The sequence below is a fragment of the Quercus robur genome, chromosome 8 (assembly GCF_932294415.1).
Source record: "Quercus robur chromosome 8, dhQueRobu3.1, whole genome shotgun sequence".
Lineage (NCBI taxonomy): Eukaryota > Viridiplantae > Streptophyta > Magnoliopsida > Fagales > Fagaceae > Quercus > Quercus robur.
The window spans coordinates 13,979,577-14,051,665 of record NC_065541.1 but is presented as its reverse complement, the minus strand read 5'-3'; the positions used below and the strand labels follow the sequence as shown (position 1 = coordinate 14,051,665).

Sequence of the window (72,089 nt, the reverse complement as noted above, 5' to 3'; positions counted from 1 at the left end):
TGATTAAAAACTAGATCAATTGCAGAAATATCACCAACAAGAGACCTTAGCCTCACCTGTCAATACTTAGACATCTTTAAATTCATGGCACATGCACTTATAATATCAATACTATATATATATATATATATATTTGTGAGTGTCGGTTAATTAATTTACCCAAACACACATTATTAGTATTTATACTAAAGACTTGAGTACATAATTATCAATCTACCCTTAACATGTAAATACTACTCATGACACCCCCCCCCCCCCCCCTCAAGCTAGATTATACATATCATATAATCCAAACTTGTTACATAATAAATCCAATCTAGTTTTACATAAGGGTTTAGTAAACATATCCGCAATTTTTGAGATCCTATGGTATCAAAGCATTGTGAGCATTAGTATTGGTATTCTGGCCACCTTCCAATTTCACCACTGGGAACTCCCTGTCACCAGAGACTACACAACTAAAACTCTCTGTCACTTTTTCATTTTTCTTTTTTTGATAAGTAATAAGTTTTATTGATATCAAAAAGGAACACCCTAGTACACAGGGAGTGTACAAGGGGTCAAGAAATCAAATACAAAAATTCAAGAGTCTAGGAAATCAATAAAAGAAGGGAATGATTGTTTTTGCAAAGCAAACAACCAATCCATTAAAGTTCTAAAAAAGAATAGCATGAGATCCGGAATAGATCTCTCAATATCTTCAAAACATCTACTATTTCTCTCCCTCCAAAGACACCATATTAAGCAATGAGGAACGATGGACCAAATATAACCATTTCGATGACGACTAAAGCTGCCTTGCCAACACCCTAACAGCCCCAAAACAGTGTGCAGCTGCTGCAGCATAACCCAAGTTACTCCAAATAGACCCAAAACCATAGACCATAGATCCATAGCAATAGGACAATGAAGGAATAGATGGACAACCAATTCACCATTTCTCTTGCACATGTAGCACCAATCCAAAATCTACAACTTCCTTTTTCGTAAATTATCAATCGTCAAGCATTTCCCTAAGACAACAATCCAAACAAAAAAAGCTACTCTAGAGGGAATCTTCTGCTTCCAAATACTTTTCCAAGGAAAACCATAGATAGTGTTGCCAACTAAAATTCTATAATAATCACTAACCATTAATCCCTTATCTTTGCTAGGTATCCAACACATTTTATCCTCACCAAGCCCCCTTATAGGAGAACCATATATGGTTTCCACGAAGTCTAACATAGCCTCTAGTTCCTGAGCATGCACACCCCTAAAGAATCTCACATCACATAGCCTCTACTCAAACTCTCTGTCACTGACAACCACAAAAACAATTGCAGGTTGAATCAACAGCATCAGTGACAGATCTTGCCTTTGTCAACCTACCAAATAAAGCCACCCAACCTAGATACTATATTGGGTTGAGTTGACTAAGCATTGTGAGCATTAGTTTTAATTCAGTTTTGGATTTTTTTTTTTTTAAATATAAATAAATGCGCTTTGAGCTTTTTGAAAAAGCGCAAACAAGTGCGCTTCTTTGAATGCGCCTCGCTTTAGAGAGAAAAAACATTGGAGCCTTGGGGGCTTTGCGCTTAAGCGCACTTTTACCAACACTGAGTTAAGACCATGGTAGTAAAAGGCGAGATGGGTACTCTCCTAGGTGCCTGGGCGAGGTGAGGTGCCTCTAAGGCGCTAGAACAAGGCGCCATTAATGAGGCACATGCCTTTAGAGCCTGGTATTCAAGGTACTAATGTCTTTATTTTTTCTCTCTCCTCTTGAGTAGCTCTATTTCATCCCCCCCCCCCCCTCTTCCTTTCTCTATTTCACTTTCACCTCTTTATTTCCTCATCAGTTTTTTTTTTTTTTTTCAATCAAATAGTCTTTTAGGCTTTAGCTTTGATAGTTCTCTTTTTTTTTTTTCTTTTTATGTAGAAGCTTGCTACAAAACCTATTATGAAATTAATTAATTTACAGAAGCTTGTTGTAAAACTTGTTAGAATTATTAATAGACTATTTGATTATTAATATAAATAGACCGTGTTAAATTAATTTACAGTAGCTCATTTTTTTAAATTCTTTTTTCCTTTAAAAAAAAGAATTATTAATAGAGCCTAAACTGTGTTAAGCCTATTTTGAAATCAATTAATGGACCTAAAGTTTTATGCAACACATATTATAATATTTCAATACATTAGATACATATGATTTAAACTCTATATGTATAATAGCTATATTTAGCATGTGGCACCTCACTTCAGTCAGGGTTAGTGCCTTTTTGCCGCCTCATGCCTTGGGCTATACAAGGCCTTGGCACCTTAAGGTCACCTTTCACCTTTCACCTTTCACTACTTTGGTTAAGACACATGCGTGTACATATACATACATACATAGGAATACACATATTTATGTATAATTATCTTCTAGCGATCAACAGATAACTCAATGTTCACATCCAAGTAAAAAATGCATTCTTTTCAGCAGGAAAAAAAAAAAAAAAACAAAAAAACAAAAAAAACAAGAGGTAAAAAAATGCCTTCTTTTGTCTTGAAAAACTTGCTCGCATGAATCCTATAATGTCATCAACAACAATCCAACAAATCAAGGAGTAAACTAATTCACACTGTTAGCACTAGCCAATTAATCCTGAGTCCCAACCATAGGATTAAACTACACACTCATGCAAAACGACGTGTCATATTTCAGCAATAGACTCAGGAAAAAAAAGAAAATTATAATGCCAACAGCAGAATTACAGTGTATGTGTTTGTAAAATATACATGCATATATCTATAATCTCAAAGATGACTTGAAACAATTTCACAACCAACTAATGCCACAAAACTCTACCTGCCAACTAAAAAACATTAACTAGTGCCATAGACTCTACCTGATATTAAAATCAATGCGTAAGAAGTCCCCATCAGAACTCCTGTCAACAATAACAGTTGTAGATGTGCTGAAAGTCAAATAGTTATTCAATTCCTGTAAAATGAACATTGTGATTTGCATCAAGAAACAAAAGTTATTACTAAAAGCAAAAAAAAAAAAAATGGCAAATATAGGTGTACTACCGTCTAGGAAGTTAATGAATCCCAAGAATGTATAGAAGTGGTAAAAATTAAAATTAAAATCTTTAGAAAAAAATGAGGATGAGAAAAAATTTTGAAAATCTCTCCATTTATTAAGACCAATAGCTTGATACATCCAAATAAAATAGGATAAATTATCACCCTTAAAATGCAAAGGATACTAAATTATCTCCATATCAAGCTTTGAATAACCAGCTAAGAAGGTAAAAAGGTACCTACCATTCCAAATAAAAACATCATGGCCAGCGCTGCTACTATGGATAATCCTGCACCTGATAATGATGCCTCTGTCAAATCTCTTGGGATTTTCCTGCAGACGAAAAAGAATAAGTGGCATAATACATCCATAAATATACCATTATCATTCACACAGGAAATATCATATACCAAACATTTTCTTTACTGCAATTTATCAAACAGAAGAAAAAGGAGAAGGAAAAAAGAGCCAGGAGTTGCGCTCATCTTCTCATTTCATTTGATAAATAGAAAGTAGGGGATAGTTTTTTTCCAATGGTCTCATTCTTCATCTTTTCATCTAGATCTATTTTCTGATACCAATAGGAAAACTTTAAAGAGAAATGTTTTAATTAATCTCCATCTCTATTCTATATTTGTTACATTTGTATAAATTTATTTGCTTAGTTCGCTAAGATGATGTACTCCTTCCCTATTCACCCTATTCAGTACCCATACAAAATTATAAATTGATAGGTAAGTATGGGCGATTTAACTACCAAACTCTGGACTTCACTGACTTCCTGCCCCCCAAAGAAAAAAAAGGAAAAGATCTTCACTGCCCGTACAAAATTATAAAATTGATCTGTAACAATGGGAAATATACTTCCAAATTCTAGAATTTACTGACTTCCTAGACCCTGTATATTTCTCATGCTGTTATGATAATACTTCCTATCTCGTTTACTCCAAAACAAAAATGCTACAACCCGGTGAGAATGATTTATAATCATCCCTTGTATGATTCTTCTTTGAGTGAAATCTATTACTTACAAAGGAGGAAGGAAAAAAAAAAAAAAAAAAAAAAAAACTACAGCCCCACTCTTTATATGAACTTTTTATCACAGACCCATCTTCTTATTTCCTCTCCACATCACCATTTTTTTCATATAACCACCAAAATGTACATACTTCTCCAATACAGTACCACTTCTTCTTCTTCTTCTTATAATGCATTATTAGGTTCTATCTTTTGGGGGGTTGTTAAATTAAGAGGTCGGGCTCAGTGTGATGGATTGGCGACCGTGTGTTGCAGGTTCGAATCTGGGAAACAGTCTCTCCAAAAAAATAAAAATAAAATTGGGGTAAAGGCTCCCTACGAATTGCCTCACCCAAACCCCGCAGAAATGAGAGCTTTGTGACTCTTTTTTTTAATGTTAAGTTACATAGTCTTGAACACAAGACTACCCTCAACCTTGATCTCACTAGAGGATGATCTAGATACCAATTTTGAGCTAAATCTCACTGAGTTAAATGTGTATTCAAATTTTCCCACTTCAAATTCTTCTTCACAAAACTCCAGCAATCAATTTGATTTAAATTCCATAACCTATCTATAGAATCACACATTCAAGCTCATTCACAAAAACCAAAACCGAATAAATCTCAATCTACAAAACTGAATTCAAATTAATCCAAAAGAGGAACCCAAAAAAAAAAAAAAAAATTAACCGGTTTCATATCCGATCCAACTCGCAACAAAGATACGTATGCGGATACGTATAAATCTACAAAGAGAGAGAGAGAGAGATGGAAATGGAAACGGAGAGAAATGTGGGAAGAGAGAGTGAGAGATCTGACAGACCTGTAAAAATCGACGGATTTGATCTTGCTGCTGGAAAACATGGTTGCGAATTTCGGATTTTTTTTTTTTTTTTTTCCAGAGTCAGAGAGAGATATGAAGAACGAATCCAAAGATATGCTATGGATAGATCTATCTATTGGGATTGGGGTTTGGGCCTTTGGTGGAGCTAATGAGCTTCGTTTGCTTTTGCAATTTGTTTTTGTTTTTGTTTTTCTTGTCTATATTAAGTTCCGCGCTCTGACTTTTTTTTTTTTTTTTTTTTTTTCCGGATTTGTTCCCTTTTATATATAAAAAAACAAAACAAACAAAAAAAGGTTTAGAGACCCAAGGAATGTGTGAAGTGTGTGTTGCCCTTTATAAAAAAGATGCAAAAAAAATGATGATTTGTATTAGCAAGTGTGTAGTTGTGGGCCAGTGCAGCTTCTTTGTGATTTTGAAGGACACAATCTCACTCTCCGTTGCCTCTCACCATTTTATTTTTAATTATAAGTAGGCATGCAAAAGGATCATAAATAATAAATTCATTAAGTACTTAGAGGCGGCAATATTTGAAGCGACCCAAAAAATAAAATATAAACATGATACGAAAATAACAGCTTAAGGTGGAGAGCTTTTATAATTCAAGTATTCAATTAGTTGGTAATTTCTAATGTTAGCAATTTAACTTAATGTCACTTTTATTAATTTTCCTTTCTAAATATATTTTTATAATTATATTATAATTGTCGGTGGCTTTGTTTGGAATCTAGTTGTATTCCTATGCTAGATATACATTTTATAATATATAAAAATTGCTATCAAGTCATTTGTAAAATAAATGTGTTAACCTAACTACGTGACTGTATTTATCAAATGGGTCATGTCAACCTTAACATGGCTTGTATTTTCGCATCGGATAAACACAACAGGTATTATTAAATAGGTTATGCGAGTCATGTTGTGTCAACATATTCAATAAATAGATCGTATTAGGGTCAAAGGATCCCAACACAATTAATAAACGTGAGTGTTTGTGTTGACTTATATAGTCAAATATTTATAAGTTGACAAGACACACAAACACTAATTCCAATCTAAATAGTAGGGGTGTGCATGGGTCGGGTTGGGTCGGATTGAGGGGATTTTTTGACCCAACCCACCATGGTGGGTCAAAAAAAACCCAACCCAACCCAACCCATTACATAAGTCCAACCCAACCCACATGGGTCGGGTTGGGTCGGGTTGAACCCATGGGTTTGAAATTTTTTTTTATTATTATTAAATTGAGTAGAAAAAAAAATATTAAAATATTAAAAAAACCTAAAGATTAGTATCAATGTAACTCCTTAAAGGCAAACAACATTAATGACTAAACAACAATAGTAATTTATTAGGATTTGTGTGAACTAATAGGCTTTTATATAGGATCAGAAGAACTGGCTATTTAAAAATTTTTATTAATTATATAATATATTTTATATATATATATATATATATATTAAATTAGTATTAGTAGGAAAAACTAAGGAAATGCTGCTCTACAACTGTTTTTTTTTAATTATTAAATATATAATATATATTTAAATATATATATATATATATATAAGTGTCCTACAATTGATTTAAAAAAAAATTATTAAATATAAAAATATATTTTAAATATATATTAAATATGGGTGGGTCGGGTTGGGTTTGGTGGGTTTGTAATTTTATGACCCAAACCCAACCCAATCCACCATAAAAAATTTTTTTGTAACCCAACCCAACCCACCAAGCCTTAAAAACCGACCCAACCCGGCGGGTCGGGTTGGGTTGGGTCGGGTTTGGCAGGTCGGTGGGTTTTCTGCACACCCCTACTAAATAGGCCCTTAGATTCATATATGGTGGCTTTAATCTCCACTTGTGGGGTTTGGATAATGTATACTACTTTTTAATTAAAAATTATGCATAAAATATGAGTCTATATAGATTATATAGTAAATAACATTTGTTTAATATAAAATTTAGTACGCTTATTAAGAACGAAAATAAAATATAATGCTTATAATATAATGGTAAAATTCACAAAATATCAATCTAATAAAAACTTCATAAAATGACATATGGCGAAGATTTACATCATGCTTATAGATTAATTAAACTAGCCTCATCACACGCGCTTCACGCGTACGACGGGATTTTTTTTGGGTTTAGTGGTCTTATTTTATAACCAAAAAAAAAGCTTGTGTCTTTATTTTTTATATATAATTTTTATTTTGAAAATCTAATTATAAGTGGATAAATCAATTTAAAAATCAACAAGAGAGTAACGCTATTTTTTAGGCAATGTTTTAGTGAGAAATAAAGTTATATTTTTACCGGATTGTCTTCTAGTTCGTCTTTTCTTTTCTTTTTTTAGAATAGTTTGTCTCTAATTAAAAATAGAGGTGTAGGGACATTTTTGAACAAAAAAAATAAGAATCCCAAATAGAGAAAACCTCTTAAAAAGTAGTATAGATGACAGACATTTTGAGTTATGTATATATTTAAATCCTTAAAACATTTCAACTTAAATTGCACCTTTCGTTTTTTGTGGGTGTGATTTATAGTGCATTTTTTGTGAGTATGTGGTGGTCTCGTGTGCTGGCGAAAGTGATGGTAGTCATGGTACTTTTCCGTGATGGCATCATCCGGAAGCAGTAAAATCGGTTGACATGGTGTCCACTATCAAGGTGTGCAAGTTTTTAACATAGGTCATCAAATAGGCTCACATCATTTCACTCATATGACTTTGTTGACTCTTTTTGCCACATTAGTAGGACAATTGTTATCAAAACATTTTCATCGTGTAAATAAAGAGTAAAAGACTCATTGAATTTTTAGTTTCAACTTATTTGAATGCAAGTTTCAACTTATTTGAATTTTTAGTTTTTTTTTTTTTTTACTATTATTCATAAGTCCCATTGTACTATTCAATTAATTTTTAACTTTTTTTTCTACAGTATTTTGTTATGGTACATTTTTTTATACCTATTTTTACTTAAATCTCACCCATTTATTTTCAAACTTAACCAACAAATTATTGGGCTTCTCTAAATATTTTTGCCTATTATCATGCTAGCCCACAACTATTTTTCCTTCCGCTACAAAATTGGGTTACAAATATAAAACGTTATAAGACCCAATAATTTTGTAAAGCCTATAATTTAGACTTATCCCCATATTATTTTATTGAGCGAGTTAAAATCTCATTCTTTTTAAAGCCCAAAAAATACTTATGCTTGGCAGTATTTGAAAAGTCCATAATCCAAGTCCATGACAAAACAATTTTATTGATGTAATTCAAATCCATAATCAAAGCCCATGGTTCAATTTCATGACAAATTATTTATTAAAAAACCCAGTTCTCGCTAGCAACATCAAAAATCTCAATTCTCGTTGGCAGTATTAAAAGTCTAGTTCTCGCTTGCAATATCAAAAAGTCTAATTCACATTGCCAACATTAAAACAATTCTCATTGGCAACAAGTCTGTGACAAAACGATTTTATAGATATAATTCAAATCCATAATCAAAGCTCATGGTTCAATTTCATAGCAAATTATTTATCAAAAAGCCTAGTTCTTACTGGCAACATCAAAAAACTCAATTCTTATTGGCAACATTAAAAGTCCAGTTCTCACTAGCAATATCAAAAAACTCAATTCTCATTGACAACATTAAAAACCCAGTTCTCGCTAGCAACATCAAAAAACTCAATTCTCATTTGCAATATCAAAAAGCTCAATTCTCATTGGCAACATTAAGAGCCCAATTCCCACTAACAACATCAAAAAGCTCAATTCTTATTGGCAGCATTAAAAGCCTAGTTCTCGCTGGCAATATCAAAAAGTTCAATTCTCATTGGTAACACTAAAAGCCTAGTTCCCACTAGTAACATCAAAATGCTCAATTTTCATTGGCAACATTAAAAGCCCAATTCTCACTGGCAATATCAAAAACCCAACTCATATTAGTACTATTTAGTGAAAAATCCAATATTTTTAATACTTGGGAAATACCATGTGATTGAATTACCTATGCCCACAACCACAATTGTTTTGAAAAAGTTTGAATGCTCATTTGTTTCCAAATTCATAGGAAATTATGATTATTATATGGTCATTATTCATAATTCTATGATAACTATTCATCCTGCAAGCTCACCATTTAAATTATGACATGATTATTTGGGAACCATAAACATTACTTATGATATGGAATTCATCATTTCAAAAATAATAAATATTATTTACAAAGCATTTTGAAATAATTAAGCTTATGCTATTATTTTGAATATTACAAATCATTGTCTAAAGATCCATTACAAGTATCTGTCAAAACCCAAACTATATTTAATATCCACTAACAATAAAAGTCCATGAGGGATGAAAACTCATGGCAGTGTGTGTCATTAATGTCCATTTTGTAGGTCCAAATGTGTGATAAAAGGAGAACAAGCCCAAGTGAAAAAAGGGCATAAGCACGGCCCAACCAAAGGGTCCGTGAACAAGTCCAATCCAAAAATTCCAGCAAAGGCAGAGGATTGAACTAGACAACCAACTTCCTTCTTGTTCATCCTTGACCAAAATCCAACTAGAGATCTCCACAAGAGAACCAAATCTCTAAGAATGAACTAAAGGCTGTCCCATCAACTTTCTGTCACTCTCCACCCGATGTGAATAGTGCCTAAAGGTTGTACTAGCAGCTAAAGTCTAATGGGTAATGAGATTTCATCATCTTCTTCAAAGCTCTATCTCTAGCAGAAGGAAGCCATAACCAAGTTACTCAAATCTCAACAAATCGATTCTATAAATGCCAAAAATGTTCAAGAATTAGTTCATGTGTCAAGCCCATGAATCCTAAAAGGGAAATTTTGGAAAAATGTGGTTTGGAGAGCATAAAGGGATCTCCAACAGAACCCTCTGAAGTAGGTCCAAAATTTGACACCTAGTTTAGGGTGCTGAATCTTACTTCCGAGGGTCCAATTCTTAGTTGCAGTACCAAAATTCTTCCTTAATACCTACCTTAATCCTATTGGCTGAACACAACCTTAGAAATCTCAGTATTTAATGCAAGATTACCCAAATATTCACCCATGTGTCATATTGCCCAAAGAAGTAAGGTAGGCCATCAGACATTTATAGCCAAATCCTAGGATGAACCGTTTACCATTCTGCCTCCTGACCAGCCCTATGTTTTTGGATTCTTGCTAATCACCCCCCCTAGGCTCCACTGTAAAAGGGTAATCACATTAGGCCCAAAACACACACACCAAAACCCTTTGAAAATTCTGTTATTCTTGTTACTTTGCCATATTTTAGCTTGTAGTTCAGCTTTCCCCAGCTCATAAATCATCCCTCTCAACCCACACTCATTTAGCCTCAAACATTCATTTTCCCTTTTCTACATATCCTAAGTTCATAAATGCTTCCTAATCAACCATAAACAACCCTCTTCTCCATTAAAGACTTAGTTTTAGCATTATTTCCACCATCCTATTATAAGTTTACACACTCACTCACTCAAAAACAGTCTTTACTACCTCACTTATACCCCATATATATATTCCACAAGAATCTTGGTTTAATAGCTACTGCACTGAGCTGGAATTTCTCTCTCTCTCTTCACACCATGCCAAATAACCCCTTTCTTCTCACCATGGAGCCATTGATCTTTACTTTTTGTTTTTCTATTGAAGGATATAATGTATTTGTAACAATGAAATTTCCCCCTCGTATTGATGTAGTAGTAGCAGAAAGTACCATAGATCCTTTTGACCAAGACACAAAAGGACTGCCTAAAGTGAACACCTTCTTAAATTTGTTCAATAATTGACTGTTGGACTCTAAGTTTAATTTTACCCTATTGCTGGAGAATTTTATTTTCTTGCATTGCTATAATAGGACCACTACTCTATTAGTTAACCATTATGAAGTGTTTTATTGGGCCTTAATGTTGTTCTTACTAAGGTGCAGTCTTTATTTCTTGCTTAGATAGGCTTATCATTACACCAAAAGCTATTAGGTATCATCTTAGAGCCCAACGTTAAGTTTTGGCTTGGCCTCCTCATATTTCATTCGAGGATATCAATTTCCCCCTTAACATACTTTCAGCAAAAAAATTTCAATTTCAGCTAAATAAGTTGTTCCTAAGCAAACCCTAAAATAAAATATCTGAAATTATAAGGACAATTTTGACACAAGTGCCAAAGTTGAATTTTGTATATTGAAGTTTGGCAATTCATCCCAAACTCGTTTAAAAACTACCCAATTTATCTAGCCACGATTCCATTCTAATTGGGATAGATCGGCCTAATTATTTGTCTAAAAGTATTACAAACCCCTCATTAGTTGTAAACTTGTGATATTCTAATATCTTAATAATTCTTGTAATTCTATCCTTTCAATTAGTTGGTAAAAAGTGATAGGATTGGAAAAAAAAGTTAGTTAGAACTACCGGCACTTGTAATACTATATTCAAATGCGTTAATAAGTTTTATAAATTGTTGCATGTAACCATCTTTTGGATATCTGAAGAATAAATCAATTCCTTACTTACTACATTTCCTCTCTCTTAATATTTCTCTATGGATTATTTCTCTATGAATGATGATTAATACCTAGAATTAAGTAAATTCTCATACATTCACCTACAATTTTCATCTATCCCCATTAAAAACCATCAAGTTCCTTACTTTAATCTTAAAATTCAACAAAGAAAGTACTTTTATCCTAAATTTTTTTCCAAAATATAAAATTTGATAACTATGATAGTTAATAGACATTTATTATGATTTGATTTATATATGAAAATATCTAGTCCACCATTTGAAGAAAATATGATGTGGTAAGTTTAATGGAGGGTTTAAATATAAAATTAAATTTAAACTCAATTTTAAAAAGTATATTGGGTTTGTATATGTAACCATATATTATACCATTTAAAGAATATATGATTTGGCAAAAAGTTTTAATGGAGGATTTAGATGTATAATAGACTTTAAACTCAATTAAAAAATATATTGGGTTTGCATATTGAACTATATATTAGTTTTATTTAAAAAAAAAATGATATGGTAAGATTTTAGTATAAAGTATAAAGTTTAAATATAAAATATACTCTAAAATTAATTAAAAAGTATAAATCAGTATAATGACATGTAAAATTGGGAGGTTTCCAAAGTTTATATGGTACAATATGAAGAGGTAAATCAAAAGTCAAAAAAAAAAAAAAAAAAAGTTTTGACTTATGACATCCGCTCTTAATATAGCTCTTTATCATCAGAACAAGACACCAACCGATTTTTGGTTATACGAAGATTGAACTTCAGATCTCTTATTTAATCATCAAAAACTTTATCAGTTGAGATAACTAAAACCCACCAAAAGTCAAATATTTTTTGTTCTATATATACTAACAGATAATTCACATGATGCACAGCAGCACAGGTACATTATAAGTTCATATGAAAATATCTCGTAAAATTTATCTTTAGAGTCCATGTATAATACTTATTAGTAGCTAGGCATTATTATATTAAAGAATTAGTTTTTTTATGGAAAAAGAATTAGTTATATTAAATGTCATTAAAAAGGGAGAAAATGTGAATTATTTAATTTAGTGATTATAATACAATTTATTATCTACTGGCCTCTAAACACGTGCTCACACGCGTACTCAGAGGCTCTTCTATTTTTTGGATAAGGATTAATTTAGAGCATTTATTATAATTTGGGATTACTACATTTTCCAATCACAAAAAAAAAAAAACCTAGGGGTGTGATGAAAAATTATTTCACCTCACATAATACTTATCACACCCCTAGGTTTTTTTTTGTGATTAAAAAATGTAGTAATCTCAAATTATAATAAATGCTCTAAATTAACCCTTACCCAAAAAATAGAAGAGTCTCTAAGCACGTGCTAACATTTTTTATGGAGTAGTAAGTTAATAAGATTTTTATTAAAGGATATGCTCCTGAAAAGATCCTAAAATTTAGTAACTACACATCCTTTTTTTTTTTCTTTTTTTTTTTCCTTTTTGGTGTTGTTGATGTTGTTCTTTTTTTCAAATTTTATGTATGGCAATTATCATTTTTTGACTAATTCTAAAATGTAGTTTTTTAATAAATTTAGCAATTTACTACACATCCATAACATAAGTAAATAAAAGCTTAAATTTAAAATTTTATGGCACGTGATACACGTTATTTTTGGTGTTGTTGTTCTTTTTATAAAAAAATTAATAACATTTATCAATTTTTATTTAATCCAAAAATTTAGTTTTTTAGTCCTAAAAGTTAGCCATTTACTATACATTCATAACAAAAGTTAAAAAGAGTTTAAATTTCAAATATATCAACAACCTTTAAAACTGAGAAAAATGTACTTAAAATTTTTTTAAGTCATACATTTTATCCAAAAAAGGTACCCCTATTTTGAGAGAAAAAAAAACATAAAATTATCTCACGTTCGCTCCAAAAAAAATCAAACCCGGCCACCTTTTTTTTTTTTCAAATTCAAAGTTTTAAAATACATTATCCTTATCCCACGGTAACGTACATCAATAATCTATATATCTATATAATAATAATAATAATAATAATAATAATAATAAGTAAAATTGAGAGAAACTCAAATTAGAATTCCAAATTAGAATTTCAATTTTACACCATGTATCCTAAATTATTATTCTTAAAGAGTTTTATTTCTTAATTTTAGAATTAAATATGGGACCACATCATAAATATTCATCCAAGTAAGTTATTAAGTACAAAAACCAAAGAGTTTAGAATAAATGAATTGTAAAAAAAAAAATGTGCTTCACAATAATAATAATAATAAAACATAGAAAATTTACATTTTCTACCTAATAATATCCTTACAAAATTTTTTAAAGAGTTAACAAAATATAAAAATGACTATCAATAGTATTTAAATTATATATATAGGAATTATATTATGTATTTTATTGTATATTTTTAAGTGTATCCATGTATATGTATGAGATTACAAACTAGTTCTATTTTAATGAAGATGTTCAATGTTCAAATCAATCTTTCCAATTATCGTTAACATTGTAATACATATGAGTATTATAAAATAAGTAATAACAAACATGCATGTTATCAAAAATGTAATTACAAAACAGGCCCCTCGTGGAGAACATCCTCTATTAAAATTATTTGTAAGAGGGAGGAAAAAAAAAAAACCTAATGCCAGCGTACACTTGAAAAAGTAACTCCACTAACTAAGCCTTCAACCAATTAAAATATAACACTTGTATAAATATGCATCAGAAAAACCATTTGTGGAATCAATAACGGAAATGATGCTTGACATGGACATGTCGCAGTGTCGCGTGTAAAACCTCTAAAGATCATAACGGTGTATCATGCCGGAGAGGATATAGCTAATTAGCTAACTATGAAATCTCCATATTATGTAATGTTATATTTACAATATTTTTACAACAAATCACAAGTGATTAGTTGTTATTAGTTCAAATTTGAAACTAACACTAAAATTACTTTTTTGCCCTAACAATAATGTTAGGTTCTAAAGTTTAGGATTTTATGTATTTAGAACTCTAATGTATATTGTTGGCAAACCATGATCAAAACAATGTGTTTAGAAGTATTTAAGTCTAGCTCAAAGTTGTGATTTTATGTAAAGTTGGAATCGAGTTAAAGCAGGAAGCACTGTGCCTTTCGGCCTAGTTCGATTGATCGAAAGACAGGCTCGATCGATCGAAGCTCGGGTAGAATGCTTTTTTGCAGATTCGACTAACTCAGTCCTAGTTATTTTAAAACGTTTTTAGGGTTTCTTATTTGTCCTAAGTATAAGAGGCAAACCCTAGCCACGTTTTAGTGTTGCTCATAATTGCGATTTGTGTAAATCTCTTGTGAGATTTAGAGGAGTTTTCCTTTACACAAACTTAGGATTTTCAAGGAAAAGATTTATCTACGCCTTGATGATCAATTCAGTTACTGCCATTGAATCTTAAAGATAACATAAGCGGGTGTGCTTGTATCTGGTGGTGAATCCAAGAAAGAAGGAGTCCGTGGATTCGGAACTTGCACGTGGTCGTGTCAATAAGTTTTACTAGTTGGTAGCAATAAAAAGTCGAGCGTGGAGGCTTGTAAGTCTTATTGTATGAATTTCGATTCTTTCAAGATAGTGGGTTCAAGTTTACCTTGAGGATAGTTATGTCAAATCCTCCACAGGTTTTTACTGGTTTGATTTCTTGGGTGATCATATCTTGTGTCATTTATTTTCCGCTGTTTTGCATGATTTGATCTTTTATATTGTGATAACCTAGACTTGTTTAATTGGACTAAGTAACAACTTTGCTAATTACCTAGATTTAATCAATTGTTTAAGGGGTCTAAAAATTGACAAGTGGTATCAGAGCAGGTTGCTCTTTTGTTTTAGATCTTTTGATCTAAGAGCTGATCCTTGACCCCTGTTATCATGGATAATTTGAAGTGTCTTTCTGATCATGTTTCTGCTCATGCTTCTGTTGATTTTATTGATGCCTGTGAAACTCTTCGTAAGGAATTATTGAAATCTATGAAAATTGCTAAGAAATTAAAGGAAGAGTTAAAATTGGCTAATCTTGAAAAAGAGGAATTGATTGTTAGATTAGATGAATCTAATAAAAAGAATAAATTTTTGAGAAATCAAATTTCCTCTCAAGATGAGAAGATGAAAAGCTTGGAACAAAAGTTAGTTGAATCTAAAGCTAAAATTGAAAATTTGACTTGTACCAAGTCTGCTGTTGATAACAGAAGTGTTTCTGTTTCTCTTAAGCCTAAAACTGAAAAAGTTTATATCCCTCCTTTTAAGAGGAATAATAAAGAAAAGGCTTATTTTGCTAGGTTAGACAAAGGTAAAAGTTTTGATGTAGATGCTGAAATTTCTAAACCTAAGTCTAAACCTACTGTTAGAGAGCATAATAAATCTGTTTTTGTGCCTACTTGTCACCGTTGTGGTGTTGTTGGTCATATTAGACCAAATTGTTCTTTGTTGAGGCAAGAACCAAAGCCTGTGACCGGAAACCCCACTAGGAATACTGATGTTCCTAAATTTGTTCCTGTCTGCCATTTTTGTGGTGTCCGTGGTCACATTCGTCCTAATTGTCATAAATTGAAATTTAAGCATTCTGTGTTTCAGTCTAGGATTTGTGATGATATTTCTCCTTCCATAAGTCCATATAAATTGTTTCATATTCTTTTGAAAAATTTGAGCTTGTTGGCTTGTGAAAGGAATTTGCAGGATTTCAGTCTCTCTCAGAAGATTGGTGTAATTCCTCAAATACATTCTGCTTCTCATGGATTTTCACATACAAAGCCGAAGACTCGTGCTATATGGGTGAGAAAAAATTCTCTAAGGTGAGTGTTGCTGACTTGTCCTTGATTTAATTCTTTCAATTGTTTATGGACATGTCTTGTTTTTTGTTTTTGGTTGTTTTGTTTCTTTTAGAATGTTTTTTATTTAATAAAAAAAATTTCCAAAAACATTGAAAATTTTTCAAAAAGACAAAAATATTTTATTTTGTGTCTTGTTTTATTTTTCTTGAGGATTACATGAATTATGATATCTCTCTTGATTTAGAACATGCTTGACATTGTGGAGAAACTTGAATAGTATGTGTTATAAGTGCTAAGCTTTTTCTAATTTTGTGTGAGTATGTACTAGTTTGTACATGTACTCAAGGGTTAGTTAAGAAATTGATATTTCTTATTTGTGTACCCTCTATAGCTTAGTTAAGCACTGTCATGCATTGCATTATTCTTTTAGCATAATGTGTGCTTTTAGTTTTTGGTTATAAATTTTTTTTACCAAAAAGTTTTTTGTGTTTTGTATTTCATATCTTGGATTTATAATCAAGGATTAGCCATATTATCTTTACATAACAAGTTTATGTACCTTGTTTAGCTTAGATGAGCTTCTTTTATTACACTTTACTAGTTTGAGCTTTGTAGTGCATGTTGTGTGGAAGATGTTTATAGTTTTTGATCACTTTGTCTTGATCTTGAAGTCACATGTCTTTGACTGTCGAACTTGAACTTTTTGAGAAAGACATAAATAACCATCTCACCACTGTTTACTAGCCAATCATGAACACCTTAGTGCATATCGTAAGATTTTGTGTTCGAGAAAGTGTAGCACATGCACAAAAAGAACATAAGGTGTAGCCTCGATTTAAATGTTAAAATTGGTATGTACATTATTGAACTTAATGTTAAATCATACAAATAAAATTGGTGTGTACAATATGAGGCAAATCAAGAAACTTACATGATTGCAAACTTGTTTTCTAGGAGATGTGAGAGTTATATGATGTAACTCTTTAGGTGATAGTCTCTTTCAAATTCTATGTGATGAATTTTGTAGACTTTGTGATTAATTTCTATTTATATATCACCTCACATGTATCTCAAACTTTTGCTAGTTGCACACACTACGCAAGTTATTCTTTGCTAAACTTGGTACATTATATTGTGTGTGATCTTGTTGTGGTCATCCAAGATTACATGTTCCTGGATTTTAATACAAAATGTGTTTAAAGTTTGAAATTTGAGAACAAATTGATTGAAAATCTTGTTTTTTGAAGATCTAAGTTGAATTCAAGTGTTTTTTGAAAAACTTTTAATCTTATACTCATGCAACTGTTTATGGGTCACATAGTGCCATGTTTGCATTTATTGAAAGAGAGAATATTTTTTCTTCATGTGTATCCTCAACTTAATTTTTTTTTAAATTTGGTTTGTGTCTTTTTATTTATCCCCAACCCCTTTATTTTTCCCCAAAATTGTTTTTCCCAAAACTTGTTTTGTTTTTCCTATTTTTATAGGGGGAGAATTTTTTTTAACCTTTGTGGTTCTTAGGGGAAGTTGTTGCTCTTCGTTGCTCTTCATAGGGGGAGTTGTCTCTATCTTCTCTTACTTTGTTGCGTATATTTTCTGTCTATCTTCTGATTAGGTAGTCTTTGTCAATACGTGACAAAGAGGGGGAGACATAGATGACCTGTTTATTCTGTTTAGAGGGAGTTAACATTGTTTTTGATGTATCTAACTTAGGGGGAGAGTTAGATTGCATATTTGTTGATTTATTGTTTTTGTTTTTCTGTCACACATGCGGTTATGCATTTTGTTTAGTGTTTCAGGAAATATACAGGTTGATTCAATTAAGCTGCTGTCTACAATTGCAACTGATGGATAGTAATTAGAATTGAATTTGTTTTAGTGGCATTTAATCCGTACAGATTTCTAAGAAGATCTGCAAATGAGGTAGCGTCTGTTCAACTCCCCAATGTCATCTATAAACGCCAGGTTTGATCGGCCTCGTAGTGTAAATCTATTAAAGATGCGCTTCGTACACTGAAACGGCAGGAGCGCCCAGTTTGAAAATCTAGACGAATGTCTCGTAACCCAACACATTTACCAAATAGATGAAGGGACACCAACACTAATGAAGGTTAGAGCTGAACGGACTGTAATAAAGGCTAGGCATCGCCAAAACCCTCCTCTCTGACTAAAAGGTCGGACAACATGATTTTGAGGGGCTATTGTGGGGCCCAAGAATTTGTGGTCCTGGCCCATTTTTACATTGGGGCCCAGGGCCCGAGCTGAGGAGGGGTATAGCCGAGGACGTGTAATAAAAGTCCAAGTAGTCTTGAGACATAGCCGAGGATAATTCTGTCATCGACATATCCGACAAAAAATCTAAAATATCTATGTCAATAGAGAAGGGGACACTGGATAGTATAATGACCAAGGACAAAGGGAAAGCTGCCATTACTGCCATTGAATACTCTGCACCTGACAGAGCAATACTTTTCAGTTTTTACAACCACCCCCAACCACTTTGGGTATGGGCTGATGGGACAAGTATTAGTCCTGGAAAGTCGATCCTACACGTGGACGTAGGATAAGGGATACAGACTAATATAAAAGGAGAAACAAGCAATCCGGAGAAAAGGCTGGGAAAAAAGGTCAAGAACCAGAGCCTCCCAGTCCACCTCCAGGAGAAAGACTCCTCGAGCGAACACGATTTGATTCTATATGAACACCACGACAAATCACCATCTAGTGACTGAGGCCTAGCCTTTCAAACCCACGCTCTACAAATAATATTGTTTGGGCCTTTATTACGTGTGAACCCAACATTATTATGGGTCGTTACAAATTGTGGCTTTACAAATCCCTTAAAGAAAAAACCCAAAATAAATCAAACTTAAATATATTTTAACTATTAGTGGAGTAGATTGGACTGAATATTTGAATTGAACATTATAATGTGAACTTGAACCTAACTCAACCCAAGGTTTTTTTTCCCCAACCTAACCTATCAACCCATGAAAAACCGATCAAAGGTGTGTTGGGACTTGGGTTGGATTGAATTGGGTCCAACTCATTGCTTTGATGGGTCGAGTGCACACTGCTACGCACACAAGTATGAATTGAAACGCAGTGTCTTCATCAAATCATTAAAACTCCAAAAACAGTATACTACGTCGTATGGATTTTACTCATTAAACAAATCGAACTCTGTGTCCAACTCCAATCAATCACTCTCTTCCCTTATTTATCTGTCTGTCTCTCGTACAGAGCAGAGAGAAGCTAAGATACGTAATGGCAACTCGCGCGATCCACAGAGCTTTCGCGAAACGCACCGTTCCGTTCCTCACTTCCCAATCTCTCTTCCTTTCCTCCATTTCTCGTTCCGTAAGCTCTCTCTCTCTCTCACCTCATCCATGCATCTATGCAATTGAAAATTCATATATGAGTGATATCTGAACTGCTTTTGTAGAATCTAAGCTTAGATATGTATGCATATCTGGAACTATGTTATGGGTTTAGCTCGATTTACATGATGCAAATTTCAATCAAATTAAAATCTTTTTAAGACTTTTAGAATTTAGAATATACCAATATGTTATTAGCCCATGTGGGGTTCTTTTATTTTGCAGGATGAACTCTAGAAAGGTCCACTATGGATTGAGATTCTTAAATAGTTTCATGGGTAATTGTACCATAGAGTTCTTACAATCCTTACTAATGGTCCCAATACCATTCATGGTTAAACTTGTGGTTTTGATTTTGTTACTTTATCAATAATTTGAATAGAAGCCGAAATAATGTTAGTCGATTTTTGTTTAAAATACTGACCAATTGGAAATATCTGAACCAATAGTTTAAGGATTCTATGATGGAGTTATCCTAAGAACTGTTGAGAATCTTAGTCCGGGTCATTTCTAAGTGTTGGATTTATGTATTTATTTATTTAAATGTAGTAAATGTATTATTTTCGTGTTGGAGAAAAGTAACATGGCTTTACACTTTTGCTTTGCTTTAAAATCAAGAGAGCCAAAATGCAAAAATGTTGCTTGTCGTGCTTTTGATAAGTGATCCCAAAAGCTGCTGCAATTATAAGATATTGCTAAATTCATTGTGGGGATGTAGCAATGGAGGGAGATTAGGGGAAAGTGGCCAGAATGTACTATCAAAGTACGATATTGTATGAGTTTCCTTAATGGGTCACTCAAGGTTTACAATTTTTACTTCTGCGGCTTTGATTTTGTTATTATTGTTGTCTTTTTCTATATAGGTTAGCACATTGGTTCTTGCTGAACATGAAGGTGGTTCTATAAAGGCACCATCTGTGAGTGCGGTAGCAGCTGCAAGTTCTTTAAGCAAGGACAATTCCATTTCTGTGCTATTGGCTGGGTCGGGTCCTTCCCTTCAAGAAGCTGCTGCACATGCTGCCTCATGCCATCCTTCTGTTTCTCAGGTTACTCCTTTAATCATTTGTTAGTCATTAGAAAATGCACTTGTGCTTGTTCATGTAGTTGGATATAAATTTTAAGGTGCTATTGGAAAATTTATTGAAATTGGGTTAGCATGTTCTTTAAGATGAAGCCAGAATAAGGTTTAATGAACATCATGTTCAATGTCTTCTATCTTCTTTAAGAGCCAATTAAGTCCAAATATCTAGTTTAGCAGCCCAAAGAATTGCCATATTTTTCAAGAGTTACATGTTGTGACTGGCAAGGGATTCTGTTACCTTAGAGTATATATCTTTATAACACAGTTCAAGGACATAAAATCATGTGATTCTGAAAGATGGCAGATGCTATTTCTTACACAGGTGCTGGTAGCTGATTCAGATAAATTTTCACATCCTTTAGCGGAACCTTGGGCTAAACTAGTCCATTTGGTTCAGCAGAAGGGTGGATACTCGCATATAATTGCACCTTCAGGTTCATTTGGAAAAAACATTCTACCACGTGCCGCTGCCCTTTTAGATGTTTCTCCGATTACCGATATTATTGAAATTTCCGAATCTAATCTCTTTGTGAGGTAAATTCTGTCGTTTGGCCCCTTGGGATATGTTGATTCCTTCTCATATGTTATCTGTTGATTAATAGTTAAGTTAATGGTGCTTTTCCTTTTGTAGTTAAGTGCTTCACATATATAATTTACATAGCACAATGAAACCTCTATCAAGTATCAGGCACTTCAAGCATCTTAATTGATGCATATCTATCGATTTTGTGTCATTGGTTGTTTGAATGTTGACAAGTTACTCCATCAGGTCTTGAGTGAGCTCTTTACTAGAAAACTATGTAGAAGTGAATAAGGGCAGACTGCCATTCTTTTGCCTTCCTTGGACCTTGAATTCTTGTATGGCTGGCAAGATGCTATAGCATTTTCAAGAAACAATGCAACCTATGTGCGTTTCGATGCTACGGCTATCTTGCATATAGTTATATGTGGATCTCATAGTTGACAGTTATCCAGTATAAAAGTATTACATGTTTGAATATTCTATGCCTCTGTCACCAAGGAACGAGCCATGACCCACTAAACTTTGGTTGTTTTAATATCAATGGTTCTTGTATCCGTTCTTCACTCTATGTTTTTCTCTGTATGTCTGTGAGGGAGGGACAAAAACAGGCATTACATGAGTTGTTACTGCTTTTGTTCTATAATGGTCCTAAAATCTGTTTTTCTATGGGTTTGATGGTGCCAAGTAGAATGTATTTCCACCTAGATTGGTAAATAACTATTTAGGATTATTGGCTGCTCTTGTGGTGAGAAGTTAACAATTTTGTGCTGCACACACACAGACTCACCTATAAAACAGGGTGAAAGATGTAATTATAGCTTGCTAATGGTCATTGGATAAAAGGCATCTCCTCACAACATAAACTGGAGGGTGAAGTCCCAGGTTCAAACCTGTATGGATGCATGAGTTACATTTACCCATAAAAAAGACAAAATAATGCAATTGTAACATGAATAATTGTTGGATCAGCTCAAGCCAAATTGAATGAGTTAAAAAATAAAAAATGCTGAAAAAAAAAAGTTTTCTAACACAAGGGAAATTATCATCTCATAGAAAGCATGATCCCTAAATCTACCTCGTGAATAATCAAACAGAAAAGGTCTTACACACAATCTTTCATTTTCCATGACATTTACCAAAAAATTCAAAATATGGTGCATAGCTTGCAAAAAGAAGAATCATTAAAATGCTAGGAAGTCAGTCAATCAACATCAATGGAATTGTTTGCACACATCACATGCCATCAGTAAAGAAAAGGATGAGTGATTTTTAGGAATCTACTTTGCCCATAGAACCTCAGCTATGTGGCTTTGATGTGTTATACACTGTATTATTTAACAAAAAACTTTGTTAGGCTCTATTTTATTGGCTGTTTTACAAACTCCTAAGCATCATGAAAATTTACAATAATAAAGAAGTGTTATATTTGGAACTCTCACTGAGGCATTGCAATTACATAAACTGAAAGCAAACAAAAACTGAAATACACCTCAATTGTGGTGTCTTGTTGGGGTCCTGCAAAGGTGGTAGACTGAAGCATTTGTGCTGCTTCTTTGGTATTATCCAAATTCATTTAACTGAAATTAAGATCTTAGTTTCATTTGGCAGGCCAATATATGCTGGAAATGCACTTTGTACAGTTAGATATGCTGGTGCCAACCCATGTATGTTGACCATTAGATCCACATCTTTTCCAGTTCCCCCGATCTCAGCTGATTCAAAATCTGAGGCATCAATATCTCAGGTTGATCTCTCAACCTTTGGTGAAGGTCTGTTTGTCTTTTTCTAATGCATTGGCATTTTGGTTGTTGGCTACTCTCTGCCTTGAACATATAAAATGAAGAGAATATGTCTTGTGTGATTCTCAATAATTAAAATGCTAGAGTTAATGATATCTTGTGCGATTCTCAATGAATAGAGTTATCTGGTAACTACAAACTGCATGTCTTGACATAGAATTTTGTACTTAATTACAGATGCTGTGGGTAAATCAAGATATGTAAAGCTCACTTCTCAGGAAACAGAACGCCCAGATCTTGGGAATGCACATGTTGTTGTCACTGGGGGGCGTGCATTGAAAAGTGCTGAGAACTTCAAAATGATAGAGAAGCTTGCAGAGAAACTTGGTGCAGCTGGTAACTTTTATGTGTAAAAGAATTTCAGTTTATGCATCTTAAACCTATAGGCAAATACCATTGTTGCCAATATGACCGTCTCTTTGTTTCACAACTTAGTGTAATTTGGGGATTTTTTCTTCTTTTTTTCTTAGTTGGTGCTACCCGTGCTGCTGTTGATGCGGGATTTGTTCCTAATGACCTCCAGGTAACACCCATAATATCTACAATGTTGTACATATAATATCATCAGAGAATTCATTCATTTTATTATAGTTCCCTGTCCATAATATTTATTTCTGCATTTGCCATTAGCAACAAGAAGAGAAGAAGTGCTTCAGCTGTTCATTCTGAATTTGGAATCCCCCCTAAAAAAAGGGAAAAAGATTAAAAAAAAAAAAAAAATCATTCTAGAAAATATGATTTTGACCATGTGGTTAAGTCAAAGCAATTACATGACAGTAGATGTTCCCTTTCTGAGTTCTTTCATTTAAAAGACTTCTAGAATTATGTTCAGCTTTTGGTATTTATTGGTGATATATTTACCTGATGCTTGAAAATAGAAGTTGGAATGAGAATTTATCTATTTGCTTTCTTTTGGGGTTTTGAAATGCCTCCAATAGATTTTGATGGTTCACTTCTATTACAAGTGTTATAATTAGACTTCATGATATTGTTGGGTCTGATGTATGTTTTCATCCCCTGGTCTTAGTTATGACTGGTTTTTGTGTCAGGTTGGCCAAACTGGAAAGATTGTCGCCCCAGAACTATATATGGCTTTTGGTGTTTCAGGAGCCATTCAGCACTTGGCAGGTATGAGAGACTCCAAGGTCATTGTTGCTGTGAACAAAGATGCAGATGCTCCCATATTTCAGGTGATGGCTTAACCTTTTTATGCTTTCTTTTCTTCTCAATTGTCAAGGTTATTTTAGCATGTTGGTTACTGTGGCCATTCAGATCTTAAGGTCTATGATGTGATTCATGTTGTCTCTCCCTATATCGTGAGGCAAAACTTAGAAAGTAAGTGATACCTAATAAAAAAAAATAATTTTTCCCCTCCCCTTAAAATTTTGGGGTGGGGGGTGTTGGGGGGAAGGACCACGTTTTCAAGCCAAGAGCCAACTTAAATTGAAATGGATTAGTCAAATTTGTGCATCTTAACTATAAGTTACTTTTCATTTTTTTACATTTTATGAAATAATGCACTTCATGCTGGCAAATGGTAACGAAGTGTTCAAATGAACTTGGCAATTCCATATCTTATGGTAAATAATATACTATGCCTCAGTTTCCTATTATGTTTCATGGTCATCAAGTCCTAATTACATTTGAGGCGTTAGATCTTCTCACTTCTCTAAAACAGTTAAGCTTATAAATTGAAATTCATAGATTCCACATGAGCAAAATTCTCAAGTAAACTGCTCATGGAAGAGACTTATATTTTGAAAAATATTCACATTTTTTTATACTACCTTTCTGCTTTGACAGCTAAAAACCTAAGCAACTTTAGCTTGTAAAGCTAGTTCATTCTATCACTTCTAAAATGCAATAGAATGATGCAGTAGCCTATGGCTCAATGGTATTACTCTCTGTTAACACATGCTTTGCTTGCATTTTGATTTTTCCCCTTCTAATGATATATTTGAAATTTTGAATCGCAGGTTGCTGATTATGGACTCGTAGGTGATCTTTTTGAAGTGATACCAGAATTGCTAGAAAAGATGCCGGAGAAAAAATAAACCTCTAACCCGTGCAATTTTTCAGGCTCCACAATGCTGAAAGATTGCTCAATGTCTTGCTTACAAAAGCATTGTATGAACGATAATAATTATTAATTGAAGTGGAATTTCAATGTACCAGCTTATGATTCTTTTTGAAGATATCTCATAGTATATCCAACGGTCTACCTTTTTCGGTCAAAAAAAAAAAAAAAAAAGAACTTCAAATTCTTAAAACTGAGCAATTATTCACAAATAAGAAAACAGCACTGTATTGAAAATAAATAAAAGAATAAAAAAGTGGGTGACGCTTCTCAAATATCAGAGTCAGGTTAAGATCTTGGCAGCTGGGGGATTATGGTCCGACCACATTTCCATGTTCGTCGCTACTTCATTTTTCATTTTTTTAATAAATAAAATAAAATGAGATTAGTAATGACAACCCTGAAGAACTACAACCTCTATCAGGGAAATGAAATATAAAGAAAGAGCAAGAATAAAATCAAGAATGGTGCTTGGAATACTCCAAAACTCAGAAATCTTGTGTCTGCTTAGAAGAAGAGGAATTTGCAACAACCTAATAGTTTGCTATATGTACTCAAAAAATATATATATATATATATTAGTTTGCATATATGATGATGAGAGTGCAGTAAAGCCCAAAACTACAAGAACCCATAATAAAGCCCATTCAAAACTACAATGAACATAGGAAAAAAAAAAGGTAGTCACAAGATGGAGATGCGGGGGATCGAACCCCGTGCCTCTCGCATGCAAAGCGAGCGCTCTACCATTTGAGCTACATCCCCATTGACGAGTTATTTCTGTTTTATAATCTTCAAATTAGCATGTAATTTCAGCCCTTCTAGCTGCCTTTCAGAAACATGCATATTTGTGAGATCATCTTTATTTTAATTTTTTTAATTTTTTAATAGCTGCTTTTATCTGCAGAAAGTTCTATCCCATATGAAAAAAAACCCTTAGGAATAGTGTGTAAACGAAAAGTCACAAATTAACTTTAGCTCTTCAGATTATCACAAAATGAATGTAGATTATTATACCAAAGCTAATCTTATTGCCATTTTGGATGGAGAAAGTGGAGAAATTATATGATCCTCATGGTGGACCATGTCACTTGTCCACCATTCCATTAAAAGATTCCCACTTATTTAAAATTGCTGAGTCAATAATTAGTTTCTGTTTAAAAAAAATTTATAACTCAATAATTTTGAATAGGTGAAAGTCTTTTAGTGGAATGGTGGATCACGTCACCTGTCTATCATGAGTACCTTATAATTTCTCGAGAAAGTGAGAGAGGGTAAAGAGTAGAGTTAAAACTAAAGATAGTCGTCAATTATTTTCTTAAGCATGTATTTATCTTACATATACTTTTGTAGTTAATTGGCATTTATGATTGATTATAAGGGGTCTAGCTTGCCTCTCGTTTAAAACTCTCCATTTTTTTATTTTTTATTTTTTTTTATTTTAAAAGTAGATAAATTTTACTACATGTTTATAAACTGATGTGGTAATGAATGTAAATCATGTGATTGGTGGACTTAAACAACCTAAAAAATGAATGTTTGAATACTTTTTAATTTTTTTTTTTTGGAGAAAATGTTTGAATAATTTTCTATGAGCGGTCACATGTTAGTTTAATATGTATGCCCCATCTAATAAAATTTACAGTGATGTTAGGATACTACACACTACATAGAGCTCACAAGCTAATGTATCACCAATCACAAAAAATACATTTCAAAATTCATTTATTAGGTTTTTAAAAATCTACCAGTCATATTCATTTCCATGTTTAGTTTGTAAACTTCATGCAATAATTTTAATCCTAAAACTTATAACTAACAACACTCTATATTGGAAAATGCTAAAGGCATTACAAATTTTACTACATGATGCGGTAATATGTGTGATTGGTGGGTTTTGATCACCTAATAAATAAATGTTTAAATTGTTTTTTGGTGATCAGTAACATATTTATTGATTTGTAAGTTCTATGTCAATAAAATTTGTAGAATCCTTGATGCTAGGGATGCAACGATTTTTACTACATATACTTTACAAATTAATGTATCACCAATCACAAAAAACTAAATTGATATTCATTTATTATATTATTAAAATCTATCAATCACATTCATTGTTACATTAGTTTGTAAACTTTATTGAGTAAAATTTGTAGGGATAAAATTTTGAGACAATACTTTAGGTGCAGTATATTAGATTTTCAATTAAATTCTAACATATATGCATTAACCAATAAAACACAAATAATAGTCATTTTCGAGTACAATTTAATTCAATACAATTTTTTTTTTTTTTTAAATTAGGGAATATAAATTACTACATCTCAGATACTTTACACTAAATTTTAGTGTATACAAAAAAAAAATTGCTTAAGCATTTCCATACTATATTTATCTTGAAAAAACAGAAAAGAAAAGCCACTATTGAATGGAGATCAGTAGCGGTAGACAAATAGAAACTTAGACAGAACGACCGAAATGCGCATCTGGTGTAGTGGTATCATAGTACCCTCCCACGGTACTGACCGGGGTTCGATTCCCCGGATGCGCATTTGTTTTTTGTTTTTTGTTTTTTTTAAATTTCAAATATTTCATCTCTCTTCAAATTTCATGCATTTAAAATCCACGAAATTCAGGCTTATATAACCTCTTCCAAAGAGTCTAGTGAAGAATGTGTTTAACATGATGTGAGGGACAACATCAAGGACTTTGACTTTTGAGTGATTTTAGTTAAATTGTTTTAATTCTCTCATTATCTCTTTTGTACCATTTTCATGCGTTCAAAATACACGACATTCAGGCTTAATTTAACCTCTTCCAAAAGTTTAAACCTTGAATGGTCTATTGAAGAATGTGTTTGACGTGTTGAGAGGGACGATATATATCTTACGTCATGAGGAGTCAAGGAATCTTAAAATGATTTTAATTGGATTGCTTTGTGTTGGTGGCCACCAGAGGTTGGCACAAAAGTTCAAATGGGGCCAGGAAAATATATACGTTCTATATCAATCAACAATCAACAATCATATGGATTCAGGAATTTTGTTTAGGGAGTCATTAAATAATTTAAATAAAAAAGAACTTGAATATATCAAATTATCGACAAAATAAAATTAATACATGAAGTTTTATAATTTTCTTCTACAAGTTTTTAAATTTCAAATTGTTATATGATAGTTTGTTATGAATATCTATGCCAAATGTGGGTAGCTATGACTATGAGGCTATGACTATTTTATTTTGTTAAGTTTATCTAACATTTTAATTTTTATGTAGTTGTTATTATCTATTTGTTATTGTTTTTATAAAATATTTTAAACTAAATGACTAAACTAAACTCATTAGCTTTGTATTAATTATTGAGGCACACAACCACACTCATTCATATATAAACTTATACACTTTGTGTCTACTTAACCAGCCAAATGCTTGGATAATCACTAATTTTATAATTTTTTTCTTAAATTTTACTAACTTTATAAAAAAAGTTATTATAACATGATAACAATACACACACATGTAACAAATCATCTCTATTTCCTAATTATTAAATTATATAAATTTATATTATATTTATATTGTACACACAAATGTCCACAGACATCATAATTCACACAAATAGCATTATAACAAAAAGTAATATACACTATCAATGTTAGACACACTCACACACATTATATAAATTTATAAAAAAGAGTGATACTTACAATTCACAAGCACAAACTCTTTACTCTTAGAGTTAGAAACACTTGTAATAAGGGTGTGCAAAATTTAAGTCAGGGTGTGCAAAAATATTTTTAAAAATAAATTAAAGTATTAAACTAATTTTTTTTTTTATATATATAATTTTTTTTTTTTGGAAGTCAGGGGGTTCATTTGAACCCCCTGAATATAGAATAGCGCCGCCCCTGTCAATCAAAGTGTATCCAGATTGCTATGTGTCGACTACCATGTCTTAATTTGTGCGTAAGCGACAATTTACCATGTGCAGACTGTCCCATTGAAGCATACAAATTGTCTCTAAAAGCTGTTGATGTGGGGGAGCATTGCCGACTATTTGTAACATGTAGGGACTTGGGATTGAAAATGTGAGCTAGCTAGCTGCGTGAATGTTCTTGGCAAAAAACCTAGCACATTGGTTTACAAAACTATCATTCGTGAAAATTACACGCTTGAGTCCAACATATTGTGACATTGATGGCTATATATTCAAACATGGCATTTTGATTCTTGATTCTTGAATACATATATACACACACACACACACAAATGGGCAAATCGAATTGGAACTTCAACCGAGTAAAGTAATGTTTCAATCGTCAAATCAAAGCTAGCATTAGTAGTATTGAAATTTTCATCACAGTTGGTAGAACCTCTTTACTTAGCATGCAGTTAGAGCTTGACTTTATGAGATCATGATGATTGTGTTAGTGCAATATTTCATTAATTAAGGAATCCCAGTTAAGTAAAGTAAGCGATAAGCTTTAACTTCCTAAATTTTGAAGTTAATTAGGTGCTACAGTACATTTTAGATATGGTCATTGTAGCGTGTCACTGAATTAATGAAGGTTTGAGATGCTTAATTTTCTTTGTGAATTAAGTAAAATACCTTTCCTCTTTTAGAAAACTTTCAAATGCAATCTTGTCAAACCTGGCTATATATATCCAACTCCGGTCATGAGGTTTCATGACTATCAAATATCAACCCACACATTTAATTCTATATATGCACAGAAGTCTCCTCAAGTTGAATATAGACTGACCAAATTGTATTTCAAGTCCTCAAACCAAATTCTCAAATTCACCAGTTAATCAAGGCTATCAAGCATGAAAATGATGAGCTTGACTTAATTTAAAAGATGATGATAGTTTGGTAGCGTGACAAAGCCCTTCCCTCGAAATTTCAATGTTAGGTAATAACATCATTAATGCATATGCATGTGGGTTTAGCCATGAATTTCATTTGCTTAATCATGAAGCGAGGATAGTTCTCTATATAGAATGAATTTTCTAATGGCTACGTACCCTACCCAAGTATGAAGTATCCCTCCTAATTATTATTTATTTTTTTTGAAATTTTATTAATACCAACCTGTACCTTAACATTTGAATATGCTTTACTAACGAAAAATAAAGCATATGCTCAAAATTATCCCCAATTTTCATATAGACTTAAATAAAAAGTTGCTGTTCTGGCTCCTAAAAATGACATATGACCTTCCCTATATGCCGTCTTTCCCAGTTGGATTAATGGAAGAATCCTCAAAAAAAAGAAAAAAAAGAGCTGAAGCATGGAAAGTGTTATGCAAATTAGCCAAAGGATTCTAATAAAAAACAGAAATACACACACACCCACCCAAGAAACACACAGCATATAAAAATATATTTGCTTTACATGCTTGCATCCATAAAGGAGAGGAAGATGAACTCTACCAAACTCATTAAGGATTACTAACGCTCAAAAGTTCTGTAAGTTCATTAAGGATTACGAAACTCATCAAGTGCTCTATGTTGTTACATATTTTTAGGGTTTTACACAGGAGAAATATACATTGCGGTTGGGGCTTCTAAACATTAGTGATGTAAATTAAAGTGGAAGCATGATAGGGCTAGCTATCATTCTAGCTAAATACAAACCTTTAAATTCATAAGGTTTTCCTTGAATCTACAAAGACAGGGATGGACCTACACTAGGGCAGAGGGGGGCCATTGCCCCCCACCCCCCGTCCCCCAGTTAAAAAAAAAATAATAATATAAAAAAATTAAGATTTGCCCTTAAAAAAAGAAAAAAAAAAAATATATATATATATATATATATTTGTCTCTCCTCCTCTAAAATATGTAGATATTGACCTACAAGAAAATAAATAAATAAATAAAATTCATGCCCCTTTAACTACAAAAACAAAATAAAAAAATAAATATGGACTAAATAAAAATTGCTCACAAAATAAGAAACACTTATTTTGTATGTTATACTTGGTTGATGTGTTTTATAACATGAAATGTTTAAGAAATACTTATTTTGTATGTAGTATTTTGTTGAATATAAAATAGATGTTAGTTTTTATTTTCATAATTTTTTTTTAGTTTTAAGTTTTGACCCCCCTAGGTATGAATCCTGGTTCCGTCCTTGTATAAAGAAGAACTCTAGAATCCACAAAATAATTGAAAATAATTTGATTGAAATTTTATTATCATAATAGACTTCTTATTTTCATTTTATAGATTGAATGCCCATTTTTTAGGTTCTAGAATATTTTTTTCCAAATAAAAATGTTTCTAAACATATTCTACTTTATAGAGTATTGTGGGGACTATGGCCTAAAGTAATGAGTTGGGCCTTGGGCCCGTCCGAGGATGCAGCTTGTCTGAGGAGGCAACGTGGCTTAAGCGATCCACGTTAAGCCTTATCACGGGAAACAAAGAAAAAAGGTCCGAGGAGGAATTCTTCCTCGGACACTGAAAATCCGAAGCAGAGGTACGTCCAAGCCACTAAAGCACATCCCCTAAATACATGAAAATGAAGGAAACACAAAATATCTAAACAAAAGCTGCCACCACCACATTAAATATACTACAGCTACTTTCCTAGCCACATTAATGTGGAGAAGACCCTTGAACAGTGTTACCTTGACTACCACAACTCACAAAGGACTGAAAGAGGTGTCTGATGTGATAGATACTCAAGTGGAGGCTTGGATGATCAACAAGTGTAAAACCTAGATGATAAAGAAGGGCCTATATAATGTATAGAAGCCCCTATAAGAAGGGGACGGAAAAAAGAAGGTAGAGTACTGTAGCATGCAAAGGAACCTTAATGTACTAGTCTATATACATCAATTAAGTTTTTAGTCTCCTCAAACCGTGAGATCTTTCAACGCAATGGCTTTTGTTCTTGTTCATGTGTTCCTTTATCTCATGCAAGCCTCTGTTTAACTTATCTAAACTTAGTTCTTTAACCCCTACTCTATAGAATTCATTATGTTGGGCTTTTTTGGACCAAGACTTCACAAGATAGGGGTTTGGGCTCCAAACTATGTCCCCACAAGTATCATAATAGGACTCTAATTTTGATTAAACAACTTAATTTTGACTAAACAATGTTAAAAGCACAATAAATCAATTTAATAAAATCCTAAATCCTATAACTATGAAAATAACATTGAATTAACAAATTAACAAGTGATAAACATTAACTCTATGTTTTGTCTTACATCAAACTCTTCCACTTAAATAAAACTTGACCCCGAGTTTTCGTTTGGAAATTGAAATCTCCTGTTCAAAATAAAAAGATACTTCAAATACTTGACAATCTTCACAGCTTGTTTGGAACTATTTTTCCCAATTTGAATAATCTAAAATTTCTTCTTTTCACTTTTTGGTTGATTTGCACAATTAACCCCATTAAGTATTCAAGACAAAATTGCAATTTTTTACTCTCAGAAAATCAATGAACCTTTATGTGATGTCAATAGAATATTCCCAAGACTTGAGGATTATAAGTTCACGCTAATATTTAACTTTAACAAAATCTTCCACAAAATTTCTAACAATTTCCAGCTTATTCTCCTCAATCAACTATATTTTTCTCTTTAGCCTCTTCAATGGCTTCTTGCAATATATTACTGTGTGAGCGTTTGGATTCAGCGGAATGCTGAATCCCGCGTCTCACGTTTTCCTTTTTTTTTTTTTTTTTTTGCTTTCACACGTTTAAGGGAGCAAAATTTACTATTCATGAGACAAATTTTATTGTTCACACACTGTTCCATCACTGTTCATCATTGTAGTAGCACTCTTCATACATTAAAAAATATTAAAAATGGGTCCCACGGCACTATTCACACATTTAAAAATTATTTTGCTACAGTATTTTCAGTTTTCAGTTTTCAATTTTCAGTTTCAGTAACAATAAGTTCAATCCAAACGAACGACTATTTTGGTCTTTAATCATGACTTGTACTTGTGACGGGATTTTATCATATTCAACATTTTTGATACTTTCTTCAAAAATTGGTTTGGCATTATAAAAGCATGTCATTTCATAATTAAACGTGTCGATTGATAGGCCAGCCATGAGCACAATCTCTAGATTATTATCCCCACCTTTTTCACGAGCATGTTTGGCATTCAAATCCAAATTGATGATATGTATGTTGTGAATTTTAATTTGTGGAATCCACGATTCAATATCTCACTCTTACTTGAATTGCCATCCTAAGGGCTTGCACCCCATGATTGTTGTCATAAGGTGGCTATCTGTCATTGTCTTTCACCATATCAGAACTCTAGCAAGCTATAATAATAATAGATGGGGAATGGAAACACAGTAAGAATGCTAGCAAGCTATAATAATAATAGATGGGGGAATAGGAACACAGTAAGGTTAGATGTTGTTCACGGAAACTCTAAAATTCATAAGGGGTTTTTTAAATTCACAAGAAAGAAATTTGGAATTCACTGGGAGATAGAACTTGAATTGATTATTAGTAATAGAATTTTTATTTTGTTTTATATATTGAACACATATTTATAATTTTAAAAATGCTCAAGAATCCTTATTTTTCAAGTAAAAATATTTCTAAACTGGATCTAATATTTGGAACAGCACAATGGGATTCTAATTTGACTAATAAAGTATTTAAAACATTTTTTTTTTTTTTTTAATTTGAGATAGAAATTTTACTTTAGTATAATTTAAGTGTATTTTTTTTATAAAGTTCATGTGTGTAAAGTTCTCTTCTAGAGACTTGAATCCTGACCTTTGCCTATCCCACTTCACAATAATTTATATTTATAGAGTGATTATTATGCCGAGAGTACATGATTGTAGCATTTGAAACATTTAAAACCAAGCAAATAAAACTCTGAATTCTAAATTAGGAAAACAGATTATATATATTAACAAATTAACTCCATATAAAATCCTACATCAATTAGTACAGATGCCAAACCCTAACTCCTGGCACAAGCAAGTGCATATATGCCTAACACATGCACTTATATAACTCTCGTGCGTGTTGCACAATGGTTCTAGAATGGCTTCAGCAGTCAGCACAGTTCAGCTGACAGCTGTGCTATGTTTGAAAAACAGGATTAATGTAATCATCAAAATTTAGGGCAGTCAGAATTGAGCTTCTTTATGCACTTCATGTAGTCTCTTTTCTACACTGCGGTTTGACTGACTAGGATATATTTGAGGCATGCATGGGTACTGGACCCTCTACACGTAAGACCTGTTCCTCATTCAAGATTTGTATACCAATTTGCAAATAAGTGACAAAACGAAACTTTCAAAAGTCCTTGGGGTGGAACATTAATGACTCACAAAAGATACTTTAGCCTTATTTCTTTTATTTATCCAATTTCAGGTGAAGAAAAGTGCCTAGGATCGATCAAAGTCCCCTAGAAGCTTAGTCAGAGCACTCACAATGGCTTAAACAAAGCACCATTTAAAGTCTATATGGTCAATAGACCCAAATAATGACTACTCACACTGGATAAGCAAACCATTAATTAAAAAAATAAAATTTGAGCTACAGTGATTATCCAAAAATAGTAACGTACGTTGTAGCTTAGACATCTCTCTCTCTCACACACAATGACACACATAACCTCTGCTCAACCTAAAGGTCTCTCATCGCCCACATCCAATGCGATTGTGTTGTGACCACCTTCAATCGATCAAGCCAAAACCATGGAACTCAGCTGTTGCCGTTTAAATCCTCCATAAACCTATCCATTGTGAATTCCACCGCAAACCACATGCCGTTTCAAAACGGTAAATTTTGTTGAAGCTATGTTTGCTTGGTGATGTACTTATATATTATATTAACCCTTCAATTGGAAATTCTCAGTGTTAACTTCTCAACAAGTGGCATAAGAGTCTATCATAGTTTTTGGTAAGGTGTTTAAGCTCTCTTTCATAGTTGGAGAGAGACAAGACAGACCCATAAAGCTCACACAAATTGATCTTTGAAGAAAGGTCTAACAAAGGAGCATTACTCATAGTGCTAGATCAAAAAGAACAGTGTAGCATGAGATTCCCACAAACATGGAAGTGCGGTTGGTTCCCATAGATGAATGTGTGGGGTTGACATATAGTTTTTGTGAATAACGTACAAAAGACTCATAAATGACATATTGGTGAAGGAAAAAACCCATAGGCATCAGAGAGCTAATAGGATTTGGTAGTCATGGCTCGTAGATATGTCTCTAAGCTCACAAAGATACAACTACTCATACGTGATATAAAGATTGTTGGGTATATACGTGTGAGTCAAATTTCACATTAATTAATAATAATAAAAGTTAAGCGATTTCCCTATATATTATATTGACTGCTCAATTGAAATCTTTCCAGTACTTGATGAGAAAATTTTGGAAAATATAAAAGGAACTTGCAATTTTTTTTTGAGTTCTCGATTTTATTGAAAGAAATTTACAGCTACATTAACTAAAATGAAGTAACATGAGATTTTGTTTAATTGCAAAGAAAATTTGAGGGAAATTTTTTTTTGTACGTACATTTGCAAATTTTATTGTTTTGTGAAGAGTGGTGAGGGGAGAGGGTTTTGGTGAAGGTTTGGAAGTGTGGCTGGGGAAGGAGAGAGAAACTGATAAATGTAAGGGAAGAGAGAGGGAAAGTACTGAAAGAAAATTTTAAAATATTCAAGAAATATATTTTAATAAAATAGAGAGAAAAAAATAAATAAAGAATTTGATATGGAATATATCATGTATTTTAGTGTGACTTTGCAATATAGAAAAAGTGGTTTTTTTAAATTAATTAATTATTTTTATTTTATTTTATTTTTTATGTTCAATTTTGCCTAAGCCATTGTGAGTGCTTTGAACCAACAACTCCAACTCAACAAAAAGTTTGGCCATGTGTGCAGCTTACCAAAAGCATCTAGATAATCATTACCAAAATATCTATATTTTACGTTTAATTATCGTTTGATTTTTTTAAATATTTTTTTATATATAGTTGAAATCAACGCATGGTTCGTCAGTGTGACTTCATCCACAAGAGCAAGTGGCTAATAACCTACAGACATGATAAAATAGGGTTACAAAAATTATAATTATATATATATATATATATATAATAATCCTATGCAGTGCGAATTTCTTAAATACCCATGGAATGTATAACAAGAGGTGTTGCCCTCATTCTGTTTCACTCTACTCTATTCTGCTACACACATAAGGCTCCAAGCAAGCAGTTTAGAAACAAATATAAACCTACTCCAAGACACATACACCATGCCAATTTTTTTTTAAGTTTTAATTTGCTACTTTGAGTACTTTTTTGAATGTTACAACTTTCAAGTTTCAAACATTGTATTTGACGCTTCCAGTGACTTTGGTTTCTTTTTTTCAAACCAAAACCGGTTTTGGAGTGAAAAAAGAAGAAGAAGAAGTAGTAGTGTTCCTTATAATGGTATTTTATAATCGTTAGTTTGAATGATTGGGGCTTGGAAATTTCAACCCAAAGGTAATAGCAATGTTGCAAAGTATAAAATTTGTTCAGATGGACACCAACTTTAGTACGGAATGCCTATGGAAATTAATGCTTGTACGAATAATCAAAAACGTATGTCATGGTAGAAACTTTAAACCGCTAGCTTCTAGCCGGAGGTCTATCCTGACTTCCAAGGTAAGTAGGTAACCATCTTAAAATCTTGTTCCAAAAAAAAGTAATATTAAAATTATCTTTCTTTCAAGAATTATGTTAAAAATGTTTTTAGAGTAATTTTTAATAAATTATACTAAGAAAGTTTTGATATTATTATTATGGAAAATATAAAAAATTCTTAATAAAATTAATTATTTTATTATCTTTTCATAATTTTTTTTTTTAAAATAATTCATAAACTAATGTCTTTAGAGTATTCTTTAACATTTTTTTTTTATACCATATCATATTTCTAATTAAATTATCTTTCCATTCCACTTGTTTTATATATATATATATATTTATTACTTTATTTTTTCTTAATGGATATCTTAATCTGGGAGTGAGAGTCTAGTTGTCAAGCATCTCATCTGTCTCGCTTTAATGTTTGGGTTTGAGTCATGCGGGATGCATTAGTACTGAGATTGGCGAACTCATTTAGTGTGAGGATTGAACTGGTTACCGTTAGAAGTGACTTGCTCTCAAAATTCTGTTTTTATTTATTTATTTAGCCAAATAAAAAAAATAGATATCTAAAATGAAAATAAGACATTGTAATAATATCTCTGCGACATTATTTGTGGTTTCCTTTTATTATTTTTATTTATTTTTATGTGATATCTGGTTTCCTTAATGAGAAGAATAAGAGTTTGAAACTTTGAATCCTTACTCTTCACTCGTTGGAAGAATTGAATTAGTAACAAAAAGAAAACAAAAACAACTTAAACTGCCTTTGCTTGTTCTGCAATAAATTGCGGCTCTCAATATATAGTTGGAGATAATAAAATAGTTGCTCTTGAATTCTTTATATACGGCAACATTTTAGCAAGAGATAATAAAAAAGTTGCTCTTGAAAATTCGTTATATACAGCAACATATTAGCAGGAGATAACAAAATAATTGCTCTTGATTAATTTCGATATACACAGCAACATTTTAGCATGATTTTTTTTTTCATGCATAGAGAGATGTACGGATGATTATTTGGAATCAACCAAAATAATTAACTAGCATAGACAAAGGAACTAAGCAAAGACCCCTTTTCTTCAGTTCTGTGCAGTCACTATCTCTCCCACTTGGGCCACTTCTCTCATCTATCTGTCCTGAAACACTTCTTTTCTCCTATAAAAACAATATACAAAACAAAACCAGAATTTTAGGTAAAAAAAATGTATAAATCATTCACTATCAGCTGTAACGAACAGTACAGAAGATATATATAGCCATATAACATAAATTATATATCCAGATAATCCATGAAAAATAAAAAGTAAAAAAATTTACCTGAGATATGCCTGTATTATTATTCCTTATTGCATTCATATCCATCTCAGCCAGGTTACAAACCTATTGAAAAAAATGGCAAAATTAACAAAATAAAAAATTGTTCCCTGATGTAGTTAACTTTAAAATCTAGAGAATGAGAAATATATAGAAAAGGAAACGAAATAAAAAAAATTCTTACCTTGGGACTATTTACAGGAGAACTAGCAGTATCCTCTAAAGCATCATCAACCAAAACTCCTTTAGCTTTTCTCTTCTTGAAGCTCAGTCTTTTACTACTACTTTTAACCATAGCCAAGCCCCCATCTCTCTCAATACTTTCATACCTTTTTCCAGCCAAAGAAGCAGCATCAGAAACCAAAGAAGGGCTTTCTAAACCAAGAGAGCTATAACTGTATTCGTTGTTGTTATTGGCTAACAAGTCTTCGAAGTACATAGTCCAACCACTCTCCTCAGCAGGCTCAGAGGTTCTTTCTTTGGATATGAGGGATTTTCTCATAGAATTCATTGAGTTTTCCATCTGTAAAGCTAGGAGAGGATACAAAGAAAGAGAAAAGGAGGTTTGGTGGCTGAACTGCCCTCTTGAGAAAGAATATATACTAGTAGAGAGAAAAACAATACAAAATTTAAGAATGGTGAATCACATGAATTTGGAATATTGGCGCGTGGGCCATAGGAAGTTGGGGGAAGTTAAACTTAATGCTTAAGAGAGAGAGAGAGAGAGAGAGAGAGAGAGAGAGTTTGACATTTGTGATCCAAGATTAGATATGCATAATGCAACACGAATTCAAATCTTCTGTCTCACTTTTCCTGCTCCACTTTATACTCCACCAATAAAAACTTGTCATATGTTCATTTAACTAATTAAATACTACTATTATTGACTTATTAATACTACCATTATTAATTAATGATAGTAATTAATTAATTAGGTGAACGCGTGACAAGTTTTTATTGATAGAGTATAAGGTGAAACGGGAAAAGTGGGACAAAAAATTTGGATTTAATGCAGCAACATAGGTTTGCCAAAGTTTTTGTAGGGTGGACTTAACCTTTCACTAAATGTGTTGAATAAGCCACTTAAGTCATTAATTTAAAGTGACTTTTGACCAGTTCTTTGGTTATTTTGTTACTGTTAACCCCAGGAGAATTTTTTCACTTCTGCTTCAATTATTCCATATGAAATCTATTGTTACATTACATTTCTTGATTTTTAAACAAGATTCCATTCTAGACATACATATTCAGACCATGAGCAGTAGTAGTTATTAATTATTATGCCATTGAACCTGCTCAAAAATAAGAACCTGCTCTTATATATCACCCATGCCGCTACTACCTACCATAATTTTAACTTAAACTAATTCAAAGGGTATATTAATAGAACAATTCTTCCAAGAGCACTATCGTTGAAAATGCATATAACTAATATATATTTTTTCGGCTTATCAATTAAAATATTAGCTAACCATATTAACTGCTTTGTACATTAGACCATCAAAAGATACTGCTCAGCCGTTTGTTAGACTTTTGATTTTTGATATTTTATTTTAATTATTCCTATGAGTTCAAACTTATAATGTTAAAACTCCTATTGGTTTGAATTATAGAGAAATTTTATTTTCTTTTAATCAAAAGCGATTTGAGAAATTAGATCTTAGTTTTTTGTACGTCCTAATTAACTGATTTTGGAAATCCTAAAAAGTTTTATGTCAAATTAATTGAGAAAAAACAACACAGGTGATCATTATATATAGGAGGCATATATGATCTCATGATAACTAATCTTATAGTACATAATTTGTTACAATTCTATATAGAGAAATGATATGTCTACAACATTTTTACAACAAATCCTAAGTGACAGGTTGTTATTGATTGTTATTGTTAGGGCAAAAAAGTAATCTTAGTGTTAGTTTCAAATTTGAACCAATAACAACTAACCACCTGTGATTTGTTGTAAAAATATTGTAGACGTAGCATCCTCTTCTATATAATTGAAAATGAAAGAGTTTAAAATCACTACTTTTTAGATCAGACTTTAGAATCCCATAAATTCAGGGAATTGAGATATCAGGAGATCGATTTTCAAACTTTTATAATATTAGTCAACCGAAAATTCATAATTTTGTTAACTTCAATTCTCACATTAAATTCCTGCAAGTTGAAAGCCTAATTGAATTCGCAATCACATAGGGTCAAAATTCAGTGTTTTGGTACAAGATATTTGTAACTCCTTGTGTTTGAGTGAAAGCCAATTTTTCCTAATTCTAGCATCTTTTAATGTCAATTGCGAGTGATTAAGAATTGATAGAATCTGGTTCAAGATCGAATTTGACTTCGTGGATTAGAGAACGCGTTCGGAAATGTCTTACTTTTAAGAGGAGTTAATGTAGAGAATACAAGTAATAATGAAAAATGAAAATAGGTGATTGAAATAAAAGTTGATAAGTGCTAAGATTCAATTCTAAGTTATTTCCAATGTCATTGGATCTCAAAATACTAAAACAGGCTGTAAATAATTAAATATATTAATTCAAAGTCTAACTCATTTGAAGCAAACTAAATTTGAAAAAATTTGAAGGTTCAAAATAAATGAATCAAAGCCTAAACTATATCATACTAACATCAATCTAATTTGAAGCAAACAAATTTTAGATCAAACGAGACTAACAACCAAATACTTGAAACAAACTTAAGTACATATGCTTAAACTTAAACTAAATCACAAAGTTACAAGGAAAGACTTACAAGCGTAAATTCTCCACTAATAAGTCCTATCACCTACAAGATGATCTCTAGAAAACTAAATTACAATGATCTCAGATTTTATCTCAATAAGTTTTTTGGATTGTTTGCGATGTCTTTTTCTTAAAACCAAGCTTCTTATTTATGCTTGAGGCTTTAATGATTTTTGTCAATTACGTCTTTCATGTGTTGCTTTCTCATTGAGCTTCAAGGACATTTGTCAAATTGATAATAGGTGGTCGTAACTTCCCATCCCTACTTTGAATTTTACTGGAAATAGAGAAATTAAGGATCTCCCAACGGAAATCGATCTCTCCCTTAGAAACCTAGTACACAATGTGCGGTAGCGAATCGGGCTTGAAAAAGAAAGAAATTCATATAATATTCATGTCCAAGACTTTTTTTTTTTTTTTTTGGAAAAAAAAATTCCCTAGCTATAACAAGGCATTAGGCATTGTTTGTTGAATTAATAGAACATGTATATAACTGCCTTTAATTGCTTCGAAACTGACTAAGTTAACAACACTTGTCTTCATTGTTGGTGTTGTTTTTGATTTTAAACACCATTACCAGGACTGCCACATCAGTTTCAACTTTTACAATTATACGCTCCTTATTGCTCCATTAGTTTTTTTTTTTGGGCTAATGACGGTATCTATATTTCTTTAAGCACTTTACTATTCTTTTGGGTATATATAGTCATCAAATTCACACACACCAAATAAACAAAGAAAAAAATTCCTCAAAAGTGATATTGGTCATAGATTTCAAACGCAAGCCCTCGTGAATCTTATATAAGACCTTTTAAATCACTCATCCAATCCCTTACGTTCCTTTGAAATCAACTTTGTTAATGATCCCACGAGGCATATATAGAAAATTTTACGTTCTCGCACTATCTCTTGAGATTGAGAAATGCTTTTGGTCACCACGTTGATCAATTCGAAGTTCTTCTAGCTCATCCGTCGAAGTCAAACACTGGGGTCCCATCATGAATGGAATAATAATGTACATTGAGGGTTATTGACTTCAGCTGAAAACAAACATAAAATAAAAGTATATAAAATTAAAAACGTATTTGGAAGACAAAAGTAGCTTATGACTTTATAAGGAGCTCGTTACGTACCTACTATTGTTTAATGACTTGTTTGGTGTTTGCTGACGTTCATTTAATTATTCTAATAGCTTTGAGGGTCCCAAATTCTAGTATGTGTCACCCATATTAGAGTGCAGTATGATTGGTTCTTTTTTTAAAAAATTAAAAAAAATAAACTTTACACCTCATGGGGATGCAAAACCCACTTATTTAAATTCGAAACATGTAAACAAATATTCCTTATTCTCTGATCATGTGGTTTTACGGTAACGTACGTGGTAGAAAATGAAAGACAAGAAAGTTCATAAGTTAACAAATTGAATTTAGAAAGAGTCATGTTATTTTCTATTTCACTGTGAAGATAAAATATATACTGAAAATGCCACTTACTATTGTGCTCGTGGTTCAATAATGCTTTTCATTAAAATTTTATATATTTACTATAATATGAAATCCTACATTCATTTGTCAGAATTCAGCAATCATATGAGATGGAATCATGGAAATATATTCCTAAGGGAGAGCATGCGTTATGATAGTGCTAAATTTTCCTCATATATTCTTACCAAGAATACAATTAAAATTTTATCCTAACCTCCTCAATTAATATTAAATTAACCGCTATGCATCCTCAATTGCATATGTGCAAAGAGCAATATATTTTTGTTTAATAATTTCATAATTATAATGGAGGAGAGAAGATTTGATTCATAAATGTTTTCATTAAAACACACCAAAAAAAAAAAAAATTCCAACCAGCTGAGCTAGACTCTTTGCACAACATAGTAATATTAGAGATTAATAACTTACAGTATATAGATCTTATAAATTAATATGTCAACTTTTAAAGATAACATATAAATTTATTGAATTAAAAGTTTTATTTATTTTGTTGTGGATTGGTCACATTTATTGTCATGTCAATTTATAAGTCTTTTATAGAATAATTGGTAATAACTTTAATAGTTATCTATTTAAATTTTTTTTTTTGAGAAGAATTTAAAATATTTCATAAAGCCTAGCCTTTGACGAAAAAAAAGTGGAACCTATATTCTTAGGGATAACATGGTTTATAAAGATTCCTAACATTGCGCATCAACATTACAAACAGTAGCTAGCATACATGTCAATTTCTTCAAATTTAATCTACTGAACTGTTTAAGACAAAATTAAACCGCATGGGCTAACTAGCATAGGTCTCTCTCAATGCTCTTTATGTTTTACGATTTTTACTCACATAAAAATTACAATCTTTATTTTCCATGCATATTCATTGTCGCCTCATACTACAGTAAGTTTATACCATTTTGGAGGGGACAATGCATTTCGGGGACTTTAGAAGTTTGAGCATTGTGGTTGGAGAAAAGTATATGAAATAACAATATACCATGCACCTCGTTCCCTTCTGAGGACACTTCCTTTTGTTTTTTCAATAATTTCCACTGTAACAAATAATATATGATGTACGAAATGTCATTTAAGTCTATTCATCAAGGACATTAGAATTTAAAATGTGGTAACATTTAAACAAGTTGGTACCCTTCTCAAGTACTAAGTGTTTGGAATTGTTAGGAAAAGTCGTGGATTTAAGTTGCGGGGCCAACATATTTAATATGTAAGTATTTCTAACCATCATAAAAAATGGGTGAAATTAGAATTTAGAACATCTAAAGTCTCTCTTTTAGTGACACCGAATTGAAGTTTTAAGTGCATTACAAACACTTTCTTTTTAATTTTCTTAGTTTCAAAGCCTTATATGTAATGCAATATGGGGTAATTTATATGCAATGCAATGGCAGGGGAATCCTCATATAACTCAATGTTAGGTAGCTAAGCTCAAATAAGTCCAAAGAGGACCAAAAATTCTCATAAAATCACTTCCACGTGAAGCACTAGAATCCAATATTGTCCCTATTGTGAGAGTCCTTTCATAGGGCAATCAGTGAGGGGTCATATCCATCCCTTTGTCCCTCCAATCATCGTCGTATACTTTTGCTTAATTTGCTGTATGCAAGCATCTTAATCGTCATTTTGTAATCTTCTAATCTACATTTTTCATGTATATCATCGATTTATATTAAGCCCTTAATTAAACTCCAAAGCAGCCATCTCTCTAATATCTTTTCTTATTACATTATGAAAGTAGTGCCATCTTCAAACACTAATCTATCATTATTGACTTTGCATCAGCCTTATGACATTCTTAGATATAAGATTTAGAAAGATCTCACTTTGATTAAAAAACACATTATTGTCAAATAAAGGATTTAAACCTACCACTGTCTCATATTATCTGTTGGGTATCGATCAAGTCAACCACAAGGAACCTAATGCAGGTCACACATCAAGTCACCCAAAGTATCAAAGATGGATGTTAATCCTAAAGTGGGTGACTTAATTATATATATATATATATATATATATATATATACATGGGTCCCTAATAGGTGTGACAATAATTTTTCAACATTAGATTATAATTTGTAAAATTAAACAAGGGAAATTAGAGGGTGATGGGTCTCATTTCCTATGACATGGAGAAGTGAATAGAGACTACTACTTAGTGGGGTCCGACCTAAAATGATCCTCAAGAGATTGTTACCGAATTATAAGTCAAATTCTATGTATTTTCGTTTTCAAAGATGTTATCTAATCATGGATTTTGGGTCATAGTTAGAGGCATAGCTCTTTCACTGTTCATTAATCATCATTAGCAGGGCTAAACACAATAAGACTGAAACTGCAAATGGGATTACATACACGTGCGCTAGCTCTACACATTGTCGGCACATGCCACCACATGTGAAGTTTGCACACGCAGACAAAATGAGTCACCAAACTTGCTAAATTTTTATTTCTTCGTGAGAAGAAATTAAGGTTAATTAGAATGGGACCTATCTGGCAGGTCCCTTTTTCCTAGTTTTTAGGTTCAAGTTTGTTTTCTTCAACTATTACCCTAAAATTCTCTATCCTTGAGAGTTACGATCTTACCTGGTTGTTGAGAGAATTGTAGCTCAATAAGTTAGTAGTTTCTAGTGTTTTTAACTGAAATATCTCTTATTCAAATTCTCTATTTCTATTGTAACTATTGAATTTTATATATAAAAGATCTTAGTTCAATGAGTTTTATTGTTACACCCAAAAAAGAAAAATAATAGTAATTAAACTTATGGCTTCCTATAGCTAGGTTCATCAAAATTAATGTTGAGGAAATATGACTTGATTAGATCTAATTATACTTAAAAGTGTGTTAGTATATTTGTGGATTAAGGTCCTCTAGAATTATTAGGGTAACTTTATTGTAGGCTTCCGGAAATTCTATCCATCTATTTTGAAATGAGTTCATTTGGATTTTAGAAATTCTACAATAAAGTTATCTTAATAACTCTAAAGAATCTTAATCTGCAAATGTACTAACATAATTTTAAGTAGTGGATCTGATTTTTCATGTAAATATTATCCTCATAACTCTAAAGATCATTTTCTGCAAGTGTATTAACAAGATTTTAAGCTGTGGATCTAAGTTTTTCTTTCATATCATCAATAATTTAAATAGATATAAAATTAATATCCTATGTAGTTTTTAGGGTAACTGCATTATGGAGTTCTTAAAATCTTATCAATTTATTTTAAAATGAGTAGATTGATATTTGCCACATCCAAATTAGGGCATTTATTGTCATTTAGAAAGAATTTTATTTTTATTTTTATTTTTATTTTTTACAAGATAGAATTCTACTCTAACTTAATCTAAGTGTATATGTGTGTGAAGCTCCCTCCTAGAGACTTGAATCCTGGCTCTTGCCCCCACACCCCATAAGCACATACTTGTGGAGTGACCATCGCACCAAGGGTGTGCGGTGGTCATTTAGAAAGAATTTAACAATTAGAAGTTGAGGAATTTCGTTCTTACAATCATAGGAAAAATGTAGGGTAAAAAGATTTAAAATTCTCATAATAATTTAGTGCTTTTTTGGGGAACATGTCAATTACAATGTATACATTTAGCTTCCGTTTCCTTTGACCATGAAATTAATATCCTGTAAGAAGTCAGGAATTTGATCATTAAGAAACTCAAAGTTTGCATAATGCTCTATATACCAGCATATACGTGGGCTTCTCTTATCTTAGATAGAATGCAATTTAACAACACAAACTACTATTTTTGCTCAATAAAATGTAAAATTGATTCATTTTATACTGATCACTACAAATCTACAAAGCATTATCAATGGAATAATGATTTTTGAGCAGCCATCACATGGGTCTTGATGACAAAAAGTTCTATGCCAGGAAATGACTTTCCAAGAAACAACAAAGCCTTAAAATACAGGTTAAGATTGGTCCCTTTCTCCGCGGCATTACTCCAAGAAAAACTTGGTCCACAAACCGAATTACAAAAAGAAAATATCATATTTATGGAAAGCCCATGATATCAACCGTATATTATGACGATACATAGAATCCAGGTGATTTCCAGAGCCCACAAAAATGTACGACCATGCCATGGTCCCATGTATTAGTACCCAATACGATTGCTGAAATAGACCTTTCGATATGATTGAGTCCTATAGATGTCTCAAATAATGTGGTTTTCCATTTAGAAAGTAAGGATGTCTCACAAAATTATAGACAAGGTGCACATGCGTACCCCAATCTGTGCCAGTGACTTGTTAATTAAATGCTTCTTCAGGATCAAAATGATGTCTATGTTATATATAGTGATAGCTAATGCGACAATTGTTTTCTGCTATAGTCATCTTATATATGATGTTCAGCAGTAAAAGGCTTTATTTTCTGAGCAAGAAAACAAAAAATTCATGCTTCATGTCGAAAGCCCGTTGCCTTCTTTTGTTTTTAGTTAGGGAATAAATTGGTTCTGTGAGAAGTGTTTCTGTGATACTCGCATAGTCATGAAGTTCATAATGCAATATGAATTATGTTGAGCCTAACCCAGGAGAGGTAAAGTTTTGAGGTTTTTATGTTGGGTTTTGAAATCATCCTAAATCGATAAGAAGAATATTAGTTTTAAAATTTTAGGTTGATTAAAAGAAGAACAAGGAGGCCAGGTGCAATAATTTTTGTTGATTAATGAGAATACTATTCCCATATTAAGAAGAAATAAAACAATGCATGGAGGTGTGTGATAGTCTTTTAATATTATTGGTATAGCTTTTATTCATGAGTAAGAATTGGAAGTCAAAGTCTTTTTGTCTAGTCTATTTAAGAGCACATTTAATTGCATTGGGATATTAGGTCTATAAGTTTTAGAGTTGAAATTTTTTAATTCATAACATTGATAATGAATGTGTTAAGTCTTTATACTGTTAGTATACCCTGTACCAAAATTTTGGTTGTAATTCACATTTAAATACATTGTATGTTGTTCTTTGTGGGTCTATTTGTAATTGGGTTAAGGTTAAAGGGCTGAATTTGGAGTTGCTGAAAATGCAAGTTCGGTCGAGCGAAATTGAAGATTTTGTTCGGCGAAGTAGTACATAACAAGATATTTGACGAACAGTTCGACTAGGGGTCTTGTTGGACACTCGGTCAAGCGAAAGGTTCGAACCTGAGAGAATTCTATTACGATCTCTTTTGTTGTTTCAGCCCTTGCCTAGCTTATTTATACATCATTTCTCATGAAATTCAACCCTAATTTCCATCTGAAGGTTGAGAGAAACCCATCTATAATAGAGAGCTAAACACTTACCCATTCTCTCTACCTTCTCCCTCCCACCATAGCCAATTCCTTGAGAGGAGATCAAATCTTTCACACCCATTACTAATTACTAGTAAGTTGCCCGTGAGATGCACAGATAATTTTGTAATATTTTATGTAAGACAGTTTTGAAAAATGTTGTACATATATTATAAAGAAAAAATAAAATAAATTAGAGTAAAGAAACATATACATTTTGAGATATCAAATTTTAGTTTAGTAGATTCACTGTACATTTGTAGCCTTTTCAAGGTAAGATTAATTTATTTTTTTTTTAAATAATGAAACTAAAAATAAATTCAAAAGAGTAACAGGTTTATGAAAATCAACTAATTTGTGTTGTATTCACATATTGCATACCATGAAATGAATGTATGTCAAACTCTCTCACCGTCTTCCACTCATTTATAGTGTGACATTAAGACATGATGTGAGCAAGTGCGTATGCATGTGTCTTATACATGATGATTTAAAACTATGGTAGAATATGGTTTACATTGTGCACCAAATATTCTCTCTACTTATATACTCAAAATAAAAATTATCCAACCAAATTGCCCAGACCAAAATCATATTTAAGCCCCTAATTAAAAATATAAAAAAATTACCCAAAGCAGCGCTTGATGGTGGTGAGAGGCCAGTATGACAGAGGTGGTGGACCCTCAGATTGATCTTTCTCTCTCTTACAAATGCTTTATCAATCTCATGTGTTATTTATTTATTTATTTATTTAGTTATTTTGGTAATAGTGAAATAGTGAAATAGTGCATTTCATTTAACAATTCACAACATTTTCATGTCTCTCTATCTCTCCCTCTAGAGCTTGATCTAGTTACTTATTACTATTAGTCCTTAATTATTATTATTTTTACTTTTATTTTTAATACTAAAATAGTGGGTATGCAAAAAGACATGAAAAAGAGAAAAAGGTGTGGTGTAAGTTTAGATAATTAATAAGACAACAGTAAAAATAAGTCAACATGAACTTTTTGGTAATAGTAAAAATAACTTAACAAAAAGAGGTAAAAAAAATCTAAATGTAAAATTAGAGTGCCATACGGAAGTATCTCATGGACTCCCACATGAGATTTCTGCTTTTATATATATTTTTTATTTTTTAATCATAAACATGGCAGAAATTCAGATGGGTATTTTTCTTATATGTCAAAACTACCTTAATTGTAGGAAAAAATTTTCTGCTATTAGATATAGTATTAGATATAGTTTTTAAACTGTGCAATGCATGGTATTTTATTAATGTCAATTTATATATTATATATTTGGTTTAAGTTATTTAGACTAATAAAATAAATAAGTAGTGACAAAAAATATAGCAATATCATATATTAATTCATCAACAAAAAAAAAAAACACACACACACACACACATATATATATATATATATATAATGTTGCATTAATTTATGCTTCTAGTTTAATCTCAATTTTATACTATTTAATATTGAAAATTGTACAAATCAATTCAAGGTTGTTGTGAATTGATAATATCTCATTATTTATCCATTACATATTATATTATAAAAGTTGGATCATAAACTGGTCGATGCACAAAATCATGCAACATGTCCCATTACTAAAGCATAAAAAATTAACATGTAGTAAAATTCTCAATAAATTTAGGGTGATATGGACTGATAATATTATGTGGCAAGTTCTAATTTGATTAAGAATGAAAAAATGAAAGACCAAACCCAATAACTTTTTGAAAATTAAAAGATCCTCTGTAGTCCACAACTCATTCTTGACCAAAGTAATCCCTACTCCAATTAATATATAGAGTCATAGACGAATAACAAATACAAAAACATAAATAAAGCCTTTTGGGATGCACTTCTAGTATGGATATATATAATAAGTGCTAGAAATGACTAATAGTGGTTTTAGACAATAAATAACTTTGGCGAATTTTATTTAAGTTATTTACAATAAATCCAAACAAAGAGCCATGAACATAGGAAATCTAAGGTGATAGTCATCACAAATAGAACAATTGCAAAGTTACATAAATTGAGATTAGAAAGTTAAGTACATGTATAATGAAGTGATATATTCAAATTTGAAGGAAAAAGTCTACATCAATCAATCTCAATCAAATTGTCTTAACTTCTTTGCTTTAGCTTCCTTCTTAATACTGAAAAAATGGAGAGCAATGTCATTAATAATTTCTATAATATTGTTTTTATACATCTTCAACTAAAAGCAAATGTGTTTCAAAAAAAAAAAAAAAAAAACTAAAAGCAAATGTAATTTCACTTGAAATTTTAACCACGTTACTCTTTTCCAGATGTCAATATCTATTAGTTAGTTGCTCACCCTATTTTGTTTTTTCCCTTTTTGAGTTTTTCTTTTTATCACACTATTGCTAACCTTCAATTTCAATTTCAAAGTAGCATGATAACTATAAGATTGAGAATAATACTATATTCATTGAATAGTTACGAAATTTGGAATACAAATGACTGAAGTAACACAACTTTTCCTTATTCTTGGTTCATGAAAACTTACCTTGGCAATGGACAAAGAACAATCAGCTATTGAACACAAGGCTACTGCCAATGTGAGAAACTGATATTGGCTTTATAATTTTTCAAGTAGTAACCCACGGAGGCCTTAATGGAGGGATAAAGAACATAGAGAAAGCCAAAAGTTGAAGAAGATTAAGAGATTGAGGATGCATATTAGAAAGGGGAAAATAACAAATGGAAAATGGGATATATAACTCAATGAGTCATGTGTTTATTGTGCTACCACATATGGAGTTTATTTTATTTTATATGTTTTTTAGGAGGAAACCTATATCAACCGTGTATGCTTGTTTTCCCTAAAAAAAAAAAAACAAAACAAAACAAAACAAAACAAAACGTGTATGCTTGTATGGTATTGTAACTTAAATATTGGTATACAATTAATTGACCACTTACCATTTTTATTTCACTATCCAATTGATTTACACATTGCCTTTTTGACTTCTTTGAGTATCCATACAATTGTCTGTATAAATATCTCTTCTATATTTTGCCATAAATATATATGTTCACTAATAGTAATAGGTCATAATGAGGAATTAAAATTTTTTTTTTTAAGAATAAGTGGTTTAATTAATTATGGTATTATATAACCGGCCCATGATTTGTCCATTCAAATCTCTCTTCTATATTTTTGCCATAAATATATATTTCCACTAATAGTGATTTAATTATGGTATTAGACTTTCATCATACCATTAAATAACTTTACCGATAAAAAAAAAAAAAAACAAAACTATTTTACAACATTTTTACAAAATATAAACAAATTGAAATTTGCCACAGATTAGTCCATATCACCCTAGTTTTATTGAGGATTTTGCTACATGTCAATGTTATGTGCTTGAGTAAAGGGATACATGTCATTGTAGTGTGCATCTATCCGTGGGAAGGAAGAAGAGAGTTTATAAGTGGCTAGGTTCCATCTACACGTGAAGAGGAAAAAGAGAGTTTGTGGGTAAAAATAGGCTTTGATGTACATGTGGGTAGGGAGGGTCAGAACTTTAAGCCTTTGATCCACATGTGATGGGGAGGGTCAAACATTTAAGCTTTGATCTACACGTGTGTGGGGAGAGTTAGACCTTTAAGTTTTGATTTACCTTTAAGCTTTGATATACACGTGTGTGGGGAGGGTCAAACCCTTTAGCCTTTGATCTACTCGTGGGTGGAGAGTTTGGACAAGGGTCATAAGGTTTGGGCTTGGGTCTTTCATAGATTTGGTCTATTTTTAAAAGGTAGTGATTTTTTTTTTTTTTTTATAGAGAATTACATTTGGTCTAATTGTCAAGCTCAGCCCATATTGAATATAACTATAAAAATAAATTACTCTAATCTATTAGGTAACAGTTAAAAAACTTAATGAAAAAAGGTTAAAAAGACTAAATGGAAGCTTAGAGCACCACATGATTGGAGCTCATTGTAAAAATGTGCTCCTTCTAGATCGAGGGTTTTACATGGAGTCGCCACTTATTTAATTTAAAAGAAAAAACAAGAAAACCTTTAATCAAAAATACTTCTGTTGTATTAATGTATATGACAATTTATATCGAATTTTGTAACAAAAATTTACAATGCTTTTTGTCTTAGGTACAATCTAAGAAAAGTAAATTACATTGTTGTATTTCCTAGTTATATTCTAAAAAAGATAAAATTGTATATACAAGAGCATTGTCTAGAATCCTTGATCTTGGTTCGGAGGCTAATTTACGAGATGGGAAGGGATTAAGCACCCATCTCGCTCGGTAAAACCGGTCTCCTAGGTTAAGGTGGCCAATGTCATGTCATGTCAAACAAATACAAAGAATATGTAATATAAACATGTGATTTGCAGGAATTGTAAATAAATATGTGTTAGGGGAATTTGACATAAAGAGAAACAAAAAATAAAATAAAAATAAAAATAAAACTTGTTAGATAATAATTTTAATGTAAAAAAAAAAAGAAGGTAATGGCATGTTCATCCAAAAGATCAATATAAGTAAAGAATTCCTAGCCTAGACATGTTCATCTAAGCATGTGAAGGAAAAACAAGATTGTCATGTTATTTGTCATCAACATAATTGCAAAGAGAAACAAATAACAAATAAAACCTTTAAGCATATTTGATCATCCAAGCAATTATGAAGAGAAGTAAAGGAAAAACCCTAGACATGTTTATCTAGACAAAATCAGAATACTTTGACATGTTTTGTTCAAGCATTTAAAAAAAAAAGTAAAACAACAACCTAGACATGTTCATCTAAGTATTAAAGAGAAAGTTGTGTTTTAGCCTAGAAGTGCTCATCTAAGCATTCAAAAGAAAATTGTGTATTAGCCTAAAAGTGTTCATCTAAGCATGTAAGAGAAAAACAATAAGACATATAGGCATGTTCATCCAAGCATAGCATAAAAGAAGTGAATAATGATTTGTAAGCATTTATTCTAGCATGTATAAAGAATTTTTAAAAATAATTAACTACTTACCAGCATAAATTAAAAGGGGAAGTGATCACTTAAAGGGCTAGGGAGAAAGCAAGGAAGTACTAAACTACAACCAAAGTAAGAACAATGGTTGTTTAATAGCTTTTCTTTTCTGCTTTCTCACTAGCTCTCTAGAGGGAATTCGGGGTCCAGAAAATGGAAGAGATCTTCTCTATTTATAGGAGAAGGGATGGCTTAGCTTTAAAGCTAAGTTATTAGCTTTCTTCTGAAGCTAAGGGAGGAGATAACCTGTTTAAATGAGCTGGGGACGGATTTGGTGTTGATCCCCATTCAAATTTTGAAATGATGCTGCACCTGCTTCGTATTTTGGCTCTAATTTTCCACTCAAAATTCCAATTGATTCAAGATGGGTGTTTTTTGAAAGGAAAATTCAGTTATCTACAACTTTTTCAGAAATAGAGAAAGCCAAATTTCAATTTTATCCATGCTAAAAATGTGTTTCAAATTGCTGCTGAAAATAGAAACGTCTTTTGAGCATTTTTTGAAATTTTTCACAGGATGTATCTATTTCTTTATCCAATTTATTTTTCAAAAATCTTTCTTCTGAAGCAAAGGGAAAGTATAAGTCTATTAGATAGGCTGGAACAGATTTGATGTTGAACCCATTTGAAATTTTGAGAGAAAATTGAAGATAATGCTGAATTTGTGTTATCTTCTGCACCTGTTTCGTTTTTTGGCCATAACTTGCTGCTCAAAATTCCAATTGATTCGAGATTGATGTTTTTTGAAAGGAAATTTAATTCTCTACAACTTTTATAGAAATAGGAAATCCAAATTTCAACGTTTTTCTAACCAAAAATGCGATTCAAGTAGCTGCTGAAGATAATGACGTTTTTTGAGCATTTTTCTGTTTTTTTGAATTTTTCATGGATCATGTCTCCAAAAAATTTTAAAAGAGCAGATAAGATGCCATAAAGAAAAACATTTTTTATTATTTCTTAAAAAAATGAAATAAAATGAAATCCAATCAAAAATTACACTTAATTAATTTTAAATTAGTTCTTGTGAGAACCAATCAAAATTAAGTGTTTAAAATAGGATGTGATTAGGCCCATCGTGTAGGCAAGTCATGATCATTGAAAATTGTTTGTATGATAACTTTTGATCAGGTGATCCGATCAAAACCTATGACATACCATTATGATCGTTAGAGCATCAAGATTTGTTTTGTATCACAAATCTGAAGATCTACTGGTTGGTTAAATGCAAGTTGTAAAATGGGGTGTCTACACTCATGTACTCCCTCATAAGGTCTCTACTTTTATATATATATATATATATTGATTGATTGATTAATTGATGAGTTGTGTCTATTATTTGGAGCTTTAAGAATCATTGGAGCTACCAAAAATTAGTCATGGAGGCTTGAAGAGGATAGAGTGAAGAAAGGACTCATGGAGTTGATTGCTAGGAGGAGCTTAAAGGGCTTATGTACATTAATACTACTAGACTTGGAGTGTTTTGTATGTATTACACACTGCAACTATTTACTCTAGTGGATTGTTAATGATTCTGCGAAGAGGTTTTTTTGTTAGGTTCTCAGGCATAGTTGTCAAAACGTGAATCGTATCGTGAATCGATTTTTGATTTTTCTATATTGTATATCGTATCGTATCGTATCGTGTATCGTAAGATACATAAACACTAAATAAAATCTATAAAAAATTATAGATATACATATATGTATATATATATATATATATAAATAAAAGGTATATTCATTATAAATTTTGAATATATTCAGCTAATGAATAATTTATTCATCACTTATGTAATAATATTTAATAAGCTAACTAAATAAATCAAACTAGCACGTGTTTATAACATACATATTCAAATTGCTTAAATTCAAAAGTGATAATATATTAATTACAAATGACCTAAAAATTAATTTATTTTATCATATTCATCATAGTGGCTAATCAACCCCATCTAAGTCAATACTATCATCATATTTATTATTTTGCAGATTTATTTCTTTATTAACATTTTCTTCATCTTCATTAACATTTACTATCTCTTATTGTTCTTTTTATTTTAATAATTAAAAAGAATTTCTTCTTGGCATTCTAGTTTCTTGGACTTATAACAATAATGAAAAAAATAAAAAATAAAAATATTTTCAATTAATATCTTATTCATTGTATAGAAAATAAATTTGTAAATATTAAAGTGAAGTATAAGTGTGTACTGTGTAGTCCAAATTTTATAGAAGAAAGAGAGGGAAAGAAACTTATGAATATGTTTTTTATTAGGTTAAATTAAGTAACCTAATGATTTTGTGTTTAAAACAAGTCTAAAAACTTATTAGATTCAAATAAAAGTACAAATTTTAACAAAAAATCTTATTTTAAGGCATTTTTCTATGTATCATACGATACATATAATTTTACGGTACGATATGATTCATACGATACACATACTGTATCGTACGATTCATGAGCACTTACGATACGCCGATACGATATGAAACTTTTTACACACAATACGATACGTATCACGTATCGTACGATACGTATCGCATATTGTATGATATTGACAACTATGTTCTCGGGTTTTTCTCTTTAATAACATATTAAGTGTTATTTATGTGGTATTGTGCCTTTAATTTTCTATGGTTGTTCATTTTAGATGCTTACCCATGCAATATTTAGTGTCGTCCATGCATATTTCAAGTGGTCAATCACTTAAAATTGGTTTTTTTTTTTTTTTTTTTTTTTTTTTTTTTTACAAGATAAAATTTTACTCTAACCTAATCTAAGTATATATGTGTGTGAAACTCCCTCCTGGAGACTTGAACCCCGGTCCTTACCCCCCACACTCCACAAGTACTTATACTTGTGGAGTGACCATCGCACCAAGGGTGTGCGGTGGTCACTTAAAATTGGTTTTAATTGTTAGATTAGCTTAATATTGATTAAGCCTAAAATGAATTTGGGGTCAAAGTTATTAACATAGTTTGATTTGGTAATTCTCAAATTAAGATTAATTATGGTATGGAGGTAATGTTTGGTGTAAGTACAAAATTGATTAGAGATAGAGGTGCACAAGTTTGCCTTTGGTTGTAAAAATGATGGTTGTCTTGTATTGTTAGAGCTTTCTTTATTGGCACGGAGCTATCACACCAAAGAAGGAATATTGTTTGATGAAATTTAATGAAAAGTAGAGACTTGTTGATCGAGAGTTGTCTTGAATTTATATTTTGACTTGATTGCTTGGTTGAGTTTTTTTTGGTGTAGAAGAATTTTGTTTGTCGAAATTTAATTTGGTATTTTTTATCTACCTAAAAATAGGAATTAGAGTCTTTTATATAAATATAAATATATATATATATATATATGTATTTATGTACTATTATGAAGGGTTTGTGATCTCATTCGAAGTGGAGTTTGTGTTATGTAACTCAATTTTTTACCCCCCCCCCCCCCAAAAAAAAAAAAAAAAACACACACACACACATTTCTCAAAACATACATAGCCAAATACTAGAAAAATCAAATATTAAAATAACCAACATCTCAAATTTTAGCAAAAATCTAAACCAAGCTTAATCAGCAAATTAGGACATATTTCAAAAATCCACCATTTCAAATAATAGGGAATTTTAACCCATTTTCAAAATCCAATCATTTCAAATAGGGAACATTGAGCCCCTAGTTTGAGATCATTCTCCTAAAAGAGAAGTTTGCTTTTAAGTTAAAATTCCAATCCATTCCCAAAGACAAGAACAAAGACATTCAAACACAATTTTTTTCCCAAAGCCCAATCCAAACTCTAAATATTTAATCATTTTGAACAATTAAGAAAAAAATCTACAAACAAACAAAAAATACTTGTCCACAAGCAACCACATTCTCAAACGTTCAAACTTAACATAATTCAATTCTCATTCTCAAACATGATTCAGTGAACTCTTAGGGGTTGTTTGATAAGAGTATTTAAATATAATTTTTTGTTTTACAATCCATAAAATGGTGAGTCTTACACTTAAATTTATTGTTTGACTAATATTTTCTAAATACAGTTTTCAAAAAACTGTATCCTATTTTCCTGATTTAAAACAAGATTTTGAAAATGGCTTAGGGGATGTTTTCAGGATACAGAAAATGTTTTTAATGACATAATTGTAAATAAATTGAAAACAATGAACCCCATATATTTGTCCAAAATCTTTTATTTTTTAAATTTAGGAGTTTATCTTTATCACAAAAAGAATTCTCATACTTCAATTTGAAACTTATCATCAAAAAAAAAAAAAAAAAATGATGAGCTCTATTCCCTTATTATTATCCACAAAAAAAAAAAAAAAAAAAGTAATCTATAGATTCTACATGTTACTTTTTGTAAATATATATATTTTTTAAATCTCAAAAATAGAAATGGTTTCCCAAACAATTATTTTTGTTTTTAGTATTTTGAAAATTGTTCTTAAAAGTGGGAGCCAAACATGTAAAATATAAAAATTATTATTTGAAAACTAGTTTCAAGTTCAATTTTTTGAAAATTGTTTTTATACTATTTTGAAAACAAAAACAAAAATTCTCCTACCAATCAAGCCCTCAAATTTTCATTTTCAAACTACATTCTCAACTTTCAATATCAAGTTCTTCCAAACATTCAACATCTATACCTCAAAATTTTCACTCTAAGTCAATAATCAAACATCAAAATATTTCATAAATGTTCATTTTTGTGAAACTCAACTCATTCCATCCAACTAGAATTTCAAGATCATGTCAAACTCTTTAACAATTCATAACTCATCAAGCAACATGTTATTTTACTTTTCTTAGGCAATGCAAAAACATAAATCATTGACCAAACATTGGAAATAGAAAAAATCAAAATATTCAACCCTTTCAATCCTAAAACAAAATAGAAACTCAACAATAAAAAGCACCGAATTTTCAAGACAGTGAGATGTCAAATTCCAAACCATGAAGTTTCACATTATAAAGGCCAAAATTCATAAACCTTTCCACATCGATGTCCAGAACCAAGGTGACGATATCAGCACCTTCATATAGAAACATAAGTGCTGAATGACACTCACCACCATAAGTTCTTTTTTTTTTTTTCACAAACTTACATCTTATTTCCTAATAATACACGGCCCAAAACATCAACATCATGCAAAATCCACACCTTTGCACAAAGAAAGCTATTTGGACCAAAAAAAAAAAAAAAGCTTTAAAAAATGAAAAATTTAGGGGCATTAGGCCCATGAAATGTTTTTTCAGAAATATGTGTTTTAGGTCCATGATTTATTTTCAAAAAATCATCTTTCAAACCATGGGCATTGCCCTAGCATGTCTAAAAAATCCTACACAAGAGGCATTAGGCTCTCCAATATTTTTCCTTAATTTCTTTAGGCCAAATCATCTCCAATGCTATGAATAGAAGGCCACCATATGCTCTTTAAGCAAACTCTCATATTTTATTGATTTTTAAAATGTGCTTGATCTGCATGCAGTACCTCAATTTTAGAATCAGTACTCATCAGGATGCATCATAGGACAACAAAAACAATTATAAATGGATAAGGAGAATCTAACTAAATCATTAGAGTACCAATAGGGACACGCAAAATCATCAGAACAAATTCAGAGCTAGGGTCTTCGGGAATATGAAAAAAGCAAACTTGGCTTCTTGATAGGTTCGATTTGTTTGACCCTTTATCTTACCAAGAGCCCATTAAGGGTTAATATTGCTACAAGAGTGTTCCTTGGTTCTGCACTCTACAATCTTTGAAATTGCAAATAACTAAACCCTTGAATGGTTTTATGCCATTGAACGGTACGACCATAAGCGACTTGGTTGGCTTTACAAAAACTCTGGCTTCAGTAGGACCACCAATGGCAAGTTTAACTTGACTATGGGAAAGACCTTTATCCCTATTACATGTTTATCCTTAGTTCTTCTTCTTATTGATGATTTACAAGGTATTCAAGAGCTCAAAACAATTCCTAAATAAACAATGCAAGATGAAGATCTTGGACACCACAATTACTTTCTTGGTCTTGAGGTAACAACAATTTCAAATGGCTCCTATCTCACTCATGCTACGCGCACTTATAATATTCTTTTTTGCGTCATTATAATGGATAGTAAGATTGTTGATACACCATTCGAGCCCAAAACATTACTTAACTCACATGATGGCAAATCTCCCTGTGTTACCTTATACTGACAATAGGCTGGTAACATGAAATACCTCATAGTCATTCGTCCAAACATCTCTCATGCTTTATATATATTGTTAATAAATTCATGATCATACCATGATCCATTCACTATATAATTGTTCTTTGTATTCTTTGGTATCTAAAATGTACTTTTGTTCATACACTCCATTTCTCCTTGAAATTAGCACTCATATATAGTGCCTACACCTATGTGAACTGGGCAAGATATCTAGTAGATCATCAATTTACTACTAACGTTCCTTATTGCTTGGTAACTCACTCATCTCATCGCATAGCAAGAAGCAGAATGTGTTACATGTTCCAATATATAGAAGAAAAATATAACATAAGGTATTTGCTGATACAATCTTTGAATTTTTGTGGTTAGATTGGCTTTTTAAGTATATGAGAGTTTTCTCGTATTTTACAATTTTTTGATACAAGATAGAATTTCTGCTCTAGTTTAATCTAAGTGTATAAGTGTGTGAAGCTCCTTCCTGGAGACTTGAATCCCGACCCTTGCCCTTCACATTTTACAAGTACTTATACTTGTAAAGTGACCATCACATCAAGGGTATGCGGTGGTTCGTATTTTACAATTACCTATTGTGATAATTGTGGTACAATATAGATCATACACAATGACATCTTTCATGAGTAGACCAAACACATCAAGGATTAATTTCAATTATTTCATCATCATCTTCTTTAGGGTACCATACAACTGCGATCAATTCCTTCTAATGATCAGCTACCTAGCATGTTCACTAAATCTGATCTGGTAGATCAATTTCATGATCTTGTATCCAACTCATATTGACTCTCTATTATCGGGCTTCAGTTTGAGGGGGAGGGGGGAAAGGGAGGGGATCTTAATTATAGCACATTAGGTTGTAGGACTACATAGGCCCAGACAAATTTTCTACTACTTACAAAAATATTACTTAATTTCTAGAGTTTTACATACATTTTAATAACATACAATTATTTTAACAAAAATATTCCACTTTTTTTTATACTCGCCGTTTGCGTAGTTGATTCAAACCCCAATGAGATAATACATATAGAAAAAATGTATGAGAGTGAATGCATAATATGTAAATCACCTTAAGAGATTTTAAATATAGTATAATAATGCAACAACACTAAGACCATAAAGAAAGGATTAAATGTTAAGTTGAATAGCTCAAAACTACCTCAAATTCATTTTAGCATTAATGTTCACTAGGAGAAGCAAATATATGAACTCTAGTAACTAGTTGATATATGGACCTTCTCAAAAAAAATAGTTGATAGATGGAAAAGGTGAATATATAATGATGAGTGGTGGGTTGACATGGACATGGAACCTTAGTCCATAATGATGACATGCTCAACTCAATCAACCCAAATTAGCAGCTCATCAAGATGGAATGAGCCTGGCATAGCTGAGCTTTTTTTGGTGGGACTTGGATTAGGTCCACTAACCGGTTGCATTGGACCCATCTAAGTGATAACAAATGGTATTATCTGGATGGTCCAGTGCAACAGGAAACTGGACCCAATCCTTACCATTCTTGACAAAGGAGTGACAAAATGTCTAATAACTTTCTGTAGGAAAAGGAATTTAAAATCCAACCAATGACCGAAACTCCCAGGATATTAATCACTACTATTACGGGATATATTATACATAACGAGAAAAGATGCGCCATGATTTGAATTTCAAACCCCCAAGCTTAAGGGAGATTATCGGCTGGGAAAGTATCAATCTTGACCTAAATCTCATAAGAGAAATCTTGGGAAAAAAGATATTACTAACTTCGATATCAGAGACTCCATTGCCGATCCAATCCCAATGGCTCTTGAAGTGTTTTCTTTCCTCTTTTGCGAGCATTCATAGACTGAATCTAACTGGTGATCAACTACATCATATAAGATGATTTTTAAAATTTTAGTTCAGATGTTTTTAGGGATCAAAGTTGTGAGTGTGAGCAATAGGATAGTACTCCAAGTATAGCTGGATCAAAGTAGAAGATTATCTCAAACCAACAAAGGGGACAAGATCCCCAAAAAAAAAAGAACAAAAAATGTCAGTTCCAGATATTGCTACTTGGCTCTTGTTGCATGACCATTTCAAGTTCTTGTATACATGTACCTTTCCTTATCCCTTTTGGCCAGTAGTTCATAACTCTTGAGATCCAGCTTTCGGTAAGTCAAGTGATTTAAAGAAAAAGAAAAAAATAAAAAAGAGAGGAAAGTTCACCTCATAAATATATGTCCTAGTTTATCCTGCGTTTTAAAATCAGAAATATATGGTAAGTTTTTGAAATCCAACTAGACACCAGATTTTTTTTCCAGCCTAAATTTGATACCAGAATTGTACAACTTGCCATATTATTGTGAAATTTTAGAATCTTTAATTATGATGGCAAAAATGATCTCATCTGGATATTATTGCATTTCAAGTGAAAAGGTGCAATCCATATTCCATTTATATGGATCCAATCTAAGCCTATATTACATTATTAATTCTACAACTACAATTTTTTTTTCTTTTGGCTCGTCTTGATTAATATTTTTAGGATCCTTTGAAGTTTGAAGGGTTTATCCCAACCTCGACCATATATTGAAGTGATAATCAATAATTGGTTAAAAGCAGGCCAATCTTCTATGAGATTTTTTCCTTGAGAAAATTTTCTATGAGATTGACTAGTGGCGGCTTCAGGGATTTTTTTCAGGGTATTCCTTAAGAAGCAGAAATTACACAATCTAATAAAAAGAGAAATTCATATATTGACATAACAATAATTAAAAAAAACGCACAAATACATAAAGTTTACAATTTCCTTTTACGAGTTTTTATATTTTGAAATCATTACATGATAGTCTCATCATCAATGCTATAATCTACATCATTTTCAATGTACATAACCAAGCAATGTTATAATTTTTGGGCTTGCTATGTTATAACATTTTTTTTTTTTCTTTTTTCAGATTTTAGTTCAAAAATTTTTTTTTGGGCTTTTTCTTTTTGCTTGATAGCCTCAATATATTGTTAAGTAGAACAAATTATGGAGTAAAATTTAATTTTATGACATAAAAAAAACTGAGAGTGTTTCCAAAATTTTTTTGAAGGGTAGACAAATATAAAATTTTAAGTTATTATATATATTTTAAAAAAAAAAATTCAAGTCTGAGTGGTCCTGTGACCACCTTAGCCTTCAACTGCCATCGCCCCTGAGATTGACAAGATCTAATTTGACGGTAATTATTTCTTGTACAAACAGAATTCAAATGTAAACTTAAAATGAATTTATTTATTCTCTAATTTGAGAGTATTTTTTTGAAAACTAATTTGAGAGTATTAATTTGCAACATAACTTGTATAAAAAAATTGATAAAGTTTAGTTCTAAATATGTTTGGAGCCGACTAGTGACTAATACAAATGTGACACTTGTATCAATCATGTGCAATGCACAAGATTCACTTAATTTAATTAACCAAGTGACTTATGTGCAAGTGTCATCTTTCTATTGATAGTTAGAGCTAAAAACTCTAAATATTTTTAGAGTCAGATCCTTCTCCAAAAACAAAAAACACAAATTTCTGCATTTATATTAGGTCTCACGGAAATTCCATGTAATGTGTGGTGAGATTGTCACATTTCCACAATCACATATCACCTGAAGCCCGCACTCTCATGAAGAGAGAGAGAGAGAGAGAGAGAGAGAGAGAGAGAGAGAGAGAGAGAGAGAGTATTGCTACACGACTCTTGAACCTACCAATCACAGAGAAACAAATAGCCACGTAAGCCACACACTGCCTTTCACCTGGCAGTGCACTCAGCCCAACAAGTGCAGTCTCCGGACCATGTCTTTATCTTCAATCAATTGCCAAAACCTCATTGATATGCACAACTCAAACACAGAGAAAGAGAGTGGTCGGTTACTTTGAGAATTATCATCTGTATGTACAATATCTAACATAAATTTTTCCTTGATTTTCTCCACTTTTTTTTACTGATTCACCCATGTGTATTTTGTTAATGTTTTCTTGCTGATCATGTTATAGTCTTTCTCATTTGATGCTGTTTTTTTCTCTCTCTTTTTCCCTGAATTATTCAATTGTAAGTAGTATAAGAAATGATAAATTTTGATATAGTTTATATGTTACAGCTGAACATGGCTGGGGTCGGACCATCAGGTAGTGATATTCAGAAGAGTGAAAACAATGATCCCATGAACAATACGGGGAATGAGATCTTTGACCATGACATGGATGATACTAGTAACGCCAGGGTTGATCATGAACTCGAACCTCTAAAGTAGGTCCTTTTAAGGTTTATGGAGATGGAGAACATGCATATATTTAATATTGTTTTTAATGAATTTTTTGTTTTTTTTTAAATATTTTTTTTTTATTGATGTTGTGGGTATCATTTTAATTGATGTATATCATTTTGATTCTAAAGGTTTTAGTGTTTCTGGTTTATACAGTGTTGTGGAAGAGTCTACACATGCAGGTGATAAGATGGAGAATGACAACAATCTAGGGTTTGAGCCTGATGTGAATCCAAAGGTAAATGGATTTATGTATAGCTAGCAGGTATGAGATCCTTGAGAGAACCCTAAAGCCAAAACCTTTGAATTAAATATTACAGTCTCATGAAAAAACCCTACAGTAGAAGCCCCATGAAACTTGGGTACACTCATGGAATTTCTAATGTGTGAGGAAAAAAAAAAAAAAAAACCCTAAAACCTGCAAGTCTAGGTCATGATATGATAATTAGACAAGTCAACATCAAGGTACTTTTTGTAAAATTATATTTAGCTCTCGTTAGAAGTGGGGTTTCTTAATCTGGGTTCTTTGACTTTCCATGAGATTGTCAATAAAAGGGAAAAAAAGAACTGTCATAATGTTCAAGTGTAGTTTTCATCTGGGTCTTCTCTTATTTTGCATCTGAACCTTATTTTCATTTTCTTTCTCATTTTTCTGTCAAGAGGTTTTGGATCTGTAGCAATTTAAGTAATGGTTGATGTATCTCATTAACTACTAATGTTCATACCCTTTTTTTAAAAGCCCCAATTACAGATTAATGGCGGTTCACAAAACAATGAAAATGCTGGTTCCCCTCCATTATCTCCAAGAACTCCTCAGTCTCCTCCCTGCAATGATTGCTCATCACCTGACAATTACCTCTCAGATTGTGGTTCATCCTCAAGTGTTGGAAGCAATTTTCAGCGAGCAAGTGACCTTCTTATGGCAGTCTCAGTGTCAGCTGATGTATACAAGATGAAAATCACTAAGCTTGTTGTTGCAGCCATGGAAGAGTTAACAAAAATGGCCCTTAAGGGAGAACCTTTATGGCAACTCCAAAAAAATGGAAAAACTGAACTTCTAAATGACGTTGAATACATGGGGCAATTTGGGCATGTTGATGCCACATTGAAGGAGATAATGAAAATGGTTGAGGTGAGAGAACCTCCTCAATGGATGCCAAGCTTAGACAATACTTCTGAGTGCTCGTTTGAAAGTGGATACAAGCCAATTTCATGTAACGGACATGAATCAGAACCCCTTCGTATTGAAGCTTCACGTGAAACCAGTCACGTTAGAATGATTCCAATCGGTCTTGTTGAAATGCTTATGGATTTGGTAAGTTTCTGTTTATTTCTCTCAATTAAAGAGTTCAATTCAAGTTTGATGAAGCATGGATATTAATTCTTTACCTCGTTTGATAATCAGAAGCAGTGGTCATTGGTATTTTCCAATATTGTTTCAAAAGCAATGATACTAGGAATCTTGTCATCAACTGGAAAGGAAGGAAACTATGATGGAACTTTGCAAGTGGTAATATATTGTTTAAGCTTTGTACCATTTTGAGTGTTTGAATTTTATGAATATTTAGTATACGTTTTTAATTCAAGCTTTTAACTTTTCAATACGACTAATCAACCCTATGTTGGGATAGAGAGAGATCAAAGAGGGGAGTGTGATTGTTAAAGCACATTTATTCAATTTCTAATCATTTTATGACTCATTGTCAATCATAGTGTGTGTGTATATATATATATATATATATATGTTTAAGTAAAGTTTCTACTTTTTTTCTCAAAATGATTTTGAGTACAATTAATTAGGTTAGAGGGGGAGGAGAGGGTAGGGACATATTTATTCAATATCCAATTATGGTATACATCTAACTGAAGTTTCTACTTTTTTAGAAGTGATTTTGACTACATCTAATTAACCCTAGGTTGGGATAGAGCGAGAGGAAAGGGTAGGGTTTTATTTAATATCCAATCATTGTAGTAATACAAGCATAGTAAACATTTAAGTAAAGTATCTACTTTTTCAAAAAGCAATTTTATATACAGCTAATTAACCCTATGTTGGGATAGAGGGAGGGTGATAGTTAAAGCACAAATTGACCAATTTCTTGCTGATTTTCCTATTAGAATTGAGCATTCTTGAGGTTCTAATAAGTTGACATTAATAAACATTTTTCTAACAAAAAAGTATCATCTATTCTAACAAGATCATCGCCAAATATCTAGTTTCCTATTTAGATTAATGAATGTAGTAATTTGAAGTTGATCACCCATATATTGCCCAGCTTCTTATTTTATTAGTCTCCAACATTCTCTTGGGGAACTATAATCTTCATAAATTTAATTCTGAAAGTTCTTTTTGTCTTGTTGCTAGATGCATAATAGTTCAAAAGTTATTCTGTTGCTAGATTTTGTGAGGCAATAGTAGCGTTTCTCGACACACGTCTCAAATCCCTTTGCTATTTGTTTCCCATCTTGCTGAGTCATTTACATACTAAATTTTGATTCTTTTTTTCCACATTTATGAGAGATCTTGCATATACCATCATTGCTGTTTTAAGAAAAGTTTCTAAACCTAATGTTCTAAACCAGATGACAGCAGAATTTCATATCCCTTCACCACTTGTTCCAGTTAGAGAGAGTTATTTTGCAAGATACTGCAAACAGGTAGCCCCCGGGACCTGGGGAATCGTTGATATATCTTTGGAAAAATTATTCTCGTATCCGTCAGTTACCTTTCGGAGAAGACCATCAGGCTGCTTAATTCAAGAAATGCCAAATGGGTACTCTAAGGTGATACAACTTCTTTAATCAAGCTTGGTTTAGTAACATTCAATTTATAGCTGAGATTTTCATCTATAATTATTAGGTTATATGGGTTGAGCATGTGGAAGTGGACAATGGATCAGTGCACAAGCTTTTTCAGCCACTAGTGGCATCTGGTTTTGCATTTGGTGCAAAGCGTTGGGTTAACAGCATAGTTCAACAATGTGTAAGGCTTGCAACTTTAATGGCTAGAAGCACCCCCACCGATACTGGAGGTAAAGATATCCACTTTGTTACCTGCTATTAATTGAAGAGGACCATATATCCAATATCTAAATCTCCTCTATTCCTCTACTCTAACTATAAGATCAGTTTTAGCAATTGAATTTGAGCTAAATAATTAGCAATTCTCATTTTCTTATTGAACAGTACTAATACCACAATATGGGAGAACAGGGCTGCTGAAGCTCTCTGAAAGAATGATGAGAACCTTTTGTATTGATGTTTGTGCTTCTGCATCAAACTTATGGATGCCTATACCTAGATATGGGGCTGAAGATATGAGGATCATGACCAAATATAGCAAATATGAACCTGGAATACCTCCTGGTCCATCAGTAGTTTTTGCTACTTCTGTCCAGATTCCAGCCTCGCAAAAGAGAATATGTAATTTCCTCCAACATGCTAATTCTCGAAACAAGGTATATTCAGTTTTAATGCATTGAACACCTGCGTTTCTGGCATCCCTTGCTTGCAAATTTGCAAAAAAAAAATTTTGATTCAATGGAAGGTAGAGATATACCACTTGGTTTAGGGAATGAGCCAATTTGTAGAAACCTCTCTTAATTACAAACCTTTTTGGGAAATTATTCCTAGGGTATATACTCCCTGAATTCAATAATTCAATGTTGGGAAAATTAAACCCTATAATTTCATAAATTAAACTTTGATATTTAAATTGTTGCAAATTAAAGTCTATAGTTTCATTATTTCAAAGCTTGAACTTTTAGAAATGTATCAATTTAAACTCCTAATTAAATAGAAAAATCTAGGATTTATATTGATTCGATTTTAAAGTTCCAGGTTTCAATTTGAAACTAATTAAACTATAAGATTTAATTTGTAACAACCTTAATTTGCAAGGTAATTTGAAATTTTTGATACAATAGGCTTTAGTTTTAAATCATGGATATTTATAACATAGAATATATTTCAACTAAAATTTTCCCTTCAATTTTTAATATGAATATTTATATATATTTTTTGGCATACAAATGTTTAGTTACAACATAAATAATTAATGAATCCCATACTAATACATTACTCATACTAGGACACCATCACTAATTATATTAACTCATACTAGGATAGCATAAACAATGATAACTAATTCTTAGTCTCAAAATTTTAGAAGTCAATTGTGAATTCTCAAAAGATTAGTTAAGGTCAGCCACATTTATTCTTTTTAACAATCTCAAGTAATTGTAAGAAATATCCCTATCTTTAAGTAAATTTCTTCATTTTAAATTACATTTATCATTCTGCAAAGTAATAAAAAATAATGAGAACATATAACATACATAGCTTAACTTTGTTTCTTATGGTAGATGTTGGCACATTTTATCATCTTTTGAACATCAAATAGAAGACACCTTTCATTTTGATGGGATAATACTTTCATTTGGCTTTGTTAATTATTTTCCGGAAAGAGTACATATCTCAAGTAATTTGCAAAACAAAATTCTGCTTTGTATTTTTCTTGGAAAACCATATCTATCTCTCCCTGCTGGTGATGCTAGTTAACCAGACTTAAAATAAAATACCAAGAATGGAGTTCTGGATTACTGAGTTGATTACTTGCATGTGAATACTCTTCATGTATGCCTAAATTCATTATATGAGAGCAATATAAACAAAACATTCATTGGCACCTATTGAATGAGCAAAAATCACATAAATTCATTTGACATAAACTTAAAGTTGTGGCTTAAAAGGGTTTGTACAATAAGTAATAACAAAGTACCTCAATGTATCAAAAATTTACTTTTACTAACTTTGTTAATACCAAGTTTCACACAATGATCTTGCTTCCAATCTGTTTGTAACACAAATTATAGTGGGATATCCTTTCGTACGGATACAGCATCAAAGAACTTGCATACATTATTAATGGCGAGGATCCAGGAAACCGCATTTCTATAATCCAAGTGATTGTAAGTAGCAGATGCCCCTTTTGATTACCTACCTCATAGTCCAATGTTTCAACCAAAATTTCCATGTCTTTATCAGCAGTGTTTCTTAATTACAGGATACGCCAGTTCTGTATTTGCAAGAGAGTTACAGTGACACAACAGGCTCCTATGTAGTTTATGCACCAATGGATGCTTACGCCATGTCCATTGTGTTAAATGGCGGAGACCCAGATACTGTGGTTATCTTGCCCTCAGGATTTGCTATCCTCCCTGATAAGCCAACACCAGAGGGAGAAGAAAATAGTGCAAGTCTTTTGACTCTTGGATTCCACATAATTGATGGTGCATCAACCAAGAACTTCATCCCTTCTGAATCAATAGATATGATGCATCAAATCCTCGCCGAAACTTCCTTCTCGATTATGACTGCTATGATATCACCAAAACATTAAGCTGGTAAGTTCATATTTAGAAATTGTTGTACTACAAATATGTATATAATAACTCCCTTAATAATCAAACATGTAGCTACAAATATGGTTTTGAGTTTTTAGTCAAACCTAGACCATTTATTTGTAACTAAATATTAATGGCTTCTATTATCATATAATATTATCTCCCTAATGCTTCTTCTGTTGAAGTCTAGGGTTTATGTTGCCTAGCTTAACTTGTATTTTCCAGGGTTTTGTATATACAGAAGGGTTCCCAACTTTTTTCTTTCAAGGTTTAGGTTTGATGTTATTGCTTTATGTTGTTCTTAATTGTTATCAATTGATATCGAATTCTAAGGACTCATACCTTGTTAAAGAAAATGTGCAGCAGAAACTAGGCTTCTTATTGTAGCAAGAAAATACAACACAATTGAGAACAACAGTCAGGACAATGCTCTTCTTTCATTTCATTTGAAATAGAGAGAATCTATTTCCTAGTCTAGATTTAAATTTTACAAATCTATACTGTATGTGATATCATGTCATTGTAAATAAAAACAAAATCTTGACTGAACTTGAAAATAAGGAGAGAATTCTATTGATGAGTTGAGCTTTATATTTTAGAGTTAAATTTATTGTACACAAATTGTTACACAATTTCAAAAATCGCTATTTTAAGTGAAATTGCGATTTCAATTACTTTTGAAAGTGTGTATAAAACTATTTAAAATAATTTATGTGTGTAAAATAAACTCTACTCTATGTTTTTATGCCAGCAAAAGTTTACCACATACTTTGTGATCAATATCCTCGTTTCTCCAATTAAACCCTAGCCTTCATGTTGAACATCAAGGAAGAAAAATGGACCAGAATTTTCTTGATGACCTGTAGTTTTTGAACTAATATTAGTTTACGTTCATCAATGTCTTACACCTGGTGCAGTGACATTCTGGTTGACCTATTGTTCTTGTTGTCATTGCAGTTAGAAAGAAAAGCCGGGAGTGGAGCAAAGGGTAAGAATTAATTAATGCATCTTGCACACCTCCCTTATGAAAGTAGAGGAAGTATAATGAAGAGCTCGTTGTTGTAACAAAATATATGTAGAAGACTTTAGTTATACTTATCATTGTTGTTTGTAAGTTGTAACTTTGTATCTTGCTGTGTTCAGCACTATAGACATCGCCGTATAACTTAAAGCTGTTGTTAATAGCTTTTCTCCTTTGTATCTTCTGCCTGTGGAGCAAATGATCTCTCTCGCATAAATTTAGATAAGGGAAAATATTAGCATGCACACTCTATATAATAGAGTGGGTATAATAAACACTACCCTTTAGATAAATAATTATTTTAATAGCTTGAGATTAATATTTATTCTTCCATATCATATCATGTGAAAGTTTAAACATGATAAGATTTAATAAATATCCTATCATGTGAGATTCATTGTTGATCCCAACATGTGAGATATATATGGAAGAATACAAATATGTGCAAAAGTACCGTTGTCCTTATTATGATCATCATTATTATTATTTTATTATTATCAGTATATAGTTGTGATATCTTGACTTTATGATAAAAAACAATTATCATAAAATCGAAGTTATAGCGGTTCAATACTATAATACCTATCAAAGCATTGTTGTTAATTAAATTTACAAGCCATTGGAAAGGTTACCAAATCAAGGATTAATTTCTTTTCCTTTTAAAAAAATGACACAAGAATCACATGAATTTTGCTATGAATGTAGAATTTTATATACTTGTATCATGTGTAAACCGTTATATTAATGGAAATAAATAGTAATGAGCAGATGTGATGGCACGCCTCTACCTTTTATATTGTGCTTCACTCCCTAATGAGAAAGGTTCCCAGCTTAATCCATGCATAAATACGGTGCATATCTCATATATTTTTGAGCCTTTTTCTCCTCCTTGCAGCCATTTCCATACTAAACAGTCTTCTCTTCTAGCGATAGGCATGCGCATTGCCTTAAATTATGTAAATAAAATATCATAATTAACATATAGGCATCCTCTTCTAGCGATAAACAAGCTGTTTCTGTGAGACAAGCTTCCAGACACACTACCAAACACGGTAAAAAATTTCTAACACTGCATTAGCTCAAATTTCTTCAGTTATATGAAAATAATAAATCGTTAACAATAATAACTAAGCAAGAAAAAACCACAAACAAGAAGTACATAGTACTTGAATCTGTGCATTGATATGTACTATTATATAGTAGTTGATGAGTACTGGGTAATTCCACAGTTGAGGTTTGAGTTGAATTTGAGTACATCCCTGCAATTAATAGTGTGAAAAGAACGTCAGTTAATCATTAAATAGTAACTATATTAACCATTTAACAAAAAATAATGTAAATAACGCAAAGAATTAAGCATTTTCTTAGTCCTTGTCCTTCTTATTGAAGCACTTCACCATTTCAAGCACATCCCCCATCTGTGGCAAGGTAATACTTATAATCTATAGTATAACGTTAAAAAAAATAATAATAAATAAAAGACCTATAGGAATTAGGATATTGAGATATTCTAAATCTTTAGCCATTGTTTGAATGTCAACCAAAAAAAAAAAAAAAAAAAAAGTGAACTAGTTTCCACATTACCTAAATTACAATCATTCATTCAATTCATTTCACATACTTACTGATGAAAATTGGACAAAATGGCCCCCATGAAACATCATAATTAAACTATAGCCCTATGAAACATACAGACGGAACACAATTATATAAATAAACAACCAGTATAAAATAAGCAAAATGCCTACATTGCATACCATAAAGGCATAAAGCAAACATGCATTATAAAACAGGATATTATAATACGACAAGTAGCTTTCAATTGTACCACGCAAAAAGATCTTAGGACATTATTTACCTTCTTCTTCTTCTTTTCCTTTTTCTTGAAAAAATAATGTATATATATATATATATATTTTGATGAACTGTATATATATAGAAGAAGAAGAAGGAGGTAAAAAATATATATTTCGTTAAAAAATTTCTGGTGTGTTACCCCGATTATTGACTAGTGTATATACATTCTGGAAAATTTTGTACATACAACATATCTTGTCTAGGAAAATTTTAGGAAATGCTATATTTTTTTTCCATGTCTTTTAACTACTTTATTACCTAATTCAATTTCATGTTTCTACAAAAATATATACACGAATTGTTTCTGGATTATAATTAGAAACTACCTTTGCCTAGATCCACCTCACAACAATAACTCACCCCAACCACCTATAGCTATAGGTAGTTTTAGGGTCTGTTTGGATACCGCTTATTTTGTTGAGAACTGAAAACTTATTGTTAAAAATACTGTAGCAAAATAGTTTAAGTTATGAACAGTGCCATAGGACCCAAGATTTATCTAGAAATCTACGTTTTCACAAGTTTGATTGGATTATGAACAGTGTCGTGGAACCCAACCAAATACGCAAAACGCAAAAGAATTTCTAGGCAAAAGCAGACTTAGTCTTTTAGATAGGTT

General features: G+C 31.8%; 4 protein-coding genes and 2 non-coding genes across 6 annotated transcripts in view; 3 read left to right on the top strand and 3 right to left on the bottom strand.

Annotated features, from left to right (window-relative positions):
• The window catches only part of LOC126694698 (protein disulfide-isomerase 5-4-like), an 11,969-nt gene extending 6,847 nt beyond the window's left edge, over positions 1–5,122 (bottom strand). Inside the window, exons 1-3 of the mRNA XM_050391098.1 lie at positions 4,895–5,122; positions 3,295–3,385; positions 2,874–2,968 (exon numbers count right to left, since the gene is read on the bottom strand). Coding sequence (XP_050247055.1) covers positions 2,874–2,968; positions 3,295–3,385; positions 4,895–4,935 — 227 coding nt within the window. The 5' untranslated portion in view covers positions 4,936–5,122. The remainder of the gene's footprint in view (positions 1–2,873; positions 2,969–3,294; positions 3,386–4,894) is intronic.
• Positions 5,123–19,411: 14,289 nt separating this feature from the next.
• Positions 19,412–25,222, top strand: LOC126694697 (electron transfer flavoprotein subunit alpha, mitochondrial). The gene is made up of 8 exons (XM_050391097.1): positions 19,412–19,625; positions 20,509–20,691; positions 21,049–21,260; positions 22,858–23,018; positions 23,226–23,384; positions 23,519–23,571; positions 24,098–24,238; positions 25,025–25,222. Exons 1-8 carry the CDS (start codon positions 19,533–19,535, stop codon positions 25,100–25,102), a joined length of 1,080 nt encoding a protein of 359 aa, XP_050247054.1. The 5' UTR covers positions 19,412–19,532; the 3' UTR covers positions 25,103–25,222.
• A 595-nt stretch (positions 25,223–25,817) lies between these two features.
• TRNAA-UGC (transfer RNA alanine (anticodon UGC)) lies at positions 25,818–25,890 on the bottom strand. Its single transcript has one exon. It is a non-coding gene; the product is annotated as a tRNA-Ala (tRNA).
• Positions 25,891–27,605: 1,715 nt separating this feature from the next.
• TRNAG-CCC (transfer RNA glycine (anticodon CCC)) lies at positions 27,606–27,676 on the top strand. The gene has a single exon. It is a non-coding gene; the product is annotated as a tRNA-Gly (tRNA).
• A 10,018-nt stretch (positions 27,677–37,694) lies between these two features.
• On the bottom strand, positions 37,695–38,672 carry LOC126694696 (vascular-related unknown protein 4-like). Its single transcript, XM_050391096.1, has 3 exons — positions 38,271–38,672; positions 38,090–38,152; positions 37,695–37,927 (listed from the first exon to the last, which is right to left on the bottom strand). The coding sequence occupies exons 1-3, from the start codon at positions 38,607–38,609 to the stop codon at positions 37,796–37,798; spliced, it is 534 nt and encodes a 177-aa protein (XP_050247053.1). The 5' UTR covers positions 38,610–38,672; the 3' UTR covers positions 37,695–37,795.
• A 24,356-nt stretch (positions 38,673–63,028) lies between these two features.
• Positions 63,029–68,588, top strand: LOC126695904 (homeobox-leucine zipper protein PROTODERMAL FACTOR 2-like). The gene is made up of 9 exons (XM_050392700.1): positions 63,029–63,171; positions 63,344–63,425; positions 63,939–64,502; positions 64,593–64,697; positions 65,771–65,971; positions 66,048–66,219; positions 66,374–66,645; positions 68,062–68,157; positions 68,253–68,588. The coding sequence occupies exons 1-9, from the start codon at positions 63,029–63,031 to the stop codon at positions 68,586–68,588; spliced, it is 1,971 nt and encodes a 656-aa protein (XP_050248657.1).
• Positions 68,589–72,089: the final 3,501 nt, after the last annotated feature.

Bases quoted from the DNA above. Each gene is read 5' to 3' on its own strand.
- LOC126694696 (XM_050391096.1), bottom strand. From the start codon at position 38,609: ATGGAAAACTCAATGAATTCTATGAGAAAATCCCTCATATCCAAAGAA. The intron at 38,153-38,270 runs GTAAGAATTTTT...TTTTTTCAATAG, and splicing joins CTCCTGTAAATAGTCCCAAG to GTTTGTAACCTGGCTGAGAT. The intron at 37,928-38,089 runs GTAAATTTTTTT...TTGTTTTTATAG, and splicing joins ATAATACAGGCATATCTCAG to GAGAAAAGAAGTGTTTCAGG.
- LOC126694697 (XM_050391097.1), top strand. From the start codon at position 19,533: ATGGCAACTCGCGCGATCCACAGAGCTTTCGCGAAACGCACCGTTCCG. The intron at 19,626-20,508 runs GTAAGCTCTCTC...TTTTCTATATAG, and splicing joins TTTCCTCCATTTCTCGTTCC to GTTAGCACATTGGTTCTTGC. The intron at 23,385-23,518 runs GTAACTTTTATG...TTTTTTTCTTAG, and splicing joins AGAGAAACTTGGTGCAGCTG to TTGGTGCTACCCGTGCTGCT.
- LOC126695904 (XM_050392700.1), top strand. From the start codon at position 63,029: ATGGCTGGGGTCGGACCATCAGGTAGTGATATTCAGAAGAGTGAAAAC. The intron at 63,426-63,938 runs GTAAATGGATTT...CCCCAATTACAG, and splicing joins AGCCTGATGTGAATCCAAAG to ATTAATGGCGGTTCACAAAA. The intron at 68,158-68,252 runs GTAAGTAGCAGA...TCTTAATTACAG, and splicing joins TTTCTATAATCCAAGTGATT to GATACGCCAGTTCTGTATTT.